This window comes from Coffea arabica, chromosome 7e (genome assembly GCF_036785885.1).
Source record: "Coffea arabica cultivar ET-39 chromosome 7e, Coffea Arabica ET-39 HiFi, whole genome shotgun sequence".
Lineage (NCBI taxonomy): Eukaryota > Viridiplantae > Streptophyta > Magnoliopsida > Gentianales > Rubiaceae > Coffea > Coffea arabica.
Window position 1 is genome coordinate 24977853 of NC_092323.1, and position 72089 is coordinate 25049941.

At 34.7% G+C, this 72089-nt stretch overlaps 4 protein-coding genes across 5 annotated transcripts; 1 reads left to right on the forward strand and 3 right to left on the reverse strand.

Annotated features, from left to right (window-relative positions):
* Positions 1–10788: 10788 nt before the first annotated feature.
* On the reverse strand, positions 10789–24818 carry LOC113738759 (putative late blight resistance protein homolog R1A-3). 2 transcript variants are annotated; one of them, XM_072058741.1, is made up of 8 exons: positions 24591–24818; positions 19257–23234; positions 14762–15196; positions 14466–14511; positions 12898–12934; positions 12496–12592; positions 12276–12422; positions 10789–11333 (listed from the first exon to the last, which is right to left on the reverse strand). In XM_072058741.1, exon 2 carries the CDS (start codon positions 23227–23229, stop codon positions 19402–19404), a length of 3828 nt encoding a protein of 1275 aa, XP_071914842.1. In that variant the 5' UTR covers positions 23230–23234; positions 24591–24818; the 3' UTR covers positions 10789–11333; positions 12276–12422; positions 12496–12592; positions 12898–12934; positions 14466–14511; positions 14762–15196; positions 19257–19401. The 2 variants fall into 2 exon arrangements, with proteins under 2 accessions (XP_071914842.1, XP_071914843.1); XM_072058742.1 differs by lacking the exons at positions 10789–11333; positions 12276–12422; positions 12496–12592; ... (1 more) ...; positions 14466–14511; positions 14762–15196 and adding an exon at positions 18880–19008.
* Positions 24819–35497: 10679 nt separating this feature from the next.
* On the forward strand, positions 35498–37026 carry LOC140011321 (putative late blight resistance protein homolog R1B-11). The gene is made up of 2 exons (XM_072060111.1): positions 35498–35821; positions 36550–37026. The coding sequence occupies exons 1-2, from the start codon at positions 35498–35500 to the stop codon at positions 37024–37026; spliced, it is 801 nt and encodes a 266-aa protein (XP_071916212.1).
* A 1893-nt stretch (positions 37027–38919) lies between these two features.
* Positions 38920–39414, reverse strand: LOC113738765 (putative late blight resistance protein homolog R1A-4). Its single transcript, XM_027266039.2, has 2 exons — positions 39221–39414; positions 38920–39118 (listed from the first exon to the last, which is right to left on the reverse strand). The coding sequence occupies exons 1-2, from the start codon at positions 39412–39414 to the stop codon at positions 38920–38922; spliced, it is 393 nt and encodes a 130-aa protein (XP_027121840.2).
* A 16820-nt stretch (positions 39415–56234) lies between these two features.
* LOC113738774 (putative late blight resistance protein homolog R1A-3) lies at positions 56235–59600 on the reverse strand. The gene has a single exon (XM_027266047.1). The coding sequence runs from the start codon at positions 59598–59600 to the stop codon at positions 56235–56237; it is 3366 nt and encodes a 1121-aa protein (XP_027121848.1).
* Positions 59601–72089: the final 12489 nt, after the last annotated feature.

A 72089-nucleotide genomic window follows, 5' to 3' on the forward strand; every position in this document is an offset into this window, starting at 1 on the left:
ATTGAAACACTATAAAAAAAATAAAATTGAAAGTTTGTTCAGAAAACTATATGAATCGTAGGAGTTAAATATGTTGATGGACCATATAAAGGAGGAAAGTAGAAGAAAATTTTGCACAACAAGTGTTTGTGAAAAAGTAAAGGACAATTGTCCAACCAATTATTGGTAGGAATTGCTAGTAGAGGATAAACAGAAGCCATGAGTTTCCATAATAATAAGAATGGTATATTCATTATACGAACTATATGAGAAACTTTCCACAATAAGTGAGGAGGTTTTGGGCAAGTAAAAGAATAGGGAAATTTAGAAGTTGTACTTTTTTGGGTAAGCAGGCAAATCTTATTGTGTATATACTATTACTAGGTAGTTATGGGTGATCACTTTGAGATAAATTGAGACACATAGGAAGAGAAAAAGTAAGCAAAATGGCTCGTCAAAAGTAGATATATATAGGTGAAGATGTTTAGATGAGTATGTCCTAATATCATGTTGGATAGCAAATATTTTTTTAGATGAACTAATGATAGTGGAGAAATAGTGGGATGCAATGTATATCAGTAATTGGAACTAATTGCTTTACAATTGATTAGCATTACTGTTGATTGGAATTTGTATGTGTTATGCTAAATTTACACAGTGTTCAATGTACCTCACCTACTGTTAAAAATTAGTTACAAGATTATTACGCGTGCGTATACATTTTGTTGGTTACGTATTACGTCATGTGACTAATTAGTGACATTGGAGCAATGCTTTGATGCAATTGACAATCAATAATCTATTAACATAGCAATATTAAAACAAGGTATGGAAGATTGACAACAGAAGAAAAATTTAAAAAGAAAGGGGGGAGGAGACAGGGAAGTGCACACAATATACTAGCATTAACTGTTGTTACCTCATGTTTGTGAGTTGGTACCTATTCATATAGTAGCAATCTAGTTGAAATGGATTGCTTCAAAATTGATTGCAATGAGTGCAAATTCTAGGTTATATGAATTAGTCCGAATGTACATATTATTCAGTATACCTGACATAGTGAGAAAGAATGGTTACAATGTATTTTAGTAGCATGCCTTTATATCATGTTGAATACCTATTGTTTTATGTGAACAAAGAGTGACAATGTAGCAATTCTGTCATACAGTTGTAAATTAGTAATCCATTAGCATAATTATATTTAAGCAAAATCAAGGAGATTGACAATAGAAATAAAAGTAAGGAGAGGGAAGGGAAGTGCAACACTATGAATCATTAATAGTTTTTACTTAATATTTGTCACTTGATACCTATTTGTGTAGGAGCAACCCAGTATTTGAATTTCATGAAGTTAAATTTGATTGGTATGAGTGTGGGTTATAATATGTATGCGTTAGACTGAATATTCTTGACGTTGAGTGTTCTGAATATGCTATATCATACTTAGTAGTGCATTTAGAATGTATTTGACTATAACAGCATAAGCAGCATCATCCCATAGCAACTGAGGGAGACGTGGCTGGTGAAGCACCCCTAACAAAGTCCATCATAGGTGATTTTGATTCACAATTAACCTTAGCAAGCAAGTCTCATCAAGTAATTACTATTGATGGCAATGTGATGGATATTTACGCAGCTGAATTAAAGGCTCCGAAAAGTATTTCAGAGATCCCACTACCATTATAGCTAGCCTTACATTCTGGTGGTCGTGCTTATAGTGGTCAGATGGCACAAACACTAGCACAATTGGCTTTGGGAATCACAAAAAGGAAAGGTTAGTGTAAGTTGAGAATTTAAATATTCTGTGTGATAATTAATTGCAATTACTTTCTATTTTCCATTTGTAATCAATTTGGCTTAAACTATCGTTCACTAGATTAAGCACTAGCATTTACTGCTTTGGTTTAGCTGCCATCTCCTAAACAATTCAATATTTTGTCTATTTTGCTTATTAATGTGATAAATAGAACTCTACACTTGGGTTGGTCATGGTAACAAAGTTTCGAAGGAAAATTGACTTCAGTAGTTTCACCTTCAATGTTGTCGATATTCCTCATCTATCATCCAATAACGTGTAATTTTCTGGCGACTTTAATTTTCATGATGAAGTACCAAGATCACTGGAGTGAAAGGTTGGCTGTGCATCATTTAGATTTATTGATATTGCTCATATCCCATAACCTGCAAAGCTAGTTGTTTATATATTGAATACCTTTTGTGGAAAAATGAATGACTGGAGTTAAAATTTTTGCAAGAAAACGATACCAAGTATTGGTTGCTATACACAGCTTAGCTATGTGCTTCAGAGCACAATGCTAACTTCAAGGAAATCATAATGACCTTGCAGATTCCAAATAGAATGAGGCTAGCTCTTACCGATGCTTGAAGCCGAATGTACACAGAAATGACCGCTTGCAAGTTAATAAACAAATGACTATATTCAGATAGTTTTTGTTTTTGTTAAGGTTAATAGATGGAAAAATTTCATCCATGTTAGAAAAATAATAGCATTTTTTTGTAAATTTGTGTGAATGCAATAAAAATGAATAGTGTTGTAGTTGTGTACCTCTTTGTGGCAATTATTGGAGTTATTGTCCAGCACATATGTTTGACTAATTATTGGATTTCAATTGATTTCATTAAACAAAATTAAAGTTCGTCTAATACACTAAATTAGTTGGTGACATTTTGAGCACTATGTAGTACTTTTACCTGAAAACATATTGATCATGTCAAATTTAGTGCTTGTGTGCTTACATAACAAGAAATAAAATGTTCCTGATTAGTGTAATGCCATTTACACAAGTTGTACATTCTTATTAATCACTTGTACAACCTCACAACACAAGCGTCATAAATTTAGCACTACTTGAATTTTAGCAATTTAGGATTCCTAACATACCACGAAAACAAACCATTCTTGATCGGTATACAATTTGTAACTCCTTATTAATTATTATACAATTTCACAATACAAGTGCAATAAATTTAGAATTACCTATGTGAGGACTCGTAAATTTACTTATTTTAAATTCCTATTTTTAGCTTATTTAAATATTTATTTGGCCAATTGTCTCGAATATTATTTTCTAACCTTTTTAGACCTAATTACATGAGTCTATAACTTAATTATACTTTTAAAGTGACTCTTTCAAAATTTAATTTTTGAAGCCTCGTTTAGTGAAAATAGTGAAAACGTGTTTGGAAATTTTAATCGATTGAGAGTACAGTAAGCTTGGAAAATTGGAGACTTGTACATTAGTCTCAAAATAGGTATTTTTATGTTTAAATGCTCAATTAGTAGTTAATAATACTATCGTTATAAGAATTTCCTAGAGATTTCGCTTTATCGCGCCTAATTTGGAAATACGCGCTTTCACACGCGCGATTTAATTGAGAGACTTTAGATCCTCATTTTGGGACAATTAAGAGTGAATAATATTTATATGAATGGAAGTGCATTAGAGGTTTAGTGCACTAGTGAAACAAACTCGAGAGGAATCGAGCATGAAACGAGCGTGTACGCACACTATTGGAGAGTTGACTTTTGTACACTTGAAACCCACAATTGCTAAGCTTCTCACGGAAGCCTCACCATCAACAAACACTCTCTATTTCTCACCTCAACACAACCGAACAGCAAGGGAAAGAAGAAGACCAAAAAGCTTCTTCATCTTTTCACTCCATCTTGCACCAAACTACTTCAAATCTCCACCAAATTACCCCAAATTTTAACTACACTTAGCTTAATACTTGGAGAGTTCATCTAGCTAAGAAAAGAAGCTGCATTCCACGGATTTCTTGGACCAAGAAAGGACCAAAAATTCTGCTTTGGAACATCGAAACAAGTAAGTGATGATCAAACCTTGGAAACTTGATTTATGGAAGTTCTAGTGCACATCTAAGCTCTTGCATGCATGTGGGTAACTTGTTTATGTTGGAAAATTGATGTGTGGGCTCTATGAACTCCCACTTGGATTGGATGAACTGATTTGGTGATTGATGATGCTAATAATGTTGGTTTAGTGCTTAAAGTAGTGGAATAACGTTGTATTGTTGGTAGAAATTCAAAGGGGAGTGAAGGTGAAAATTTTCCAATTCTGCCCCTATGTTGTCCATGACCCTTAGGGTGATTTTTAGTGATTCTAATGGTTTGATTATGATGTATACATGTTACAGGAATGGTGTAGAAAGTTTCATTGAAAAATAACATGATTTGGTTGGTCAATTGTGGTGATTTCAAAGGTTTAGCAAAACTGGAAAACTTTCCCTGATTGCCTAGGCAGTCTTTTTCTTTCGGCCATAACTTGTTACTCCGATATCGAAATTGAGTGCCGTTTGTGGCACTGGAAACTAGACATTCCCAGCTTTCTGTTGGTATAAAATACTTGTCCTGGTTCCACTTGAGCAAGCCAAACCATTTGTTTGAAATTCGCTGTCCTGTTTCGTTGCTTCCTGGAAGGCAGCACATGAGCTGTAACTTGATGCTCACGAACGAGCTAGTTATGGACAGATTTTGAAAACGGTTTCTTCTGAGAAAATATAGCCTTATGAGTCTATTTTAAACTCCACCAACCATGCTCAATTCCGAGTTGAATTGAGTGATTTATGATCAAAATTCGAATCTGGTCTTGTGAAGGAATACCATGCATTTGGACAGATTTGGAACGAACAATGATTTGGGACTTGATATCCGAAGCTTCTTAGTGTAAATCACCTATCAAATGTACCTTGGATATATTTTAGACATTACCTACTAGAATGAACCGTATTTGAGGTGTTTTATTGGCCAAACGTTTTGAAAACGGAAAAACGGAAGTCCAAGGCAGATTTGCCGAGGAACTTCTTGGGATTTTAGTGGTTTCGTTAACCAACTTTCCGTACATATTTTTCTATGAAAATTGATAGAGAAATAGTCCCTATATAGTAGTATTATACTGCTAAATTTGGTGCAATTCCGAGTCCATTTTGCTGCTCAACTAAACTTCCAAAGTTCATAATTTAAGTTTGGAAAACCCTTGATTAACAAGGAAATTTTAATAACTTTGAACTATCATATCTTGATGCTCAAAACTCCGATCCTTGATCTTCTTGTTGTGTTTTAAACCTTGCTTTCAACTCTAATTGAGTTATAAATTTTAGAGACTGGTTTGTACCGTACGAATTTTACCGAATTTCCAAACTTTGCCAAAAACCAACCTCGAAAACGGCCTTAGTGTTAAAACAGCAACTTTGAGTCAAATTTTGGATACCTTCCATTTGGAATCATGAAAAAGTGTATTCTAGGAACTTTTAGTACTTTGGAAGTAGTTTCCAACTGTACCAGATTTTCCAATTTTGGAATTGTAGAGAGTGAGATACGATTTTTCAAATTAAGTGTAACAAATCTGAAAATTTCTAACTTAAAGGAAATGGAGTTTTTCAAACACTCTCTTTTCCTTCGATATCACTTGATCGTTTTACACTCGATTTCAAAGATGAAAATCGGATTTTGCTTGTGTTTTAAAACTCCACTCTTGAGTCTCAATTTACGAGTAATTAAGGCACATTCTCGTGAAATTTTTTTAGATTGTACAAGGGTGCAATCTTCCTTAGTAATTGGGGTTTATAAGTGATAGTTTATTATTAAATGCTCAGGCGCTCAAGAGGACCTTCCAGAGGATCTCACGGGAGACGCCTAAACCATCATTTGAACTTGCTACTTGAATCACTCGATCAGTGCCAAGTGCATGAATTTGTTGCTAAGTGGTTAACTGTTTCTTATCCGTTATATGAATTTGAACTTTGTGAGACGAGTGTGTACTTTACTACACTCGTCCTCTTTCAAATGAAATTATATTTGAATTTTGCTATGTGAATTCATATCCGACTTGTACGTAGTAATGTGGATGTGATTCGTATTTGTGATTCGTATATGTGATTCATATTTGTGATTCGTATATGTGATTCGTATTTGTGATTCTTATTTGGAATCATCGATTGGAGCGATGCCTCGTTGACCACTGAATGATTGTAAGTACCACACCGATTTGGTGGGAGGTACCTCTCGAGTCGTCTCAGTACTCTAAACCTCTGAACGATAGCAAGTACCACACCGATTCGAGTGGGAGGTACCTCTCGAATCGTCTCAGAACCATTAAGCATTCTAAGTCGATTGGAGCGGTGTCTCATCGACCTCTGAAAGATAGCAAGTACCACACCGATTTGGTGGGAGGTACCTCTCGAATCGTCTCAAAACTATAAACTGAACGATAGCAAGTACCACACCGATTTGGGAGGGAGGTACCTCTCGAGTCGTCTCAAAAACATAAATGGAATATGTGAAGTGCTCCGAATTTAATTACCTACCCGGGTGACGGGGTATCGTCACGAGAAGGTATTTGAACCGAACTTTGGCAAAGCAATTGAAAATTAGCTCCTAAAGCTCCTGCATCCTACTCAAGTGTGTTTCTTATAAATTTAGAACTAGTTGAATGTTATAGCTTTCATATGGTGTAAGTGTTATTGTTATTGAACTACGTGTCTTGCATGTTTTCTTGCCCGCACGAGCATCCGCTCACCCCCGTTAGATTTGTTTTCCTTAACAGGAGCTGAAATGGGAGGAATTCTGGAGAAGCTTACTTGATGCTTCACTTGATTAGAATTGTGAATGTATTTGTTTAGAATTTGATTTTTGGAAGTTGTATATTTTGGGAATGTAAAGTAATTGGGTAGATTATGTTGTAAGACTTGAACGTTTATAAAGGAATTGACCTTCCTGTATCTCTTCGATTTTTAGTATCGATGGGATATTATTGAGTTTAAATTGAATCAGTACCGAGTCTTGGCGAGAGTTGGGCAGGCGTTCCGCCGATACCCTTGGGTTCGCCCTCGAGAGAAGTGGGGTGTCACAACCTAAGTTTTAGGAATTCGGGAATCCTAATGTAACACAAAATAATCTATTTTCAATCAGTATAACACCATCTGCACAAGTTATATATCCTTATTAATTGCTTTTACAACCTTACAATACAAGCATCATAAATTTAGCACTACCTGAGTTCTAGCAATTTTGGATTCCTAGCACAACATGAAAATAAATGATTCCTGATCGGTGTAACACTATCTACACAGTTTGCACTCCTTATTAATTGCTTGTGTAACCCTACAACACAAGTGTAATAAATTTAGGACTACCTAAATTCTAGCAATTTTGGGCTTTTAATGTAACACAAAATAAACGATTCCTAATTAGTATAAACACTATCTACACAAGTTGTACATCTTCACTAATTGCTCGTACAACTTCACAAGACAAGCATCATAAATTTAGCACCACCTAAATTCTAGCAATTTAGGATTCCTGACACAATACCTGCCAGTGTAACATTGTCTACACAATTTGTAAGTCCTTATTAATAGCTTGTACAACCCACAACACAAGTGTGATAGATTTAGAACTACCTAAATTCTAGCAATTTAGGATTCCTAACATAACACAAAATACACTGTTCTTGATCAGTATAATACTGTTTACACAAGTTGTACATCCTTATTAATTGCAAGTACAACTTTACAATATAAGCGTCATAAATTTAGCACTACCTGAGTTCTAGCAATTTAGGATTCCTAACATAACATGAAAATAAACCGTTTCTAATCGGTGTAACATCATCTGCACAATTTGTAACTCCTTATTTAATTGTTTGTACAATCTCACAACATAAATGTGATAAATTTAAGACAACCTAAGTTCTAGCAATTTAGGATTCTTAATGTAACATGAAATAATTTGTTCTTGATCAATATAACACTGTCTACACAAGTTGTGCCTCCTTAATAATTGCTTGTACAACCTCAAAATACAAGTGTGATAAATTTAGCAGCTGCTCAGGTAGGCTCTAATCATAATAATTGTGTTTCTATTATGAAGTTATACAAATAGTGGAAACTATATTACAAGCCATTTCAAGAACATTACATCCATTCCTCACCCTCTATGAACAATTTGCAAATCTGATTAAGATGAATATAAATAATTTCATGTTTTGTAATTCACTTTAAACTCTAAAAATTTACACAACTGATTTGTCGGTGCCACAAACAAAGATACATAAAAATTTATTGGTCGATGTTACAATGTTAACATGGTTGGATGCGATTTCTATTGTCTTCTGGCTGTGGTGACAATAATAAACCAGCCTACACATTAAACGGATCACTGTCAATTAAACATGACAAAGGAGGAAGGTTGTACAAGCATAACAATGGTACTCACATCTTCTTCAACAAATACAATTCTAGATTACCTGGACTAATAATAGGACTGCATTGCTTGCTTTTTCATGTAAATTTGGTGAAATTGCCAAAGAGGTCTAGACTTTTCACAAAATACAACAAAAATATTGTGAGTGAGAAAGGTTCATTTACAACAACTTATCAGCTATAACAAGTACCTTGAATGATTGCAAAGAAAGCTATATAGTACCCTTGACAAAACTATATTTGTTATAAAATTTATAGGCATTATCTTCTGTGTCAAACTCTATTCCTAATTGTGGAGTTCCACCTTTTGTCCACTTGATGCTTTCCACAATGCCAATTCCTAAAAATCACGCATGTACATTAGTTATTACAATATGACCCATTTAATGTACAAGTTGTGCGAAAAGGTTTTACATAATTATCAGTTACATATAGGGTATATACAATTAGGCGCCCATTGTATAACTATATGAACTCCATGTAGCCAATGAACAACAGTATAGTAAGTTCATTCTCACTTTATGTGTCATACACATGACATGACAGTACATAAGAACCAATAACCGAATGCAAATTTAAGTAATAGGTTAACTGCTATAAATTTATGACTACACTAGCATACAAAACATACAGCACTACACCATACCCACTAACAATGTGCACACTTTACAGAAATATGCAAATATCAACTATATCGAAGTTTCTAAAATGCAATCTAGCTCACATAACTACATTCACTGTGCTATACAAACTATGTAAGCAAGAGAAAGGTGAAGACTTAATTATTCTCATACTAAAAAATTAACAAATTGCAATTCACAAGGTCTACACTTCTAAAAGCACCATATTCATAAGGTATATCATGTAAATTAGCAGTAAATTATGCAAAAGCAAATCCAATCTAAGATGTTGCATGAGTTTGAGACTTCTAGAAGTAGTAAAAAGGTGTGCATATCACTGCCCTCCATTTTACAATATACATACCGTAATCTTCACCTAACAAGATGTACACTATGGGAAACATATTGTACACAACCACACACCATATGTACACTTAGCTCTTTATCGATGAGTAACAAATTACACACTCTAACAGACACAAAGTACATCACTTAGTTCTTTATATATGTAGTACCATCCACTTAATAGCTCATGATTTACGCATAAATCATATCTGGGCAATGCATACTCTCTAAGGCCCGATGACAAAATAACGAAATTTGCACATGTGTACTCATACCAAACTAGTGACTATTGCATCGCTTTTTGTACAAACACATAAACACAATGATTGGCCATCACGTAATTGCTCATCATTTTATCATATAGTCCTCATACACAAACTTTACAAATGATTTCTTTCGTCGATTACAATTGTATATTTTTGAGCCTACAAGTAACCACAATTCAATAAATGGGTCAGTGCCATTACCTTTGTCGGACTCCGACATTGTATTTGACCACCATGCTGTATATGGTTTGCTTCAAATTGCTGTGCACTTTACCGAATTTGCTGGAGATGGATATAGCTGTCTTTGGCCTCTTCCCTACTTCATATCACCCTCATTATGGTGGTCGGAATATTGTGTGGCACAAAGTTACTGTACTTTTCTTCTCGATGATTCCATAGTTGAAAGCCACCACTAACATAAGACAAAGTGCATCTTCTTTCTTCAGTTCAAATTACCCCACACATCTCCTTCCAATGATTCTGCCCTCCTCCCCAAAATTTAATGTATGCAAGTTTATCTTTGTACTGATTTTTTCCTTTCCTAACTAGACAGAGAATGGTGTTTTGTTCATTATTATGGTAGGTGATTTTTCCCGGGTTTCATTTCAAAGTCACAAACCAAATCACAAATTCATTTCAAATTTTGAAATTTTGAAAAGCCTGTTTGGTTCTAACAGAGTCTGTTAGGGTAAGCAACCCCTTTTATTTTTTTTATTGGCCTAACTAACTGAAACGAGGTCGTTTTGGCTTTGCTTATTCCTTGGCGACGTGGCTGTTGCTGGACCTCTTGTTTCGTAATGTAAGAGGACCGCTCCTGAACGGTTCCTCTGATGACCGTTTGTGCCCCATATCCATAGTTGCCTTGGACTTTTCCGTTTTGTACATTGTATGAAACTGCAGCCACCATAAATCGATCAACAGCGAAATTTTCTCTTTGCCTCTATATCATTTTTTTCTTGATTGTTCTTGTGGATTTATGTGCGATTATCTGTGTGGGCCTTTCAAGTATTATAGAGAAATCAAAATATTAATCGATTTTGTGCATGACTTTTATGAAGAAAATTAATGCAATTTATTTATTTTTTACTCGATTACCATAGTCAGTTTTATGCAGAACAAAATGTTTGTGCTGTTAACAACTAGTTTCTTAAAGTGTATCCAGTTTTTGTTGCACCAGCACTCAATTGCTGATTCAAAGACAAAATTAAGACTCTTGACTGCTGAAATTTTGAGAACAAATGCATAGACAAAGGTGATAAGGTTTTCTTCAGAAGATGACTGAGAAATGAAAGAACCAAACAACAAACTTTGGAATAGAATCCAATTCTATTGCTCTTTGGTGTCTTCCTCATATAATTCTAAACGAAGCATGCTGGGGAGCTAGAACAATGGGATCCAGGGCTTCTCTGTCAAGAACCAGATATTAAAAAAAAAAAAGAAAAAGAAAGAGAATGTATGGGATCCAGGGCTTCTCTGTCAAGAACCAGATATTAAAAAAAAAAAGAAAAAGAAAGAGAATGTAAGTTAAACAGCTCATGCTATGCCTCCGATGAGCGAGATAACTTCAGAGATCAGAAGTTTCAGCCAAGAATCTTGTCCCACTGGAGCACTTGGTGCAGGCCAGCCATCCAAGAAGATGATCACCTCATCAATGCATGCTCCAATTGTTTGTTAATTTCTTTTGGTTTTCCTTCAATCTTTTGTATAGTATTCTGCACCTTTACATACTTTAAATTAAGAACCTAGAAAAGGAAAAAATAGAATCAGACATTCATACGTGAAATCTGTCATTCCTGCTTCTTGCTTGCTCATATTTACCACTAGCTGGCATCTGATCTGCAAACCAAAAGTCAGGAACTTCTTCTCTTCCACATTGGACCTGGATACATTTGAAGTATTATATGAGCTAGTCTACAAGTATCAAACTGTTTCCAAGATAATTCACTATGGCTGCTTAAATAACAGTGCAGAAGTTATTTGGAACTTTTCTTTTTCTTGAGATGTGAAACTCAAGCTTCTGATGTAAGATCAGGCATCAAAAAGAAAATGGCAGCCATCATCATCTCTCTCTCTGTCTTACAGTTTCACACAGACCGACAAACTGTACACCCAAGAAAATCTTGATTTTATATGAGACTAATTTTGATCCTTAAGATTGATTCAAAGACACCTGCTCAAGATGCAACTTCAACAACCAAAGGGAAGTCAGATCTGAAATAATGTGGTAATAATCCATTCATCAAGTTTTTTTTTCCTTTTCTTTTTTAATTTGCTCATTTCCTCGACATCCAAAACCTTTCAGCAGCTTTTCAGTGAATCAACTAGATGGATAATCTAGAATCATGAAATATTTCAAAGAAAAATGTTATGAAAGATTCTCTCAAACATACACAGCAAGAGTAGTTATTGGAAGCACATTAAATTGTTCGTCTTCAAGAAATGAAGGAAACTTTCTAATGCCAACATCTGAAATTTTTTCCAATTTGGCTTATATATGGACATCAAAAAGTCAAAACAAGATGGCGGAGGGCCAAGTCTAAAGCAGAAAGAGTTGCAAAGTTTTGAACAATCTAGAAGAACATCGCAGAACAAACTCTGCCAAGAAGCAGAGATAAGCAGAACAAACTCATCTACCAAGATGGTGAAGAAAAGGGAAAAAGTCAATCAGAAGAGCAAAAATCTTTGCAGTCACCACATATTGGTGATTCTAGAACATAAAAACTAGAAGCAGGAGAACTCCCTTAAAACAGTTTAGCAAGGTAATTGAACATGACCACATCTGTTCCAAGCTAGATTTATATACACAAGCACCTTGACCTACCTACTTGATATTGGCAATTGCATGCAAAACCACAATATTTGAGTGCGGTGCGACCTCAACAAAATGTGAGACAAGCATCATGTTCTCTCAGATTGAAGTTGCAGGAGCTGTTTAATTATGCTGAATGTTATCAGAACTACAAGATAACTGCAGAAAGAAAGGAAAATTAGGGAAATTAATGGATTCTAAAACTTTGCAATTAACGGATCCTAAAACTCACCAAATTGAGTTTCAGCTTTGTGTGTTTCTGCAGGTATGTGAATTGGTAACTTTTGTGCAACAGTCACTCAGTGGGATTTTCCTCCGTTTTCCATTACCTAATAGAAGCCAAAAAAAAAACGAAAAGAAAATCCAATGTGCATCACAGCAATAGCAGAAGTAGGAGTAATTTCTTGGCTCACATCCAATTTATAAAGCCTATTTGAACTAAATTTTTTTTTTTTAAAAAAAGGAGGAAGTAAGAAAGAAATGGATTTCTGAGCAATTTGTTATGAGCGGAGAAACAAAGTCTGTGTTACTCTGACAAAATCATACTGAAGGAGTAGGAGAAAAATAAAAATAAGAATACTAAAAAAAGAATTATACTGAAGGAATAGGAATATAAAAGAATATATTTACATACGTGGTTGTGCTGAGCTGATTCTGGGGATCATATGAATCTGCAGCAGCAGTGAAGAGGGCTTCAGAAACTGGAACAATAGTGTTATGAGAAGTATTTAACATTGCATGAAAAAAGAACATAAAGAACATTTCAGCAGATAATTACAAAAAGCTTCACAAACTATTACAATGGTAATCACAATTAGCAAGTTCAGATTAAAGCATTAGGAACCTCCAAAAGTTGTTTTCTCTTTTGAGAAATAATTTTATCCTGACTGATTTAACATAAACAAGTACTGATGGAGTATAACATCTCACGTAACATGTCGAATCCATGTCTGCATGGACTCTCCTGGCAAACGTAACAATTGTTGAACGAACACATACGCTTCACTACCTAATATATGATGTAAGGAAGTTGACTCTGCTTTCTGACATAAACAAAAGAAAATGTGTATTTGCGTTACACTTTAGAGTCTTTAGAGCCTCATTTCCCATTGTTCTTGTATTTGCTTTACTAAATGCATAGCAGAATCGTGACAGGATACAGCCTCAATCAGTTAAACAATTGAAATTATGATGAAATAAATTTAACTGATAAGCACAAATGGTCTAGTGAGAAAAACTATGCAGACTCAGCACATTTTTGTGGTCTGTTAGAAATCATTACAAGTAGCGGCAGGAGAACTCCTTACGACAACTTTATCAAGCAAATTGTACATGATTACTTCTATTTCAAGCTGAATTTAAGGACGCGCATCTTGACCTACTTGATATTCGCAGAGCACTTTGTGTAGCAATGGCATTCGAGAGCATTCACACTTCAAAAAATTGCAGGATAAGCATAGGATTTTTCAGATCGAAGTAGCAAGGCTCGTTAGGCTGAATTTGATCAGAACAGCAAGAGAATTTAGGATAGAATTCGAAGAAACAAAAGAAATTAGGAAAAACAACCAAGGCTGGCAATACTAATCCAATGACATTCTCAAGAGGCACAAAGGTTTGCTTGTGTATCTGTAGGTCTGGCAATAGCTTCTCTTTCGTCTTAGCTCCTCTATGTCCATCTATTGCTATGTGGTATTTGCCTCCTCCCACCCTTTCCAATCAGGGGAAAAAAATCTCAGCAATTGCATTAATTGATCATTATACATGGATGTTGTTCCAATTATAGTTTCCTTCTGACGATAGCTGTTGGTAGTGATAAATTAAAATAATTTGCAATGGAGGTCTAATTTATTTCTAGAGAGCATTTATCATACAATAATTAACACAGAAATCTTAGGTTAAGCTTTTCAAAAGAGAATTTGCAGATGGTTCCTTGATTCTCTGTTGTAACGTTTTAACGTTAGACAATATCAGATTCTAGATATGTGAAATGAACATTGAAGAGAGAGAGAGAGAGAGCAATGGTTGGATTAGAAACAGTGATAAGCAGGAACAAAAGGGAAAAGATAAAGAGCAAAAGGAGCAAAATTCTACGCTACAAGGTTGCAATAGCATACTGCATTCTTTGCATTTCAAAATGAACAGGAAAAAAGGGAAAAGAAAGTGTCGGCTCATTCAGTTATTTGACTGGGATGAAAAGTGTACCTGGCATATATTTCTGTGCTCAGCTGGTTGCAAGGATCACACAAATCTGTAGCCATATTAAAGAAAATTTCAGAAATTGGGATGATTGATAATAGACATTATGAAATATTGAAGGAAATAAGAACATCAGAATATTACAGAAACAATTTTGATAGACAATGGTGAATTCATAAATGCATGACTCATCAAATCAAAGAATTGGGAAGCTCCAGAAATTGCACTGAGAAACATAAAAAGTTATACTAGCATTGAACTGATTGAACATATGCGAATAGAACAGTGGTAGTATATCTAACCTGATAAGTGGAACCCGCTCTGCCTTTGAGTCTCTGCCGACTCAAGATGATACATTAACAGCACCCATTGCAAAATGTGATGAGAGGAAATCGAGCCTGGTAGTGATGGCAGGCTGGTAAACTACGACACTTGAATCCGGGGCGTCTCTGCTTAGAACCGGATCAGAAGAAGAAAGAGCAGAAAGGATAAACAGCTCATGCTAAGCCTCCAATGAGTGAGATAGCACTAGATGATCCACCCACAGGGAAGTTTCAGTTCAAGAACCATCCCAGCTACTTGAGGGCTTTCCCCACTGAGGAATTTGATGCAGGCCAGCAATCCAAGAAGACTATCGCATCCTCAATGGATGCTCCGATAGTTTGTTGATTTGTTTTTATTGTCCTTTCAATCTTCTATATATATTCCGCTCCTTTAGGTACTTTCAAACTAAGGAGCTAGAAGGAAAAGGAAAAAAATGAGAATCAGAGCATTTCTTAAAAATATATAAAATAAAACAAAATTTCATCACTGGGATGCAGAGAGCCCAAATATGTTTTCACATATTAGTATGTATGCCTCACCGATTACAGTAACCAGAATCAATCTCAACCAAATGACTTTCACTTCTACATCTTTCCCCCTGTTTAGACTAAGTTTATGAATCTGGACTTACTACCACAATCTGCCCTGTATCTTACCAGTTAAGGATCCTTCTCATAGACTAGAGTTGGATGGCGAAGAATTGAAATGCAAACTGATTGCAAAGCTGCCATTGAAACAATATACAAGACAGGTTTGGTTGAAACACCAATTGGCACCATCATCGAAGATATTAGACTTTTGAGTGACATGTTCCAAGACTGTACTTTTTCTTTTGTGTATAGAGATGGAAATAGATGTGCTCATAAAATGGCACAATTTGCAACTAAACTTGTTTCCAAGGTAATATGGGAACAAAGTTTCCCCCTGTGGCTCAAAGAGAGTATACAGGAGGATAATAGGACCAATGTCCGTTTATGTAACTAAAATCTTGTATTATCAAGTTCATATATATAAGAACATTACCGTTTGAGGAAAAAAAAAAAATCTAAATTTTTTGTATCATTAGTTACCACAGATATAGGGAAAGCAAAATTAAATACTTGGTGATCAAGGTGTTATGTCGACACCAGATTCTGTATGTGATCAAATACTTGTTAATATGAGAAGAATCATCTAGCAATCGACAATTGACTGCAGAGCTTAGGTTACGAACCACTGAATTTGTAGATAGCAATTAAGTAGATCAATAGACCTATACTTCCCTGTAAATCCTTTGGCTTCGTACAGGTGGCAAACCGCATTCAATGCTTTGATCAACAAAAAAATTGCGAATTCACAAAAAAAAAAACTTTAGTAATGCTTCAAGGTAAGTTATTTTCCATCCGTTGGGGTAAAACATCTTAGGGACTGCTTGTTTCACATATTGGAATCGGAAATGGAAATGGAATCATAGACTCTGGTTTTAGAATTAAACTTTTCATTCCAATATCTAGTTTGGTTCACACATTGGAATTAGCATCATTCCAATTCCTGATGCTTGGTTTGATGAGTGTTTCGGAATTAAATGCAATTAAATTCCAAATTTACCCCTGATATAACAATTCTTATAAAATAAAGGGTTAATCACATTTAATCCCCTTAAGGTATACCCCATTTCTCAGTTTATCCCCTAACCTTTAATTTTGCTCACTTAACCCCCTATAGGACAAAACTGCCCTTGCATTATTTTGACTTTTCATTTACCTTGTTTTCTTTTCTTTTATTTCTTTTTCTCTTTCTTCTTTATTTAATTCTTCCTCTTTCTCACAAAAATTTTCACCTTAATGATTGAAGTTAAAAAAGAGGAATTGCAGAGATCTATCTTCTCCTTAAATGATTAAAAAAATATTCAAATCACTTTCCTAAAATACAATTTTTTTAGCCTTTCAATTCTTTTAATTTTGGGTTTTCCTCTTTCCTTGCTAGTTTCTTATTTTATTTCCAAGAAAATATCTTAAGATGAAATTGTGACCTGATTAATAATCATCAATTGAAATTTGTGACACGTGGCATCATACAAAAAATAAAAATTAGTTTTTGATGCCTTTTAAACTTTCACCCAGAAATATGCAATTACAAACTCAAAACAAAAATTTTCGTTGAAATGGAATTTCTATTGGGAAGGATGAAAGAGAGAAGAAAGAGAAAAAGAAATAAAAGAAAGGAAAACAATTTCATCTTATGATATTTTCTTCAGGATAAAATGAGAAATTAGAAAGGAAAGAGGAAAATCCAAAATTAAAAGAATTGAAAGGCTAAAAAAATTGTATTTTAGGAAAGTGATTTGAATATTTTTTTTAATCATTTAAGGAGAAGATAGATATCTGCAATTCCTCTTTTTTTAATTTCAATCATTAAGATGAAAATTTTTATGGGAAAGAGGAAGAATTAAATAAAGAAGAAAGAGAAAAAGAAATAAAAGAAAGGAAAACAAGCTAAATAAAAAGTCAAAATAATGCAAGGGCAATTTTGTCCTATAGGGGGTTAAGTGAGCACAATTAAAGGTTAGGGGGTAAACTGAGAAATGGAGTATACTTTAAGGGGATTAAATGTGATTAACCCTAAAATAAAAGAATTACACATATGACAAATTAACATCTCCATAATTGTAACTACAATAGTTATTAACTTTTTTGATAAAACATAAGAAAATCATAAACTATAAAAAAAATTAATACCAGAAAATAAATATAGTGGCTGTATTAACAAGGAGTAAATTTCCAAAAAGAGAGTTTTTAAACTAACTTCCCAAAGGGTGGCGATTTTTGAGTCTCTTCCCAAAGGGTAAAAAACGCATCCAAGGAATGCGTTCTTCCAAATAAAAACGCAACTTTCAAATACGTTATTTTAATTTTCATAAATTTGTTTAAATATGAAAAATTGATTAAATAGCGCATAACATACTAGCTATTTGTGGGAAACTGACAGGTTTTGTAGTATGTTTTGTACCAGCTCTTTATGGGAAACATACCAGCTCTTTATGAAAAAAATTGGTTAAATAGCGCCCAAAGGAAAACTAGTATGTTTTGTATTTAACATAAATTAAATATGTGAAAGTTAAAAAAAAAAAAATTTGCTCATAACATACCTGCTTTTTATGGGAAATTGGCAGGTTTTGTTTTTAATGCACTATTTAACCAATTTCGTTGACCTGTGGAGTCCTCCCTCTTCCAAAACATGAACGGCTCATCAGTCAAAATCTCAGAGACCTCAACAATACATACATGATTTAACCCTAGGCAACCTGTAAATTCAAACTATCTGCAGTTTATAAATGAAAGGGATTGCGTTCACTTTTCTAAAGGTACTTTGTAGTCAGGAAAATTTGGTAAAATATAAAACCAGAAGTTTTGGGTCGACCCAGATCGTCCATTTCTTTGCTGGCTGAGGATTTTCCACAATCTGCCAAAAGATATGTAGGCCAAATTCGAGAAGAACAAGAGTTGTTATGATTGAGTGCCTCTTTATCGCTGAAGATATTTGCCCATTCCTATCCCATTTAGATCTACTTTAGATTTTTTTTTTCAAGAAATTTTGGATAAGAGATGAAGACTATATGATGAAGAAGAAGAGATAGGAAATCTGATGAAGAAGAAGAACAAAAGCTGCGGCGTGTGATGGAGAGAAAGAAAGGATAGGTCCGTCATAAATGTTGTCTGAGAGAATAAGTTGAGGGTTTTGTCCAAAACTTCCCAATTTGCTCGGGAATGGGATAAGTCCGATTTTTTAGAAATCATTCCAAAATTTGCATTCCAATAGACTTAACCCAAGTAACAAATAAGGGGTTCATTCCTTTATGTGATTCCCAAACCCTTTAACCCAGCAGTCCCTTAGTTTATAATATTTTCTCGCAAAACAAATGGTCTCCAAACACCAGAAACATTTTCTGAAAAAATATTTTGCAACCAAACAAATGGACCGCTTGTCCAAAAATTTTGGATGCATTTTAGCTTTATAATTTGGAATAATGACAAGCTTAAAAAAAAATCGACCACAAATATTCTTGGCATTTCAAAATAAATAGAAAACAGAAGGACAAAGAAAGTGTCAGGTCAATCTGCTATCTGATTTCAAAAAAAAAAAAAAAAAAATATTTAGTACTCTCACTGGAATACATTACAGGAATAAAAAAGTGTGCCTGGAATGTATATGCTTGTGCTCAGCTGGTCGTAAGGATCAAGCAAATCTGTAGCCATGTTGAAGAAAAATTTTAGAAATTGGGATAATTGATCATAAACGTTATGAAATATTGAAGGGAATAAGAACAGCGGAATAGTTTCAAAACGTGTTTGATAGACAATGTTGAATTCATAAATGCATGACTAATCGAATCAAAGAATTGGGAAGCTCCAGAAACTGGATTGACAAACATGAAATGTTATAGAATTGAATTGATTGAACATATACAAATACAAAAGCGATAGTATATCTAACCTGATAAGTGGAACCCGCCCTACTTTTGAGTCTCTGCCCACTCAAGAAGATACATCATCAGCACCCGTTGCAAAAAATGTGATGAGAGGAAATCGACTCTCTTTCTCAGTTGGCACTAAGAAGAAACCATGGACTGTTGCCAATTTTAAATAATAATAACGATCTTTAGATCTTCATTTCCCATATCCATCTGTTCTTGCTGAATTTGCTTCACAGAATTTATGGCAGACTCATGACACCATTTCACCTCAATCATGTCAAGAGTAAGGGTTTCCCCTAAACAAGAAGGGACCTCTTCCAGACTTAAACACTTCTCTAAAACCAATTTCTCAAGACAGCAAAAATTATCACATGATGCAGTCCACCAGCGAATGTCCAAGCATGAAAATTTCAAGCATCGGAGATTTTGGAACTCCCCTTCTTCCATTTCCCATTTTCCCCCCACAAAGGAATCATAGTATAATTTAAGCACTTTAAGGTTAGGCAGCTTTCCAATTGCTGAAATTTTACTCCATGGCTGACGACTATTTAAAAGAGTCAACTTTCTCAAATTCAATGGGAATACAAACTCATATCCAGCAAATCTACCCATTTTAAGTGATTCTAAACGACTCAAGTAGTCCAGCATGAGAATCCCATCGTGATATTCAGCAGATGCGCCGTATTCAGAATCCCAATTGTGATTCCCATTCACGCATGTTAGCCTGCGGATGCTCGGTAACTTTGAGAGTATCTTTTGCAAGCTTTGACTTTGAGAAGAGGGATCGATTGCAAGGGATAAAGTTTCTAAGTGCTCTAAATCTGGGGATCCTTCAAGATTGTCGATGGGAAATTTGAAACCACCAGTTCCATAATTTGGGAAAACAACAAGATGCTTTAATGTTTTAATGTTCCAGATAGCGTTCGGTAACAGAAGATTAAAAATAACGGGTCCTCCTATAGCCAAAGTTTCTAACCTTGAGAGGTTGGCTATTGCAGATGGGATTTTCCCAATTTCCCATTGAATCCTCGAGTACCGCAAGTGAACAAGGAATAATACTTCCCTTGGAAAATACCGACTAACCATCTCCCCCAAATCCAACACTCTAAGAAGTTTAGATAACAGAAATTTGAGTGAGCTTCCATCCAGCGGCCGTCCATATTTACTATCAGGGAAGAGCAAACAACGCAAATTGGGAAAAAACAGCCTTGACTTTATAAGTTCCCAACTGGTAGCATGGAAAATGGATAGCCGGTGGAGGTTATACGGTCTAGTAAAAGTAAGAAGGTCATCCCCATATAAAATCTGAAGAAAATTTTCTTCTTTTGCTTTCTCCACACAAAACTCATGTACCAAATCATGAATTCGGCAAACTTCGATCCCACCTAAAGATCTTCGATGTGTAGGCATAACTAAACTTCTCCCAATAAGATCCATCAAATAGTTGTCTGCCACATCCTCTAAACTCTTTCCTTCAATCTTTCGCACGAATCCTTCAGAGATCCAAAGCCGTAACAACCTTCGGACTGGAATGTCTCGGCCTTCCTGAAATGCACCCAAGTAAAGAAGGCATGGTTTCAAATAATCAGGTAAATAATTATAACTGTACTCAAGTGTCTTCATGCAGTGTTCATTTTCCACAAAAATGGTGGAACTTAGACGTCTTGCGACTTCTTCCCAGCAATCTTGTTGAATAGTATCAAGAATTCCAGCAACAAGGACAACTGCAAGAGGTAGGCCCTTACAGCATTTTGCTATGTGCAGTACAACTTCACTTAATGTTGGAGGACAATCTTCTTTGGCAAATAGCTTCTTCTGCAGCAATTCCAAACTCTCTTTATCAGTAAGTGGGCGAAGATGGAGAGGCTTGCTATCAGGTTTAATTTCCAAAGACAAGTTATGAAATCTGCTGGTTAAGAGTATCCTGTTTCCAATGCAATCATCTGGCAATGAGTGTTTCAACAAATTCCACCCCTCAATGTCCCAAACATCATCCAAAACGATGACATACCTCTTCCCTTTCAATTGCTGGTACAGCTTTGCAGCCAAATCATCTTCATTCATCTTATGATATTGGTCACTACTCCTAGAATCAATTACACACAAAATCTGCAGTAACAAATTGTGCTTGCTATATACTTGAGAAACAGTACACCAAGCACAAATATGGAAATGGAACTTTATTGAAGGATCACTGCAGACATTCTTGGCTAAAGTTGTCTTACCAAGCCCAGGCATACCCACCACGGCAACAACATTGAGCTGGCTTGATCCTCTCATAAGTCTATCAATTATACTTTCCACCTGGTCATTGAGACCTACTAGAGCTTCATTAAATATTGGAGCAACAATTTGTGATGGCATGTGAATGGTAGTCTTGGTAACTTTCAGGGTTTCACCATCATATCTTATGCTATCATAGATCTCTTCAGCCTCAATTTTCATAAGCTTGATATCTCCAGCAAAAGCATTCAAACACCCTTCTTGTTTATCACCAAGCAGTGCAGAGTCAATTTCTAATTCTACACTGTATGCAACCTTCATGACACGACTCCAAAGAGTTTGGAGTTTTTCATTTTGGTTGCGCTGCTCCACAATATTTCCTAGGAAAGCTCTTAAGAATACAAGATCTTCTAGGATTGTGCATATTGAATTGTTTGGGAAAGCAATTGAATCAGTAGTAGAACTTGCTAGTTCCTTGAGACTTTCAAGAAGAAAATCAAGAGAGCCGAGCTCGTTAGTCTTAGGGAAACTAAGTGATGATGATGGTAGTGGATAAATGCACACAAGTTCTGCAATGATCAACTTCAGCACTTCAAGCAAATGAGAAAGCGCTAGATCTGTTTCCTTCTGCAAGCCTTCTTTCATTTCATTCACAGAAAGGGAGAAAATCACAATTCCTGCATCAGAAACTACAACTCCAATGAGATCCTTCATCTCATCATTTAGCTCATTGAACTTCTCCTGCACCCGGCTAAGAAGGATGATTAGGACTCTTACTCCCTCGTGGAGTTTTAGCATTTGATCCTTCACTGGAACCAAGAAACTGGTATAAGATTCTAATAGCTCCATAAGACTAAGCAGGAGATAATCAATAAATTCAGCCAATTGATGCTTATTCTCCTCCATAGCTAACGTGTAGGATGATCTTGATAACTTGGAAGCTGTCAAAACATGGATATAAATTTCTCGGACTTGTGGAACAACAGGATCAATCTTCTTGTGTATCAATTGAGAAATTTCAGTTTTTATCTCATTGCACATTTGTTTATCATCTCTTTGAAACCAGGATCTACAGATCAGGCTTGCAGCATTGACAGCCACAACTTCAACGTGAACCAACAGATCTTTTAAGTGCTCACCCTCAACAACTTGTAGTGTCACAAACCGAATGAAACTCTTCAAGAACATTAGCTTCTCTAGAAGGGTTCGCATTACAATTTTCAAATCTTCATCAAATTTATAATATCTGCCATAAAGATGCCTCAGATTCTCTGAAATGGAATCAATGAAATCCACAACAAGTTGTAAATCTCCCAGCGAGTAGTAGAGAAACAAACTGATGATGTCGAATTCCTTGATATCTGAATCAAAAAACAACCACATATTATCCTCGAGTCTGGCGAGCTCAGATCTGATGTCACTATGATTTGATGCACTAGACTGAATATGTCTGAAAAAGGCAGAGTCAAGTCCATGTGTTATCCCCCTAACTAGATCTTGAATCCTGAACGAAATACTGTTAAGTCTGAAACTATCAGATTTAGCATCACCATTTTCCTCCTTATCGCATTCCAAACGCATAAATTGATTGCTCCTCCTCTTCCTACACTTTCTAATATATAGATCAAAGGATTTCAATATACATATCCCCGTCTTTAGGTTTCGGATATAATAATCGAGCTGAAAGTTGAGTGTCCAGTTAATCCGGTCCAGATGATCTGAAGCAAAATCGAAGCAACCAGTGCTACTGCCTGAGGAGATGTTCATCATGGTACCTACTTTTCACTTTGATATCAGAATTCTGTCTGTTTAGCTGTTGATATTTAAGATCTACAATTTTCTTATGATCTAACAACAATAGTCACACATTGCTGTCAAGAGTCTAGACTCTTTTTTTCTTTGTGTCTGTGCTGTGTGGTAGGGGTGGTGGAGCCTAAGGATCAAAAGTGGATAAGGCAATTATTAGTCATTTTAATTTGTAACAAGCATGCTATATGAGTAGGCTTAGACTTGTTTTTCGTTGGAACTATTGAATTACCATATGAGGAAATGAGGCATATTTAAGTCTTTCCAAATAAAGATCCTGAGCTGATTTGCTAAACTAGAAAAGGACATTTTGCATGATCCATGGCTGCCATTACCCAATTTTCTTCAATTAAAATCAGTGATTTTTTTTAACATAGAGTATAAATGAAGAGAAAGTTCCATGAATTGAAATACATCTATCCATCTATATCTATACTATATAAGGGCAAGTTTGCAATACTGAATTGGTGCGTTAGATTTCGTATTCCAAAAATACGCTCACTATAGATTTTAATAACTTTGTTCTGCTTCCAAATATGAATATCCTTTCTTATATTGTTAAGGCTATTTATGAAACACCAACAATGAATTTTTAGCTTAGAAATATAAATTCTATTGAAATAAATTTTCTTAATTTTCCTGAGGAGAAGTATGGAAAGTAAATGTTCAGAAAGAAGTTTTAAAGATTACATTGGTGGTCAATTAATTGCATAATCAAATATAGAGATCTCCTAAAGTTTCTTGAGCAATATTATGGAAAGAAAATGTTTGGACAGAAGTTTTACAAATTTCTTTAAGCAGTCAATTAATTGCATAAACAAATATGGAGATTTCCTTAATTTTCTTGAGCAATAGTGTGACAATAAATTGTTTGGAGAAAATTTTTAGAAACTTCTTTGGCAATACACTTGGAAACTAAACAAGAATAGTTTATCAATTTCTTATTCAACATGATTGTTATGATTGTAAGGAAACTTTCCTGGAAGCACTTTTGGAAATTAAAGAAGAATATCAAAAAAAATTTTAGGAATAAAATTTTAGACTGAAGGAAATACTCAAGGAAAGTGTTTAAAATCAAACTTTACATGAAAATGCAAAAAATACATATATATTATTGCATATGAATTTTAGAAATCAAGTGAAGTTATATTTAGAAGAAAATTTCTTAGTATGATAGATCAACGTGAGATTCGAAATCAACTAATTGAAGGAATTACACCAAGTGATGTGGTTCTTCTAGTCTCGTACTGGCAAGGCATAATTACCAAAATTGAGCTTCTGTATGTCAGCCTTTAGGAAGAGCTCAATTCGGTAATTAAAAATACCTGTCGTTGATGAGCACCGTAATCAACTCTTTTTGAAGAAATTGACTGCTGAAGCTCCAGCAATCCGCACCAGCTTCGCCACCTCCCCAACAACCGCCTCTTACTCCACTCCAATAGTTAAAACTCAGTAAATTTATTTTAAAAAATGCAAATTTTTTTTGTGGGATTTCTTTGAAAAGTATACTACCATACAAGCAGATTTGTGAGAGTCACTGAATGTCTGCGACGAGATAGTCCGCGGTAGCAGGGCTTCACTTTCTCGCCCACTAAACAAGGGTTTTGTGAAGAATATGCTTTTAACTTTTCTTGCCCACAATAATGCTGCCTTTCGCTTTTCCAAATAAACAAAGGTTCTGTGAAGAGGAATAGAGGATACTTTCCGCATTTCACACCAGGTAGTGGCGCTTTTCAACGAACCTTTGTTGCATCCATTAAGGCAGAAACATGAGTCGTTTTTGTGGTCAGTTTCAGGTTTGTTTTATCTTTTTAAGTTTGCTGCATGGAACACTATCTCCTCCTCTCCTCCTTCTCTCTTCTTTCTCTCTAGAAAAATTCTCTAACTAAAACTTCCTTCAACTCTTCCATGGGAGATAGATCAGATTTTTCTGATGTTTTCCTATGGAAGGAGCCCTCTCTATAGTTTCTTTTTATTTGTATGAATAAAATCTCTTTTAAGATTTTCTAATGAGAGTTTATTCTCTCTTTAGGGTTGTCTAGTGAGAGTTTTCTTCTTTTTTAAATCTTTTAATAAGAGTTTTATTCTTTCTAGGGATTTCTAGTGAAAGTTTTTTGATAATTTTTTCATTTTTCTTTTATTAGATCTAAATTTTTTCAAATTATGATTATCAGATTTGGAACACTGTCACGCATGCGACCAGGGGAGGGGGAAGAGAGGTGGCGGGGTAGAGGGGAGGGGAGGGGGAAGAGAGGTGGTGGGGGAGACGGGAAGAGAAAAAAAAACTCTACGGGTGCCGGAGGTTGAAGTGGGGAAAATGTTGCTGTGTGTTTTTGACTATTTTGAAATGTGTATTTTAAAAACTTTAAGAAGTTTTTTAAGGTTATTATAGTTAAAGTTGTTAAAAAACTTGTAGGAGAAAAACTAGGCAAAAAACTCATTTGCCAAACGGGACCAATATTTGTCATTGGTGTAGATTTTAATGAAATTATGATATTTTATAAAAAAACAAAAAAAGTTTGCTGCATGATTGTTAGTTAGTGCTAATTATGTGGGACCTATCATATTTTTAGTGCTATTCTATTGAGTCATCTTAGGCCTCAACAATAATTAGTGCTAATTGGGCGGGACCTATCACAATTTTAAAGTTTGTCAATTTTTTTAAAAAACACAAATTTCATGGAGAAGATTCTACGACTTTTTTCCCCCTTGTAAAGGAATATAATAGTCTCACAAACAAATGCTTACAAACATGTATAAAAACTCCCCCAATTGTTATCCTTTGGTATGTTAAATACCCACAAAAGAAAGTGTCAGTTTAAGGAGAAATGATAGTGATAAGTTCAGGGGCAGGATGAGTTGGGCGATTTGGTGAAGGAAATGTAAGTGAAACATCTCGAGATCTTGGATTTGAACCCTCCTATTTAAATTTTTTTTTTTTTAAAAAAGATACTGATAAGCTTAAGAATTTCAGTAGCGTCATCGTTTTTGTGATATTATTGTTATCGTCTTTTTAAAATTGTGCATGATATCTCTTGTAGTTTGGCACTATTCAGCTTTTCTACTCTATTGCCTTTTTTTTCGCTTGTTTAATTTTGCTAGCTTAGTTGCAATGAGTTCTTGCTCACGTGGAGAAACAATCCGTTTTGCTTCTTTTCTTTCTGTTGGTTAAATAATTTAAGGGATAATTAGTTCTTGCTTACTTTAGTCAAACGATATTGATCAAGTATGAAATCATGAAAAAGCTTGTTTGGAATACACCCAGATTTGTGATTTATTAGTTAAAAAAGAAGAAGAGAAAGCTCATTTGAGTATGTCTTCTTGTTTTCCTTGCTAAAAAATAGTGCACCAAATTAACTAAGAATAAATCTTAGATATAATGATAGTACATACACTATCAGTATTGTTGAATCCATGACACATATGTACACAAGTTGGAGTTTAAATTCAAATTTTGTAGTTGTCGCTCATCCAAAACTGATAATGTATATACTATCTATGTGCAAAAGATTAATCTATTAACTAAACTCTTAACGAATAGATTGGATTTCATAAAAATTTGCATTTTAATGAGCTTGAATTAAATTCTAACAACGATTATAATTTAATCAACTTATCAAATCGAGTTCAAACTTGTAACCATTTGGTTCAATACAACTCCAATAGTTTCCAACTTCAAATATATACTTAGGATAATTTCATAAACCTTCCCTAAGTTTTCTTTCCCTTAATATAGCACTCCTGATACCTGTCTTAAATTGTGTTTTTAACATTGTCAGCACCTTCATATTAAATTAACATTAAAATGCATATCATAAGTGACAAACATTTTAGTTCCATGTTGGCTTGTCAAACCAGCAAAAATAAAGTTCCTACTCTAAAAATATATATTCGAGTGTAGTGGTGGTAAGTAGAGTCGTATCCACAGAGATTGGACGATTTATTTTTCTTATAAAACTGACAAATAAAAAAATGGGGGATTGTAGAGAATTTATGAAATAGCTCACTTGAATAAAAACAAAAGCAATAGCACAAAATTAAATAAAACTAAACCAACAAAAGACAATTCTCTAGTCAAAGGTCTAATCTCCACTTTGTTTCATTTAACTAATCATTAATGCAAAGGTAAAATTCATTCGTTTATAAGTAAACCGGTTATGACTGTTAACGAGTTCTAATAACCCGTATCTTCTTATTGTTTCGATAATCACAACAAGTTCTATGATTATTTTCTTTTGCCAATTAAGCAACCCTAGGCAATCTCTTAGAATTTAACCTATTGACAGTATTAATAATTAGAAAAACTACTAATTCTAATCAACAAACACACAAGCTCGGTTCATTTAAAGTAGATTATATATTTCTGTGACATAAACTCGAAAGTTTCTATACAATCAAATTATATCACTTGCCACAAATACTAAAACTATGAAACAATTATAAATTTGATATTTTAGATGGCAGTAGATTATTTTGTCAAACTAAATAAAGGCCCTTTATTTAAGAGTAAATCTTATGTATATTGACCGTACATACACTTGGATTCATGACATATATGCAAAAGTTGAATTTCAAATTCAAATTATGCATAGTTGTTATTCATCTAATACTGACAGTATATACACTGTCAGTATAGGAAAGATTAATCCTTCATTTAATTTAAGCAAAAAAATCATCTCAATAACAAACAGAGAATTTATAAATATTTATAAATAAACGAAACAAATAAAGCAGATTAGATCTCACAGTATTGTTGAACCAAAACGTTGATTGTCTTTCAACTAGAAAAGAAACTAGGTGCTTCTCATGACAGATTCACAACCAAAAATATGCTAAGGTTTATTGTTTTAGAGAAAAAAAAAAGAAGAAAACGAATATGGGAGAGAGCGACGACTTTGTCCTTTTTTCTTTATTCCTACGAGACTAGTCTTCTGCAAAGCGACCCAAAGAAAACGTCTCAATCAAGAAAACTAATTAGAGTGCTTTTCACCTATGCTTCTTCCAACTTCCAATAATAAGGAAAGGATTAAGATTCCTATTCAACAAATACTACTAGATGGAAACAATATATTATATATTTCTAAAGGCACCAACCGCCCAAGACAAACGGTCGTTTCTAATATGTCAGCAAAGCTTCAAACAGTGGCCCACTTCAAATCCCATAAGCATAGATTTCACAGCAAGTTAAGATGTGGTTATGTCTTCTAAAGTGTTGTCATCTGAAAATACGGGCTTTAATGCACTTTTTACTCCGTTTTCACCACAAGTTCCTAAAAATAACATCAAAAATCAAATATTAGTAGAATTTAATATTTGACACCATATTGTAGCAAAATAAAGGGGAAATTATTTACAAATTATGTGCATAATTAGCCATCTAACAAATTCCCCCACAACTAGACAATACTTGCCTTCAAACATTCACTATTCAAATGTCACAGTCAAGATGACAAATATTTCATGGCACAACATACTAACTCAAGTATCATGTCTTCTCAGCAATTTTATCAAAATCATGGTGCACAAGTTTTAACGGCCCTCACATGGATAATAGCGTCAGCCCTCAAATGTTTAAGGGACATATAACACTCAAATCAATACCATGAAATTTAGCACTTTTTACCATGAAATGACATTACCATAAGCATTTGACATAAAAGCATGGGCACATTTTATTTAAAATCTGAAACTAGACATAAGACGTGGGCACCTCTTATAATAGAAAATCTTCTGCCCAAGGAATTTTTGCCCGATAAAAGCGAAAACTTCATAAAGCGTGCCAACGGCCTACAACAAAATCCTTCTATCAAAAAGAAATGAAATAAACTTAACTTTCACATAAAACATGAAATAAAAATGCAAAAATGACTAAAAATTGAAACTCTTGGGTTGCCTCCTAAGTAACTCCTTTTTTTAATGTTTTTGACTAAACAATACCATATGCTCAATCAGGGTGTAAATCAAACTTCTTTGCAACTCTTGACATTTTTTGTGAATCCAAACTATGATTGATTATAGCCTTCAACGTGTCTCAACTATTTAATTCAATTACATCTATAACAAAAACAAAATGTGCCTTACTAGGACATTTCATAGCATCATAGATATTGAATTTCATTATTTCACCATCAAATTCCCTTGTCAAGATTCCTAAATAAACATCAACTTTTGTTTTAGATGTCATTAGAAAAACAAAATTGCGGGTGAAATAGAAAAATCACCATCCATATCTAACACATAAAAATCTGCAGAAAAAATTTATTTATTAACTTGAGCTAAAATATCCTCCCACACCCCATCAGGATATGCATTAAACCTAACAGCAAGTTGCATAATGACACTCATTTCTTTTAAGGGCCCAAGATTCAGAGAACTATAGATGGAATGAGGCATGATATTTATTGCAGCTCCCAAATCTAGCAATGTTTTTTCAACTTTAACATTACCTATTTTGCAAGTAATAGTAAACATACCTGAATCCTTACATTTAGGAGGCAATTTTCGTTGTAACACCGCTGAACATTTTTTCCCATATAAATCTTTTCATAGCCCTTTAACTTTTTCGTAGTGGTGCACAATTCTCTAAGAAATTTTGCATATTGAGGAATTCGCTTAATGGCATCAAGAAGGGGAATATTTATCTTAACTTTGTGAAAATGTCAAAAACTTCTTGCTCCTACTCCTCCTTCTTGGATTTTGCATATCGACTGGGAAATGGAGAAGTAAGTGTCACTACTACTGGGGGTTCATCTCTGGGCTCTTTCCTTGGCAGGGATTGAGTTGAGGATTTCATTGTTTCTTTCTCAACTTGCACTTCAATGTCATGCTTAGATACTCCTTTTTGAGGCTCTTACAATTCTTTGTCACTTCTCAAAATAATTGCACTCACATTTTATTTGGGATTAACAATGATCTGCAAAGGCAATTTCCCCAAAACTTGACATTCCAATCGACTCATTGCAGATGCCATCTATTATTTGATTCTCTACGTTTTGAATGCTTATTCTTGTCTCTTGTTGAAATTGTTGTGTGTTAGTTGCTAATGATTTAACAATTTCTTCAAGGGGTATACCCAATGTAAAAACCGGTTGTTGTTGTGGAATTGGTGGCCTTGCTACATAATTATAGTTGGGGTTATCTCTTAACAGGTGTCGGGCCTGTGCAATAATAATAAAAAAAACCTAACTACCACCAAAAGCAGTCAATAATCAATTCCAGGTACTGGGGCAGAGATTCTAGATGTGCAATGAGTTACTTGATTCACCCTGATTCCAAGAGTTTGCTTAATCCGATATACCAGAATTAATTAACTGACAAAATTTACTAACTAGTAGACAGTGACAAGTAGGGTCATCTCCTCAGGGACTGGGGAAAAGTTCGTTTCCTTTTGAGTCAAGGTAAACGGGGGATTTGAGGATTAAATGTTAATGAATTGCTAACTAAATAAATTAAATACAAAAAATAATTAATTTGAAGAAATAATAGAGAGAACTCTAGCCAAAGGTACACTTCAGAGATGGTTCAGGCAACTGATCATCGATTCAAATATAATTCCAACGTTTATTAATAGATTGGTTATAGCTGTCATACACGCGATAAACAACCAGCCTTTCCTTACTTTTTCAATAGTTAAGGTACGACCATTAACTATTTCTCTAACCAGGAAATAATCCTAGGCACGACCATAGGATTTAATTTCTAGTTTGCATTAAGAATTAGAAAAGCCCAATCCTAACTAACAAACACGCTACGAGGGTTTGTTTAAATTAGATCGTATATTTTCCTAACATAAATCTAATTACGCCAGTTGCTACCGGGACAGAGGTAATCGAACAATTACGGATTCAACTACCCCCAATTAGTAAAATAGCCTACGTGAATAATTAAATATTGCGCACTATTCAATCATACACAAAAGCTATAACAATTAAAAGAAGAAAACATACAAATACCAATAAATGAAGGAAACAGTTAAAATAATTTAGATCTCACAGTAACTGGCAAACCAAATCTTCAGTTGTTCCATTGACTAGAATTAGGAGGTTAGTTCTCCATTAATGGAAAACGCGCCATGCAAAACAGTTGAGAAAAACCGTCCATGCTTGTTTCACGAATTTGGTCAACAGAGAAAGAAAGAACAAAGAAATTTGCTGCTTTCTATTGTCTCCCACAAAAGCATACGAGAGAGTCTGATGCTTTCTTCAATTCAGTCAAAACGAAAGGAAAAAGCAAATTCAACCAGTCAACAATGGTGGTTCTCCCAATCGTTACCCCAAAAAGGTAAGAAAAGTCAAAAACCAAAAAGGAGTAAAATCATCTCTACGTTGGCAGCCCCCAAAAAGGTAAGGAATTGATTTCCTTTTTTCGGCCAGGCCCACCAGAGAAGGAAACTTATCCTAATCCTAGTTTTTCTCCTCTAAAATTGGTATTCGAATACCCAACTTCCTAAATAATAGAAATCCTATTACAAATTACTTTCTTCAACTCTGGAGTGGCCCCACCTATCTCCAAATTTGTAGCCAGCCACTTCACTCCCTTTTTGAACCTCCCCACGTGCGAAGAATCACGAGAATCCAGCTTTAAAGGTTGGAGTTAGGCGTAAGCACGCCTAACTGTCAGGAAGTCTCTTGAAATGTTGATTTTCAACACTTTTTCTTCACCACTTGCTGCAAGTAACACCAACACAAAATCTGAATAGAATCCACCCAACTAGTGCAATATTTAGTCAAACAATTGTGCAATATTATCAAAATATCCCACTAAAATACACCCTATCATCTCTCCATCCTTGAGTGTACATGTTCGAATAAGGATTATACCCCCTTTGGGAAGGGTTTGAAAAGCCCCCAATAGCATTTTACATGAGCATTCAGATCATCTTGGAGTGTGGGGCATTTGTCAATAGGGTGATTCGAGGCATAACAAATTCCACATGTTTTAATCTGCTGCACTTGTCTTGCAACTAGCTTTTCTACAAGTGTAGTTAGAGAATCTAATTTTTGTTTAATTGAATAAGCACTTGCCTCATTTACATTATAGGGAATATAGTCCTATGGGTATTTTATTCACTAATGCTCCTCCATTGGCAGCATCAACTATCTTCCTCTCCGTTGATGATAGTCCTTCATAGAAGTACTAGATAAGAAACTGGTCTGAAATTTTGTGATGACGGCAACCTGCACATAATTGTTTGAGCCTTTCCTAATACTTGTGCAAGGTCTCTCCATTGAACTGTCTGATCCCACATATATCTTTTCTAATAGTTGCATTGGGAGGTAGGAAAAATTTTCTCAAGAAATTTCTGCTTCATCTCGGTCAATGTGGTAATTGATTCGGAGGGCAAATAATAGAGCCAGTCCTTAGTTTTATCAACTAAGGATAATGGAAAGGCTCTTAATTTTATTTGCTCCTTAGTGACTCCTTGGAGTTTCATGGTTGAGCATACCACACGAAATTCCTTGAAGTACTTGTGAGGATCTTCACGTGCAAGCCCACGAAAAGAAGGAAGTAAGTGAATTAAACTAGATTTTATCTCAAATGGTACTTCTAAAGTAGGATGTGTTATGCAAAGAGGTTGCTGATTTAAATCTGGTGTAGCTAGCTCTCTCAAGGTTCTCTTGTTTGCCATGATTTCAATCTCGTCTTTGGATTCACTAGAAGATTCAACCAAGTCAGATGCTAGTTTTAACCCAAGGGATGAAGATGATGGCTTTACTCATTGCTTAGTTTCCTTTTTCAATCTATATATGATGTCTTCTCTACCTCAGGATCGTATTGCAATTCACCTATATGAGAAGATCGAGACATAAACTAGTAATAGAGTAAAATGAAAACAAAAATAAAAATCTAAAGAAAAAAAATCAACAAAGGAACTAGTCCTCGACAATGGCCTTAAAATTTGTTAGCTTGTCAAACCAGCAAAAATAAAGTTCTTACTCTAAAAATATGAATTTGAGTGTAACGGTGAGTAGGGTCGTATCTATAGGGATTGGGTGATTTATTTTTCTTATGAAAATGACAAATAATAAAATGAGGGATTGTAGAGAATTTATCTAAATAGCTCACTTGAATAAAAATAAAAATAATAGCACAAAATTAAATAAAACTAAACCAAGAAAAGACAATTCTCTAGTCAAATTAAAGAATATATTGCCCTAACTAAAACTAATGTTTTTTCTCCCAAAAATGACCTAAATAACTCCTATTTATAGCTACAAGGAGTTACAAGTGAATCCACGTTGGATAAGGTTTCCTGAAGCTATTAAAAAAAACTGTGCGCATTAAACCTGACAAAGATTGGCGATAACACCAGTCATAAGACCGGCGCCAGTGTTCCTTCAGACTTCAGCACTTCCTTCGACCAGAGCAACACCGGCGATAAGACAAGTCCAAAGATCGGCGCTGGTGCTGCTCTGCAATCTTCAACTTGCTTCTTTTCTGCCATTTCTGATCACCAACGTCTTTTTTTCCTGAGACATAAAAACAATACTAAATTAAGTAGTTTGATACCACTTTGGGTGTAAAAATATACCATTACTGCATCACAGAACTACCCATCTAATCTACAATTCACACCCTATCAGTAATTGTTGATGTTTTGCTGCAACTCTACTCTGTATTGCATTTATGACCTCAACTTTATTTTTAAGCCTGACTTTAATTTTTATTATTGATATAAGCTTCATAAATATGATTATATGAGGGCAATATTGGGACCAAAATATTATATTTCTTGCTTTTCCAAAAACAGACTGGCATTCCAATAGAATATCAATTCAACGAGGGATCAATGAGAATATAAAAATCTCAAGGGTGCTTTGTTGTATTATGAGAAACTTGAGCAGAGGTTCTAAAATTATCCAAAAAGTATGTATGTATGGTTAAAAAATAAAAAATAAAAGCATATGAAACAAAATCGAAACCTCAAATGAACCTCGAGTGCATCGAATGGTGAATTGAATTGAGCTTGAGTTCAAGTTCAAATTTTGAGCTTGCATAAAATCAAAACTTCCAATCAAGTCTGAGAGTGCCAAAGGTTAGTTTGATGAGCAACAATACTCTTTCTTTTTTCTCTCAAAGGCAAACAAAAGATAGATTAGGGCTAACTATATCCTTTACTCCTTTATGGAATTCCTACCACACTCTGTGTAATAGTGACAAAATGTAGAGTTTATTTATTTATTTATTTTGGTGCTGAATAGTCGTTGTTGCACACAGAATAACTCTGAACTTAATAAAGAGAAGTATTTATAAATCCATTTTGTGTATGGTTTTATTTTTTTGTAAAAAATAAAGAAATTTTAGTTCAAAAATTTTTCACTTGATTATAGTTTTTTCCACTTGATCGAGACTTTTGACTCAAAGGCTCATAGGAGGCAGCTTCTTATCGGGCATCCAGTTTTCTTTACTGCAGCATTCAATTGTAGACTCAAAAAATGTTTTACACTTTTAATGTATTGAAGAGTGCTGAAACTTTGAGAACAGTTGCATAGACAAAGGCATTAAGGTTTTCTTCAGAAAATGATAAGAAATAGCAACTCAGCCAACAGCAGATTTTGGAAAAGTCTAATGAAACCTGTTGCTGTTTTTACAACCGAAAAAAAAAAACCAACAACAACACCTGCAATCCGAATATATAATTTTGCCATGACTCCACCATAATTTTGCCAACCTCGAACAGTCTCAACAGAAATAAAGTTGAGAACCAGCAGCCATATATAGCAGTGAACCTTTTTGTCAATTGTCAATTGAGAATGAAAAGGAGCAAATGCAATTTCTGGTGCTCTTCTTCAAGTGTTTGAGCTACTACCAGTACTTACAACTCTTCTGGATATGATTGAAATAGGTTTCAAAAGGAGCAATGGCTACTTGTCAGTAGTATGGTTCAAAGTCGCAATCGCGAATGCGGTCATGGCCCAAACCATTCCACATTGGTCCCAGCATATCCGTCGTAATCTCGGCGAGACACAAAATTTTGAAACATTTAATATTTTAAAATTTGTAAAAAAAATGATAAACAAAAATAATAAAAAATTAGCAAAAATAATAATAATTCAAGTTGATTCGAGATGATTCAAGACGATTTGGCCATTTCTATCCATCTCGAAAACGACTCGACCGAGTTATCAGTGACTCGACCAAGTTATCAGCAATTCATTATCTCGGAATCATCTTATCCTGATATTGGAGCAGAAAGCCCGTTTTGATGATCACTTGGCCGAGTCTTTGAACCATGGTACTCACAAGACATCTAGGTTCCACCATTTTTGTGGACAATGAACACTGCATGGAGACACTTGAGCACATTTTTAATTATCTACCGGATTATTTGAAGTCATGTCCTCTTTACTTGGGCGCATTTCAAGAAGACAGAGACATTCTGGTTCGAAAGTTGTTATGGCTTTGGATCTCTGAAAGATTTGTGCAAAAGACAGAAGGAAAGAGTTTAGAGGATGTTGCGGATATCTATCTGATGGATCTGATTGGGAGAAGTTTAGTTATGCCTACACAACGAAGATCTTTAGGTGGGATCAAAGTTTGCCAAATTCATGATTTGGTACATGAGTTTTGTGTGGCGAAAGCAAAAGAAGAAAATTTTCTGCAGATTTTACATGTGGATGACCTTCTTACTTTTACTGGACTGTGTAACCCCTGCCGGTGTCCATTTTCCCTACCACCAGTGGGGGACCTACAAAGTCATGGCTGTTTTTACCCAATTTGCTTTGTTTGCTCTTCTTTGGTTGTAATCATGGACAGCACCTATAGGAGTCACACAAATTTCCCTTATATAAACTTCTTAGAGTGCTGGATTTGGAGCAGATCTATTGTCCATATTTTCCAAGGGAAGTATTATTTCTTGTTCACTTGAGATACTTGAGTATCAGTGGATTGGGCAGCCGGAAAATCCCATCTGCAATAGCCAACCTCTCAAGGTTAGAAACTTTGGCTGTAGGAGGATGGCTTAGCAATTTTCTGTTACCGAACACTATCTGGAACATTAAAACATTAAAGCATCTTTTGGTTTTTTGAGGAATGGGTTTCGAATTTCCCATGGACAATCTTGAAGGCTCCCCAGATTTAGAACACTTACAAACTTTATCCCTTGCAGTCGATCCCTCTTCTCAAAGTCAAAGCTTGCAAAAGATACTCTCAAAGTTACCGAGCATCCGCAGGCTAACATGCCTGAATGGGAATCACAATTGGATTTCTATCTACGGTGCATCTGCTGGAGATCATGATTGGATTCCCATGCTGAACTAATTGAGTCGTTTAGAATCACTTAAGATTCGTAGATTTGTTGGATATGAGTTTGGATTCCCAATGAATTTGAGAAAGTTGACTCTCTCAGAATACTGGCCAAGGAGTAAACTTTCAGCAATTGGAAAGTTGCCCAACGATGAAGTGCTTAAATTATACCGGGTTTCCTTTGTGGGGGAAAAGTGGGAAATGGAAGAAGGGGAGTTCCGCAACCTCCGATTCTTGGAATTGTCCCATTTGGACATTCGCTGGTGGGAAGCCTCTCCTGATAATTTTTGCTCTCTTGAGAAATTGGTTTTGAAATATTGTTATCGGCTGAAAGAGGTCCCTTCTTGTTTAGGGGAAGCCCTCACTCTTGACATGATTGAGGTAAACGGATGTTGTGAGTCTGCAGTAAATTCTGTGAAGCAAATTCAGAAAGAGCAGATGGATATGGGAAATAAGGATCTAAAGATCGTTATTATTGCCAGTGCAAAAAAAGGATCTAAAGATGGTTCTTCTTAGTGCCAATTCAGAAGTAGAGTCGATTTCCTCTCATCACATTTTGGCAATGGGTGCTGTTAATGTGTCTTCTTCTTGAGTGAGCAGAGAGTAAAAAGCAGAGGCTGGTTCCTCTTATCAGGTTAGATATACTATCGCTTTTCTATTTGTATATGTTCAACAAGTTCAATTCTATAACTTTTCATGTTTGTCAATCCAATTTCTGGAGTAACAGAGATTACTAGTGCAATGGCCAATGAGAGAGATTACTAGTGCAATGGTCCCAAACACTCCAGCACAATTTATATGTAAGTTTTTATCATTGTCTTGCTCATTCACAAATATCTACGTCCAAATATGTACTGGATTTCTTGTGAAAATTCTTGTTTCAATTCAAGGAAATGGTAATGGGTGTAGCAATCAACCGTGAAAAGTACCCACTTTCTTCTAACCGGTCTACTGCTTAGTTTGACCTGCCTACCCATTTGATTGAAGTTTAATTTTGTTCATTTTTGGTATTTCCCAAATTTAGATCAGTTGAATACTGAGACTACAATTCTACAGATAGTTGGCTAATAATTGCAATATCCCTTGAATATAATACTTCATATTTTCGAGTTGTTTATTCAAAATTGTAGCCATATGGAACTACTAATTTTTTACCAACAAAAAAAAAAAGCAGAGAAAGGATGCTAACTTGCCAAAAAGAAAAAGAAAAAAAAAAGGTTGTGGTAGATGTTTGTTTTGAATTTGACATCATTCCAAATTACAAAGCTAAAATGCATCCAAATTTTTCGGACAAGGTTCTGTTTCATTGCAAAATATTTTTTCAGAAAATGTTTCCGAAATTTTCTCGTGTTTGGAGACCATTTATTTCAAGAGAATATTTTATTTTACCCCAACTGAGAAAGCGCCAGATCTGTTGCCTTTAGCAAGCCTTCTTTCATTTCATTCACAGAAAAGGGAGAAAATCACAATTCCTGCATCAGAGACCACAACTCCAATGATGATACAAAAAATCTAGATGAACATTCAACTCTGGTCTATGAGAAGAATCCTTAACTGGTAAGATACAGGGCAGATTGTGGTAGTAAGTGATGAGAATATAAAGACCAAGGCCCATTCAAGCACATGGGGAATTGGAAGATTCAAGTGAAGACTAGTTGATTGCACGAATGCTTGAGTTTAGTAGGATTATTTGATTTTCCTCGTTGATTTTGGTTATTTCTCGTTTTAAAAAGTCTAGGTAATTAAGATAGTTTAATTGCGGCCCATTTGTTAGTAAGTAAGGCCCAAAATCTTTCTTAAGTATGTAGGGTAGTTTGGTCAACTTTTGGATTAGGGTTAATGCTTGTAAGGGCTATAAATAGCCCCACTTCCTCTTTGTTTGGGACCAGTTTTTTGACTATTAAATACAATTAGTGAGTTTTCACTTTCTCTTTGGCAAGAGAGTTGCCTTTGAATACTTGAGAATGTTCTCAAGTTATTCACCCGAACTTATCAATCGAGTATCTCCTTGATTGTGGCGTTCTACTACCTCCAATTTGGTTCGTTAATTCGAGTAGTTACGGGTTGAGATAATATCAAAATTGTTCGTGACTTCTAGGGATTAGTTGGGTCAAATTTCCGCTGCCTAAGCCATGGTGTTTTGGTTGTCTAGATCGGGGTTTCACATCAGTAAGTCCAGTTTCAAAAACTTTGTCTAAACAGGGGGAAAGATGTAGTAGTGAAAGTCATTTGGTTGAGGTTGATTCTGGTTACTGTGATCGGTGAAGTATACATACTAATATGTGAAAACATATTTTGGCTCTCTGCATCCCTGCTTGTGACTCTTGCTGAGTAGTAGCAAGAATTCCAGCAACAAGGACAACTGCAAGAGGTAGGCCCTTACAGTATCTCGCTATGCGCAGCACAACTTCACTTAATGTTGGAGGACAACCTTCTTTGGCAAATAGCTTCTTCTGCAGCAATTCCAAACTCTCTTTTATCACTGAGCCAGCGAAGGTGGTGAGGTTTGCTATCAGGTTTAATTTGCAAAGACAAATTCTGAATTCTGCTGGTGAGTAGCCTGCTTCCATTGCAAACATCTGGCAAGGAGTGTTTCAACATATCCCACCTGTCAGTGTCCCAAACATCATCCAAAACAATGAGATACGTATTTCTCTTCAAAAACTAGCGGAGTTTGTCAGCCATATCATCTTCATTCATCTCAAGATACTGGATGGAGTTCCCACCGTCAAAACAACACAATATCTGAACTAACAAACTACGCTTGCTATATCCGTGAGAGACATAACACCAAGCATGAATGTGGAAGTGGAACAATACCAAAGGATCACTGTAAACTTTACTGGCTAATGTTGTCTTACCAAGCCCAGACATACCCACAATGGCAACAATATCCAACTGCATTGATCCTCCCACAAGTCTATCAATTATACTTTCTACCTCATCATTGAGACCCACCAGAGTTTCGTTCGATACTGAAGCAGTAACTTATGATGGCATGTTAATGGTAGTCTTGGTAACTCCCTGGGTTTCATTATCATATCTTATGCTATTATAGATCTCTTCAGCCTCTATCTTCGTATGCTTGATATCTCCAGCAACAGCATCCAAACAAATGTTCATGTTGATCACCAACTAGTGCAGAGTCAATTTCGAATTCTACACTGTATGCAAGCTTCACAATACGACTACAAAGAGCTTGGAGTTTTTCATTCCGGCTGCGCTGCTCTACAATATTTCCTAGGAAAGATCTTAAGAATACAAGATCTTCTAGGATTCTGCATAATTGATCATTTGGGAAAGCGATTGAATCAGGTGTAGAGCTTGCTAGTTCCTTGAGAGTTTCTAGAAGAAAATCAAGAGAGCCAGGCTCGTTAGTCCTAGGGAAACTAAGTGATTATAACGATGGTAGTAGACAAATGTGTCCAACTTCTGCAATGATCAACTTGAGCACTTGAACCAAATGAGAAAGCGCCAGATCTGTTGCCTTTAGCAAACCTTCTTTCATTTCATTCACAGAAAAGGGAGAAAATCACAATTCCTGCATCAGAGACCACAACTCCAATGAGATCCTTCATCTCATCATTTAGCTCATCAAACTTCTGTTGCTGCCAGCTAAGAAGGATGATCAGGAATCTTACTCCCACTTGGAGTTTTAGCATTTGTTCCTTCACTGGAACTAGAAAACTGTTATAAGATTCTAATATCTCCATAAGACTATGCAGGAGATAATCAACAAATTCAGCCAATTGATGCTTATTCTCCTTCATAGCCAAAGTGTAGGACGATCTTGATAACTTGGAAGCTGCCAAGACATGGATATAAGTTTCTTGGACTTCGGGATCAATGGGATCAATCTTCTTGTGTATCAGTTGAGAAATTTCAGTTTTCATCTCATTGCACAGTTGAAACCAAGATCTACAGATCAGGCTTGCAGCATTGACAGCCACAACTTCAACATGAACCAACAGATCTTTTAATTGCACACCCTCAACACCTTGTAATGTTGCAAAGCGAATGAAACTCTTCAAGTGCATTAGCTTCTCTTGAAGGGTTCGCATTACAACTTTCAGATCTTCATCAAATTTGTAATATGTGCTATAAAGATGATTCAGATTCTCTAAAATGGAATCAATAAAATCTACAACTAGCTGTAAATCTCCCAGCGAGTAGTAGAGCAACAAATTATGATGGTCAATTCCTTGATATCTGAATCAAAAAACAACCACATATTTTCCTCGAATCTGGCGAGCTCAGGTCTGATGTCACTATGATCTGATGCACTAGACTGAATATATCTAAAAGAGGCAGAGTCAAGTCCACGTGTTATCCCCCTAACCAGTTCTTGAATCCTGAACGAAATACTGCTAAGTCTCGAACTGTCAGATTTAGCATCACCATTTTCCTCCTTATCGTATTCCAAACACATAAACTGATTGCTCCTCCTCCTCCTACACCTTCTAATATAGAGATCAAAGGTTTTCAATAGACTTATCCCCATCTTCAATTTCCAGATATCAAAATCGAGCTGAAACTTGAGAGTCTTTTCTATCCAGTCCAGATGATCTAAAGCAGAATCAAAGCGACTAGTGTTACTCACCGAGGAGATTTTCATCATGGTACCTGCTTTTCACTTTGATATCAGATTTCTTTCTGTTTAGCTATTGATATTCAAGATCTACAACTTTCTTATCATCCAACAATGATATTAACACATTGCTGTCAAGAGTCGAGACTCTCAATTTTTGAGGATACGATGCATATTGAGTTAATCAATATTATAAATTTTGATTAACAAATGTTTAAAAAATTAGGGATGTATTCAGCTAAGGAGCTGAAGGCTTTCTTAAGTTGCAAATACGCAACAAATACCTTTTACCACAACCTTTTTAATAGAGGAAATTTGAACGAGCAATTCAAAGAGTATAATGCATTTCAAGATGGGGAAATTGCCATTAGCAATCATATTATTGCCAATATTTTTTTTTTAACGGATAAGAGAAAGAGAGAAAGAAAATCAATCTGCAGCACTACAATATTCGATCAAATTAAAATATTCAATCAATGTGCATCACAAAAAATGAATAAAACCAGATTAATTATCAATCAGATTAGCCGCACTGGGGTTCCCACCAGATTAGTCTTGTGGAAGAACATATGTTTGTAGTCCAAAAAATATATATATATCAAAAGGGATTCCAAAGAAAAAATAAAAATCCATCCATCCAGCTATTAGTAACAGATGTTTTCATTCTCTTTCTTTTTTTGTTTTCCCTGTCTTCAAAAAACAAAATATATTTCAAAAACTAAGAAACTGACAAATAAATAAATAACCAATGATGATTCCTTTATTCTCCACCTCTTTCATTCCCTTGTTTATATTTTTCTTCAAGATACAGAATATATAAACAGCAGAGGAAATGGAACAATTAATCAACTTATTATTTTTTTTCCTCCTTCCTTTTGAAACTTCATCAAGGAAAGATCGTGCCAACGGGCATATGCTTTGGCGGGCCTAAGGATATAAAGTGGAGAAGACTAAAATTATTGGACACTTCAATTTGTAACAAGCATGCTACTCTATGAGGAGGCTTAGACTTGTTTTTCGTCTGACCTGTTGAATTTCTATATCCTCACAGAATGAATTTCTATATCCTAACAGAATAATAAAAAGGGGGAGTTGGAGTTACGGGTAAATAGGATTTTTATTTGTTATATTAAGGATAGACATGTGCTTAAAAAAAGGAAAAACATCAAAAGTATAATTGCAACTTAAAGTGTGAAATTGAAGTGAAAAAAAAAACCATAAATGACCTTATTTGTTAGCTGGCGGACAAAGTGAGGAAACAACCATAAATAAAGAGGAAAGCTTTTTTTTTTTCATTTTTCTTTATAGCAAGGGAAGTCGGAAAGGGTGAGATTTAAGAATGTAAGAGGAAAGAAGGAATTAGAATCCAAGACTTCTAAATTTTGGAATCTCAACCTTAACCACTAAAACAAAGGCCTTCTCAACAAAAAGAGGAGAGCTTCAGGTGTGAGCATAAGAGAAATTGTCACGTTGAATATTGTCTACAACAATTAAGTGGTGAAGATCAATTTATCAACAACAAGTTGCAATAACTTTTTTAGAGCTTATATCTAGTTAGCTAGTTATATATTTACATATATAAGTATGGTTTGATTAATTGATGCCCAATGTATATTCGTTAAATGAGTTTCATGTGTTACTTTTTTAAAAAAGTGTAATTAAGTTGAATAAGTATCTAACTATACAGTACAATTAATTATGATTGTATATTCACATGCTAAATTAAATGTAATTTAGGTTTTATTAACAAGTGCACATGCCCGGAAGAAAATTTCATATAACCATATATAATCCGAACTTCAAATTTCTACAAACTTTCTTATGATCTAACAATGGTAACACATCACCATCAAGACTTCCTTTTTTTTCTTTTGGCGTACTCATTTCGGCAAGACTTTTTTATTTTACTTTTTACATATGGTTAGGAAAGGAAATGGGGCAGGAACCGTTCTTGAAGGTTCACGGCCACGATGTGGCCTCAAAAATTTGTGCGGCTCAAATTACAGCATGTAACTCGATTTTCACGTCATGTGTGGGGCCTACAAAAATTTGTTCTAAAGTTACTCCGTGTGTAAAGAAAATTACGCGACGTGCAAAAAATGTTACGCGCTGTTGGAAAATGCACAAACCGTCACAAAAGGTTGCACCTGCAACTGTTTGTGCCCCTTATCCGGTTAGGAAATGGCAGCATGACAGTAACAATATCGCAAGACTTTTCCTTTTTCCACTTAAAACTTCATCAAGGGAAGATGGTGCCGGTGACTCCGTACAATACAAATGAGCCTCCGCCATAAAATTTGGCGGGCCTAAGGATCAAAATTGGGTAGAAGACTGGTAGAATGCTACTACTGCCACGCAACCCAATAGAAAAAGTTCCCAGCGAATAGTCTTTAAGGAGTAACAAATGTTTTAAGTTAAAAAAAAAAAAAAAAAAAAGGTCAAACGGGATTCCAAAGAAAAACAAGAAACCATCTATCCAGCTATTAGTAACTGATGTTTTCATTCATTTTCTTATTTTTATTCCTGCCTTCAAAAAATAAATATATTTCAAAGAATATTACTAATATGACTTAAGGGTCATAGCGTATTATTAATTTCTTAATCGGTTAATATGGGAAAGTAGTTCTGGAATCAATCACGCAACCAAACTTTTTTAGACATTGGATACGAACTCCTTTTTTTTTTTTTTTTGCTGTTATATATTTCATATTAATTGTTTAAAAAGAAAAGAAAAGCTACGAGATGCAACATCAAGGTGTTTATTTAACGAAACTGATTGGGGAAGATTGCAATCATCACTGCAACAAGAAAGAACTACAGGGATTCCTGCGTGCAATTTTGACTTGAAGATAGTAGACTTGCTATGAAAGATGAAAATCAATCCTACCAGTGGATGTAAATTTCTTTTTCATCCTTTGTGATAAATCTATGTGAGGTAAGTTATTATGTGCATGTCATTACAATTGAATTGATGAAGGTCAATTTGAAAGTTAATTTGGCAGAGCAATGAAGAGATTATAGAATTTAATTATTATGAGATTTTTATGCAATTATCTAATTTTGACATTTTTTTTATCTGATATGTTACTCTATCAAGGTGTTGAACTTCTTAAAGTAATCTAAAATTGACTATTCTTTGGCCAAAACTATTCCCCAAGTCATTATTATAGATATTTAGCAATACAATTATCAAATTTCTCTACTGGATAGTGTTTTAAGTTGTTGGGAATGATCATTCAGGTCAATCTGATTAACCAGAGGTTTAAGTGGTGTGTCTAAAGTTAGTTATGAAGTGTCAAATTCATGCCCTAATGAAGGCATAGAAAGATGAATGGCGATGTGTCATATGAAGATGAATACATTCTCTCAGCAAATTTCTAATAAAAAAAAAATTACAATGTCTAATTGTAATTCAAAGTAATTCCTGTTATTTCACTATCATTAACACCTAATTTTATTTTATTAAAAAATAATTGGTAACTTGGAAGAATTACAAATGAAGCTAATACCTTTTGGAATATTTTCTGTTTAATAATCTTGAAAGTAAATAATTGCATGCATTTTATTAAATAAAATGAACGATATTTTAAGAATAATAATTACATGCTCAACTGTATTTTGGCTTAATGGGATCAAAATCACGGTATCGTAAGTCCAAAACTAACTCTTCAAAAGAATAAGAAACACAATTCCAAAATCAAATAAAATGAGGAGCTAATATTTAATTAAGGAAACCAAAAGAAGCTAGAAAAAAAATATGAAGCACATTGGTTAAAGTTTTCCTTTGAGTTCTTATTACATGCTTTAATTAGAAAATCTACACATTGATTACTAAATTTACCGCGTCAGGATGCTCGTGTAATTTGACTTACTCTAGGTGCAAATCTAAAGGAGTTTCAATTGTAGATTTTCTGCTTTTAATGAATACCAGTCTGTACCAAAATGATAGTAACTTTATTTGGAGAAACATTGGATCTCCTGTTTTTGGAGTGTTTTTCAAAAACTAGTTTTTTAAATACAATAAAAGTTTCAACAAAGTACTCTAAAAGATAATCTAAAAATCAGTTTAAATTTTTTTAAAATTTTACCAAATATCTCATAATAAAGTGTCAATAAAAAATATTTCAAAATATACTCTAAAAACTCTACTACAGCAAAGTTTTTCAAAAACACCCCAAAAAACAGCTAATCCAAACGGAGGAATTATTGCATCATTAACTATTAATAGCACCCATGAGTATGCTTATATAAGTATTTAGCCTCCAACTGAGAAGGAGTACTAAGAAAAACAATGAAGGTAAAAAGTTTAGAAGTTTTTTTTTTTTTTTATATAAGTACTTTTACTATTATTACTCACGTGGTCTGATTAAATAGTCTCTGAAATCAACGACGGTAAAAAGTTTAGAAGTTTAGCAAAGTTAAGAGTATGTTTTCTGACTTCAAAATGAATCAACTCATCCGATGATTCCCTCAACTAAGTTAGACATAATTTAGAATAGTTAAACCATTAAAGCTACAAGGGAGGTATCAAACAACTAAGAGACTGAAAAAATAAGTAAAAACCCAAGCATGCATAAGGTATCAAACAACCGAGAAACTGATTTTGTTCTCCACCTCTTTCTTTCATTCGCTTGTTTATTTTTTCCCTTCAACATACAGAATATATAAACAGCAGAGGATATGGACAACTAATCAACTTATTCTGTTTTTTTTTTTTTCCTTTTTCAATTTCCTTGAATTTAAAAATTCCTGTTGTTGATGTCTGATAAGCACTCTATTTGAAAAAATTGACTTCAGAAGCTCCGGCGACCGGCAGGCACCAGTTTCGCCGCCTCCTCTATAAACCGCTTCTTGCTCCACTCCTGTAGTTGAATCTCGGCAAATTTATCAAAATAAATGCAAATTTTTCGTGGGATTTCTTTGAAAAGTAGACCACAATGCAAGCAGATTTGTGAGAGTCACTACTGGATGTCTGAGATGAGATAGTTTTGTGAGAGTCACTTTCTTGCCCACAAAACAAAAGTTGTTTTGTGAAGAATAATGCTTTTCACTTTTCTTGCCCCAAGAAGAAGACGCTTTCCACATTTCACACCAGGTGGTGCTTTTCAACAAAATTTTGTCGCACTTTAATAATTTTTGTGGGCCTCAATAATAATTAGTGCTAGTTGGGTGGAACCTTCACAATTTTAAAGTTTTTTTTTCAATTTCTTATTTAAAAAAAAATTCAATTGAGAAGATCTCCATAACGATTTTTTTTTTTTTTGCAATGGATTATAATAGCGTCATGCTAAAAGTTATATATATAGATATATATATATTGTAAATAATGAAATTTTAATTTATTTTAAAAAATTACCATTGATTTATAAATTATTTTTATTGCTTATTTTTATTCAATCAGATATTATCATATTTCATGTACACGTGGAAATTTGGTTGTTGAATAACCAATTATATCTCTCCATATGTCAAGCTGAGTTGTGTCGGCCAATTAAAAATGCTGAAATGTCTAAACCAATCAAACTATGCCATGTCACATATCTCCATGACTAGGCAATTTATGGATAAATATTTAGATATTTATTTCTTTATCAAGAAGGTAATTGAAATTGTGCCATGTCGCATTATCTCTTAATTAATGCATATACAATAAATAGATAACATTCAAAGTGATGCAGCCCTTATATGACTGCATATCCTGCAAAACAAGTAAAGTTGTGTATATTTTTTCAACCTCTACACCATTCTACAGTTATAAACAGGGTCTCTCTTCGATCGTTTATCATTCACTAAAACAAGATATTGGATCGAATTTTCTCGAAGCCATTGGAGCCCTATCAATCCAATTTTCTAGTGGCTCAAAATGTTCCAGACTTATTAATCCAATTGGAGGCCCCAAATGTAACTGGGCCTGATATCAGGCCCATAGACCAATATCTATTATCATCGAAGACTTAAGTCGAACAAGTAAAGCTTGTTAGAACAGAAGTCTTAAACCAGAGACCCAGAACTATTACGCAGGTTGTATTGACCTGACCTATCATTGTGGTGATACTTGATATAACGTCATTGATAAAGTTAATCTTCAATTTCTAAAACACTAGAAAGAATTTATTGGGGCTCAACGAGATTGGTTCTCTAATTGTAATTATGCAAAATCTCGGAGGATAAAAGGGAGAATTCTGACAATTGTACTTTGCAATGCTAGTCTCAAATCCTCCTACCATGACCACTCAAGTGCATTTCAGATCGTTCCGATCTCCTCAATTGAACTAAACAGAATACAATATTCTATTTCCTACAAGAAGCGCTATTCACTGCCGGACATCAAGATCAAACACCACCTCTACAAGAAGCGAAAGCAGGGGAAGAGGATTAAGTTCAGTTGTGGCTGTTACTTGATGTACCAAAATGAATGCCACAACAGGCACTATGTTCTCAGCATTAATGCAATAAGGAAATTATTCTTGGGAGTTTCAGAAGGTTTTCATCCATTTCGCGGCATATCAAAACATAGCAACCAATTGGTCAGTGTCAATACATGCAAATTACAACCTCCGTGAGAAGCTCCGACTCAACATCATGTGGGCAAAGCAGAGGATCCGGACTTCCTAGAAATTGAAGGACATGCATCCCAACAAGATTAACAGTAGAGTCCGCACACTTGTTATGAAACAATTCAATAGTTATGCTGATATCAATCCAATTAATCTTGAATTACCACTCAGCTCATTATCATCTTTATGGATTAACGGTAAAGATGTATATTTAAATATTGAATTGCCACGTGGCAATTTTACATCAGATCCCCGTATACATATGAGCATACTACATTAATCTCCTAATCTACGGGTCCCCAGCATATCTACTACTTGTAGGTCCTACTTTTTTCACCAAAACAGGAATACACGTGTCAACAGCATGCTCAATTTCTCCACACCGAGTTGATCCATCTTCTTTCTCTCTGGCTTTGACCAGGGTCTCCTTCAGATTCTGAGCTACTCTGAACAGCAAATCGAGCTCTGCAATGAATCTACGTGTGCTAGGATTCAGAGTTGCATGCATTCCTAAGAAAATGACCTATTCCATACCACAATCCTTGACTATCCGAAACAATCGTTCTAAATCTTTCCTATTAGCCATTTTTCTGACGGAACACTTGCATTCATCACCGTATATTTATACTCCTCCCAAACGCATCATATCTAATACTCTCCTGTGAGCCAAGCATCTTGGACGAGGAAGCATCTAAAACACGTGACATTTCATGTTAATGTCCAAATTCAAATACATTTTCTCTCTCTTCTCCTTTTACATCATATTTAGAAAAGTGCTATAATAATTATTTCATATAATATTTCAAGTAATTTCTATCCCAATATATATATTATTCATGAGCAAGGCATATGGGCAAAGGAATACTAATCTCTAACACGATAAAATAAATGCAAAAGTTATAGTTAAGCTTGTTAGAAATGTTAGCTGGGAAGGATCCTTTCCCATGTGGCTTCATGAGAGTGCACAGACCGATCATTCGGGTAGTTATCCTTTTGTAACTAATCTTGTATTATCAAGCTGGAAATGAAATATAATTGCTTTGGACAAAAACAAAAAAAATTGACCGTATGAGTTTTTGTGGAGAATTTTGGTAAAGTTATGAAGACTCTAGAGAAAGAGATAAAGAAAAAGGTGAAGAAAAAAAAGTAGAGAGGTGGACAATGTACAAAGTTTCCAACATATTGTACACTGTATATTTATCATTATAAAGTAGTTTGTACAAATTGTAAATAAAAAGCATCATGTAGGTGAATGTTGTTTTGGAAGTCTTATATGAAATTATATTCATGTAATAAATAGAAACTAACAAGAAAAACCTATTTAACATAAACAAAATCCTTCTTATCCTACTTGAATCTCCCTCATGTATTCCAAGTATAAGACCCTAGACAGACATACTAACCAATTCAATTTAGGGTATAGTTTTTCCTTTCGAGATCAAACTTGCAGTGACACTTTCCACTTGATTACAAATTTACAACAGTCATTTCCGCTTGATTAAGAGCAAATGAAACTTTTACTGCTCTTCTTCAGGAGTTTGAGCTACCAGCAAAACTTCTTCTCCTTGATGCAATTGAAGTAGGCTTCATCAGGGAGCAACAATGCCTACTAGTGCATATTGTAAAGCAAAAAATATAACGTTTGAGATGATGAGCAAGCCAATGAGGTACGATAGTAGAATCAAGGGATTCTCTGTCAAGAACAAGATCAAAAACAAGAAGAGCAAGGAAAAGCTCACGCAAAGTCTCAAGTGAGTGATATAACACCGGATGATCCATCCACTGGAAAGATTCAATTCAAGATATTTGCCAGCATCATATCACTTTCCCAGTGGAGGCATTAGCTGCAGGCCAGTAATGCAAGAAGACTATTAGTTATCAATGCATGATCTTGTACTTTGAGGTTTTATAGTACTCTGCTGTATTAGGTAAAAAAAAAAAAAAGCTCGTAGAAGGAAAAAGTAGAGAATTGGAGCGTCCATACCTGATAGTTACAGGCAAAAACATTCTAGTAAAGTTCCAATAGCTGTTTAAACCTCAGAAGCTCTTTCTTGTGTGACCTGCAAAAAAGGATGACAAATTTTATGTATATGCTGGTTTTCAGCTTAGCTAGTTGGAGCAAAAGAAAAGCGAGGCAATGGAACAGAAGACAAAAGTCGACAATAATCTTAAATTGGGCAAAACAGCAATGTTATTTGGTACATCACAAAGCTAAATCAAGCCAAATCGGACCATCTGCTCTTGGGTTTCATCATCAAAAGATGGGCGCAGTCCTTTGTGGTGTTTCCAAAATGTGTTGGATATTTTAATAAAAAATTAATATCACATATTTATTTTGAATTCAAATTAAATAAATTACAAATTCTTTAAATAAATTTTCAGTTACAAATTGAAACATTTAAATGTATAACTTATGAGATTTATGTCATGTTTTTGTAACTTATGTAATGATTAGGTTTTATGAATTCTTTTAGTAATTTTTTACCGTTATACAATGAATCTAGACTTTTCAATTTGTAACTGAAATATGAGGTGAAATTCCTATTAATGTTGGTATTTTAATATTCCTAGTTTCTTAGCTTATATCTATAAGGTATCTATCAACCAAACCTCATATACATGCTTTGATATCTCTATACTACCTTCTATTTTTCTTCCATTACTATCAGCGTTTATAGGGCAAAGATCAGTGTTAGTGTGAGGTTTCTGTCTTATTCCAATAGTGTAGATTGGAGTAGACTACAGTGTGCAAAAGACTGGGCTGTTGTATCCTGGAGGCGACGTGCTGAGACCTACTACACCGGAGAATACTCCGTAGGGGCGCGAATCGCCTTAAAGAGAGCCACCTAGTCTGCGCCTCAACCCATGCCAAATCAACATTTTTATGGTACAAATTATTTTCATTTTTAATGCAAGATTAAGGTATGAATTTTTGTTAATTTATTTGTTAAATTTTATTAGAGAAATTATTGTGACTTGTATGATTTATTTTGGTCTAGAACCAACAATTTTAAGGCGCTTAGCCTCTTCACATAAGATAAGGTTATCGTTGCATGTTTTGCTTCTAAATAATCAAATCATAAAACTAACATAATCCCGACGATGAGAATCTTACATGGTGCATAACATAATCGCGACAAACTTTAATAAACAAGATATTTCATGTGAATGGTCATAATTATAGACTGAGACTAGAAAGGATAATATCCATTGATTTTATGTGCTTTGGAGTCTGGTATCAATATTGTGTATGCGCCTATAAATAATTCGCAATATATACCTTTGAATCCAAGTTGCCTATTATTAACAGAATATCATGTATTTGATTGTTCAAGGGAAACATGATGTCTTTGAATATCAGTAAACCAAATACAATAATTTTTTGCCATTTTTTGAGTTTTTAATATATGTTGTATGAAGCAGCTATTTTCGCATGAGCTTGTCATGTTACATAGTGAACTTTCAATGTCTCTTATATTAACGGATTTATTCCGATTGAAAATTTTGGCATTGACATATAAATGATTAATTTGGTGATAAAGATATATACTCCATAAAATGCATGTATAACGTGGCCAGTTATTGTCTTAAGAATAGTGGTATCAAGATGTGTCAAAAAAAAACTGCAATTATGAGGGTTCAAGTTATATTTAAATAGTGGGGGTTTAAAATTCTCTAGTTTTGTCTTAAATTCATATGATCTTAATCCATCTTGAGGTTTGCATTTTCACAAGCAATAAACGGTATTGATAATACATGAAGAAAAGATTACACTGTCACCAAGGAAAACTATATACATGGATAATAGATTTAGTGGCTTGAAGTTGTGAAATATAATGTTATTAGCCATATAATTCTCAACAATTCTATTCTCTTGACTTGTATTTTGTTAAAATTGTGAATATGAACTTTTTGATGTTGTACATTGAAAAATATGTATTCAAGTCAAAGGCCATCAATTTGCAGGCAACCAACAACTTTTGGATTTGTATTAAATTATTTCATGTTGATTGCTATGTGGTTATCTTTGTATTTAATGCAAACTGGAATACTTAATTTTCATGCCAAGCACGACTATAGTGAGACTATGCTTGGATGGAAACGCGGATAGTGGATGTTGACTAAGCTGGTAGCTATGAATTTTGAAACCCTTGAGATTTTTCATTATAAGGCTTGCATTACTTGTAGATTGAATTTTGAAATTAAAACATAATAGTGCGTTGACTATTATATTTTTTGAATTTTCTTAATCTCTTATTTGAGTTGTGCAGATTAAAAAGTGAGGCATGATTTGGATAGATTTGAATTACTTATGAAGTTTTCTTGCAAAAGAAAATTCATTGAGGATTATGAGAATGGCGGGTTACTAGATTATCAGCCACTGAGAAGAGTACAAAAGTGATGGAAATTAATGTGGCTTTGCTTGATGTGAGCAAATATATGCCCATTCTATTTGCTCAATTTATGAGGATGACATAATTATTGTTTTGTGAATCTATTCTAACTTTATTTTGAGTTATGCAAACTAGCATTCACTGAAAAGTATGACCTGATGTGAAAGTACTTGAAATATTTTTTGATATTTCTGCAAAGGCAAATATAACCATGGAGTTTTTTGAGAATGGCTTCTAGTGCATCACTAGACTACTGGCCATGGAAAAAATTTAAAAATTACATATGAGTAAATATACGCCTACACTATTTGGCAAAAATATATGGATGAGAAATTTTCTCATCGAAGATTGGTTCCATGTATTTGGACCACTAAGAGATTATTTGGAAAAATTTGAGAATATCATATCTTTGTTATTTTATTTGTGTTGAAAAATTAAATCTCAAGCCTGAGTCAAGGATATGATACACATCGAGGGGGATAAGACAAAAGTCCAATAAATGTTAAAAATCACCTATGAGGATACAACCACCTAGGGACTGGAGATCCCAAGAACTAGGTTGGAGACAAACGAATCATAGAGTGATTTGGTTGATTAATATGCACTACTTTAATTATATTGTCTATCCCTATGATGTAAGTGCATTTGTGATCCTATGAGATAAGTGAGGTTGGAATTTTTATTCCCTTAATGAGTTCTATAGCCCTTATGGGTGGGATGTCTAAGTCATAGGAGCATCCTTGATAGACTCACCTATATGAGTGTGGAAGCAGGGCCGCTTCCTATGAGAATTTGGACTGGTTCTCTAGAGCACTCATGAAAACCGGGATAAAGCACAAGGCCATAAATGTGCTGGCTTATGAAACCTATTTTAGAACACTGAAAGGTTCATGTGTGTGATACGATTTCACGTGCCCTCAAGTAGTCATCATTTAAAGGCTAAGTCCACTTTGACTCTAGCACGGCAATTATTGAGCACTAAGTGAAGGTTTAAAGGCATTGCCACCTTCATTATGCATGAATTTTTAATCTTTGCCCTATTAAGTGTTAAGTTTTGAATATTATATTTTTTATTAAAATAAGTGGGGGATTGTTGGATATTTTAATAAAAAATATCACATATTTATTTTGAATTCAAATTAAATAAATTACAAATTCTTTAAATAAATTTTCAGTTACAAATTGAAACATTTAAATGTATAACTTATGAGATTTATGTCTTGTTTTTGTAACTTATGTAATGATTAGGTTTTATGAATTCTTTCAGTAATTTTTTACCATTATACAATGAATCTAGACTTTTCAATTTGTAACTGAAATATGAGGTGAAATTCCTATTAATGTTGGTATTTTAATATTCCTAGTTTCTTAGCTTATATATATAAGGCATCTATCAACCAAACCTCATATACATGCTTTGCTATCTCTATACTACCTTCTATTTTTCTTCCACTACTATAAGAGTTTATAGGGCAAAGATCAGTGTTAGTGTGAGGTTTCTGTCTTATTCCAATAGTGTAGATTGGAGTAGACTACCGTGTGCAAAAGGCTGGGCTGTTGTATCTTGGAGGCGACGTGCTGAGATCTACTACACCTGAGAATACTCCGTAGGGGCGCGAATCGCCTTAAAGAGAGCCACCTAGTCCGCGCCTCAACCCATGCCAAATCAACATTTTTATGGTACAAATTATTTGCATTTTTAATCCAAGATTAAGGTATGAATTTTTGTTAATTTATTTGTTAAATTTTATTAGAGAAATTATTGTGACTTGTATGATTTATTTTGGTCTAGAACCAACAAAATGTCTTTTAAGTCTGATCGTACAAATCTTGGAAAAGAACAGGGAGTACATATTAGACTACAAGACACGAAGTAGGTGAAGTAAATCTTCAATTCAAGTAGGTGCACAAGGTTTCATCATCTTCTTTACAATTTTGAGCAGTAAAGAATAAGAAATAGACATGAAAAACCACCTTTGGCCGTGCCAGTTTAGCAACAAAAACTGTTTCTGGCTTTCTAACTGATTCAGATTAATTTTAAACAGCAAAAGACAGAAAATGTTACAATTGTTTGGCATCAGCTTTCTACAAACGTTGACTATCAGACTATCTTCCAGCTAACTTTCCACTGCCCTTACAACTCCCTCCCCCCTTCCAACAACCAAAAGATGAGAGAGAGAGAGAGAGAGAGAGAGAGAGAGAGAGAGAGTGTGTGTGTGTGTGTGTGTGTGTGTGTGAAAAATAGATGCTGCACAAACATCTTTCATAACCATTCCTAGAAGTGCAGAAATTACACGGATGATGCACTACCAGTTAGCAGCAACTTATAATCAATGGTGTAGTAGTTCACCTTCTGAAGTATTAGAATACGATTTGTTCAAACTCACCAATGCATCGACCGTGATTGGTGTTAATGGCATCATGAAATGATTTAATGCTAGTTCCAGATTTTGGACATCATTTGTCATAGCAAATTGAAAATACCTAGAGCCTATTCTCTCTTTCTTGAACTCATATGTCCCATTCCAACAAGTATATATTTATGGGACATCATATGCATCTCTCTCTCTCTCTCTCTCTCTCTCATCAAAACTGCAGAAGCCAAAAACTTGATCTTAAATCAGACTAAACGTGATAAATTCAAAGCACCTTTTCAGGATCCAACTTTGCCAATTCATTGCAAATGAGAAGTCAGTCTGCATACTAAGTTGGTTAAAGAACAGTCAGTCTAAATATTAAAACTAAATTCGGTAATGATTCCTTTCGTCAAGTTTAAATTCCCTTCCTCGTTTGCTTCACATCCAGAAACTTTCAGCATCTTTTGCTGTAACAGTTAGATGTTCCATGCAAAATCTAAAGGCACTATTAACGGTATATTACATATTAGTCCCCTATGATTTCATCTATGGCCACAAGATTCCCCTAACATTTCAAAATATCCAATTCACCCCCTATGGTTTTATGTAATATGGAAATTTGACAGAAAATAGCATATGTAATGTCATTAATTAAAATACTAATAATGCCATTAGCTAAATGCTAAATCAATCCACAACTCAACTGCCTTATATAAAAGCATAGGGGAATTATATTGATAAATGCAAAAATCATGGGAGGTTGAAATGAATATTTATTCAAACCATAAGGGGTTACATCGACATTAAGATTTTATCACACACACTTTTAAAGCACGTTTGGTATAAATACAATAAGTGATTGTGTATTACATCCATTTTTCACTTTACATAAAACTATGGGGGTTGTGTGGCTATTTTAAAAAATTAAGGGGGTCATCAGATATTATGTAAAATTACAGGTGGTAATAAATAATTTACCCTACTATTAAAGATTACCTATAGTAGTTATTAACAAGTTCGTATTCGGGAAATAAAGAATATAATCTAACTTCAACATCTGAAAATTTATTTACTTTAGCTTCTTTACGCATATCAGGGTGTCAGAAGAACATGGCTAATGGCCAAGTCTAAGCACAACTGCAGGAACATAGCATAAAAAACTCTGGAGAAACAGTGATAAGCAGGAACAAACTCATATATCTAGATGGCTAAAAATGTATTACAAAAGGAAAAAAATAACCTAAAAAAATATTCATGTTTGGCAAGCTCGGAGTAGCTGATACACACATATTCTACACAACAAGGCTGCAATAGCATACAGCATTCTTGGCATTTAAATGTGAATAGACAAAAAAAAAAAAAAAACAGAAAAAGAAAGTGTTGGGTCATTCAGTTGATTGATTTCAAAAAGAAAATCAGTACTCCCGCTGGATTATATAACAGGAATAGAAAAGTGCACCTGGCATATATGCTTGTGCTCTGCTGGTTTTAAGGATCACACAAATCTGTAGCAATATTGAAGGAAATTTCAGAAATTGGGATTGTTGATCAAAAACATTATGAAATATTGAAGGAAATAAGAACAGCAGAATAGTATCGAAATATGTTTCATAGGCAATGTTGAATTCATGATGCATGACTAATCGAATCAAAGGATTTGGGAAGCTCCGGAAGTTGCATTGAGAAACATGAGAAGTCATACTAGCATTGAACTGATTGAATATACAGAAATAGAACATCGGTAGTACATCAAACCTATTAATTGGGATACCCCTCTGCTTTTGACTCTCTGCCCCCTCAAGAAATAGACTCTCTTTCTGAGTTGGCACTAAGAAGAAGACGTGGACCACTTTCGTCGTTCAACAATCACGATCTTTAAATTCTTATTTCCCATGTCCCTCTGCTCTTGCTGAATTTGTTTCACAGAATTTACGGCAGACTCATGACACCATTTCACCTCAATCATGTCAAGAGTGAGGGTTTCCCCTAAACAAGAAGGGACCTCTTCCAGCCTAAAACAATTCTCTAAAACCAATTTCTCAAGACAGCAAAAATTATCACAAGATGCAGTCCACCAGCGAATGTCCAAGCCTGACAATTTCAGGAATCGTAGGTTTTGGAACTCCCCTTCTTCCATTTCCCATTTTTCCCCCACAAAGGAATCATAACATAATTTAAGCACTTCAAGGTTGGGCAGCTTTCCAATTGCTGAGATTTTACTCCATGGCTGACCATATTGTGATAGAGTCAACTTTCTCAAATTCAATGGGAATTTAAACCCATATCTGGCAAATCTAAGCATCTTAAGTGATTCTAAATGACTCAAGTACTCCAACACGAGAATCCCATTGTGATTTCCAGCAGATGCGGAATTCCAATAGTGATTTCCATTCACGCATGTTAGCCTACGGATGCTCGGTAACTTTGAGAGTATCTTTTGCAAGCTTTGACTTTGAGAAGAGGGATCCATTGCAAGGGATAAAGTTTCTAAGTGTTCTAAATCTGGGGAGCCTTTAAGATTGAACATGGGAAATTCGAAACCACGTCCGTAACTTGGAAAAACGACAAGATGCTTTAATGTTTTAATGTACCAGATAGAGTATGGTAACAGAAAACTACAAATGCGTCCACCTACCGCAAAAGTTTCTAACCTTGAGAGGTTGGCTATAGCAGATGGGATTTCCTTGCTCTCCAATTGAATTCTCAAGTACCTCAAATGAACAAGGAATAACACTTCCCTTGGAAAATACCAAAAAACAACCTTCCCCAAATCCAACACTCTAAGGAGTTTCGATAACAGAAATTTGAGTGAGCTTCCGTCCAGCTGTCCATAATAACAATCAAAGAAGAGCAAACAACGCAAATTGGGATAAAACAGCCTTGACTTTATAGGTCCCCCACTGGTGGTAGGGAAAATGGACAGCCGGGGGGAAGGGGGTTTACACAGTCCAGTAAAAGTAAGAAGCTCATCCCCATGAAAAATCTGTAGAAAATTTTCTTCTTTTGCTTTCGCCACACAAAACTCATGTACCAAATCATGAATTCGGCAAACTTTGATCCCACCTAATGATCTTCGTCGGGTAACCATAACTAAACTTCTTCCAATTAGATCCATCAAATAGTTGTCCACCACATCCTCTAAACTCTTTCCTTCAATCTTTTGCACGAATCCTTCAGAGATCCAAAGCCATAACAACTTTCGGATAGGAATGTCTTGGTCTTCTTGAAAAGCACCCAAGTAAAGAATGCACGGCTTCAAATAATCTGATAAATAATTATAACTGTGCTCAAGTGTCTCCATGCAGTGTTCATTGTCCACAAAAATGGTGGAACTTAGATGTCTTGCGACTTCTTCCCAGCAATCTTGCAGAGTAGTAGCAAGAATTCCAGCAACAAGGACAACTGCAAGAGGTAAGCCCTTACAGTATTTTGCTGCATGCAATACAAATTCACTTAATGTTGGAGGACAATCTTCCTTGGCAAATAGCTTTTTCTGCAGCAATTCCAAACTCTCTTCATCAGTAAGTGGGCGAAGATGGTGAGGCTTGCTATTAGATTTAATTTGCAAAGACAAATTCTGAAATCTGCTGGTTAATAGTATCCTGCTTCCATTGCAATCATCTGGCAATGAATGTTTCAACAAATTCCACCAGTCAATGTCCCAAACATCATCCAAAACAATGACATACCTCTTCCCTTTCAAATGCTGGTAGAGCTTTTCAGCCAAATCATCTTCATTCATCTTATGATAGTGGTTAGAACTCAAAGAATCAATAACACAAAAAATCTGCAGTAATAAATTGTGCTTGCAATATACTTGAGAAACAGTACACCAAGCACGAATATGGAAGTGAAACTTTATTAAAGGATCATTGTAGACATTATTGGCTAAAGTTGTCTTACCTAGTCCAGGCATACCCACAACAGCAACAACATCAAACTGGCTTGATCCTCTCGTAAGTCTATCAATTATATTTTCCACCTCATCATTGTGACCTACTAGAGCTTCATTAAATATTGGAGCAGTAATTTGTGATGGCATGTGAATGGTAGTCTTGGTAACTATCTGGGTTTCACCATTGTATCTTATGTTATCATAGATCTCTTCAGCCTCAATCTTCAAAAGCTTGACATCTCCAATAACAACATCCAAACAATGTTCATGTATATCACCAAGCAGTGCAGAGTCAGTTTTTAATTCTACACTGTATGCAACCTTCATGACACGACTCCAAAGAGCTTGGAGTTTTCCATTCTGGTTGCACCGCTGCACAATATTTCCTAGGAAAGATCTTAAGAATACAAGATCTTCTAGGATTGTGCGTATTTGTTCATTTGGGAAACCAATTGAATCAGCTGTAGAACTTGCTAGTTCCTTGAGAGTTTCTAGAAGCAAATCAAGAGAGCCAAGCTCATTAGTTCTAGGGAAACTAAGTGATGATGATGATGGTAGTGGATAATTGTGTCCAACTTCTGCAATGATCAACTCGAGCACTTCGAGCAAATGAGAAAGCGCCAAATCTGTTTCCTTTCTCAAGCCTTCTTTCATTTCATTCATGGAAAGGGAGAAAATCATGATTCCTGCATCAGAGACTGCAACTCTAGCAAGATCCTTCATTTCATCATTTAGCTCATTGAACTTCTCCTGCTGCTGGCTAAGGATACCCAGAAATCTTACTCCCTCGTGGAGTTTTAGCACTTGATCCTTCACTGGAGCCGGGAAACTGGTGTAAGACTGTTCTAGCTCCATGATAGTATATAGGAGATAATCAACAAAGTCAGCCACTGGATTCTTATTCTCCTCCAGAGCTAGAACGCATGATGATCTCAATAACTTGGAAGCTTGCAGGACATGGATATAAGTTTCTCGGACTTGAGGATGAACAGGATCAATCTTGTGTATCAGTTGATAAATTTGAGGTTCCATCTTTTTGCACACTTTCTTACTATTTTTTTGAAAAAAAGATGTAGAAGCCAGGCTTGCAGCATTGACAGCCACAACTTCAGCGTGAACCAATAGATCTATCAATGGCTGACCCTCAACACCTCGCAGTGTTGCAAAGCGAATGAAACTCTTCAAGAACATTAGCTTCTCTTGAAGGGTTACCATTACAATTTTCAGAGCTTCATCAACTTTGCAATTGCTGCTGCACAGATGCTTTAGATTCTCTGAAATGGAATCAATGAAATCCATAACTAGTGGTAAATCTTCTAGCGAGTAGCAGAGCAACAAACTGATGATGCCCGATTTCTTGATATCTGTTTTAAAAAAAACCTCATATTTTTCTTGAGTCTGGTGAACTCGCATCTGATGTCCCTAAGAACATATGCGTCAAGCTGATTATATCTTAAAAATGCAGAGTCAAGTCCACGCATTATCCCCCAAACCAGATCTTGAATCCCGAACGAAATACTGCTAAGTCTCAAACTGTCAGACTTAGCATCACACTTGTCCTCCTTATCATATTCCAAACACATCCCCTGGTTGCTCCTCCTCCTACTGCACTTTCTAATATACAGATCAAAGGTTTTCAACAGACGTATCCCCGCCTTCAGCTTCCAAATATCTGAATCGAACTGATAGTTGAACCTCTTGTCAAACCAGCCCAGATAATCTAAAGCATAATCAACGCAACTAGTGCTACTGCTGGAGAAAATTTTCACCATGGTTCTTGCTTTTCACTCTGATTTCAGATTTCTAATCTATTATTTTGAAAGGAAATCAGTCTGCATCACTACAATTTCAATCAAATCTAAATATGGGGAGCACAAAATATGAACAAAAAGAGATTAAACATCAATCAGAGTAGATGTAGGGGTCAAAGTAAAGGGTGGACAAGTTAGAAGAAAACGGGCACCGAAGATTAAAATCCAATCTACCGGGTCTAAACTTGAGGCTTTCCAAATAAAATCCTGAACTGATTTGGCTAACCAAAAAGAGACACATTCCCTGGTCCGTAACTTCCATTACACAATCTCCTTCAATTAAAAACAGAAATGTTCTGAACATATATAGTATAGATTAACAGAAAGTTCCAAAAAATGAGAATACATGTGTAAAATAAGCAAGACACGGATAGAAAGTTCACTGTCTCAATCTTTTCGAGTAGTAGTTGAGTTGTGACAATTAAAGTGGGAATCTGTGTTATTGGCTACATTGTTACAGAAAGAGGTGTTGGTAAATCAGAGAGTGAGGGGAAAAAGTCGGGCCGGCAGACTATGCATCTTATAACCAATTATTGTTAAATGTAATGCAAAATAGAAGTGTAATTAATGAGCACCGTTCTTTGGGGCAAAGCTCTGCCCAGCCTGGAGGGATTAGCCTCCAGACCCGAAAAAAAAATTTAACGAGCACTATTCTAGGCCACATCACCTGCAAAATAATGTATATTGCATATACATTTTCCAAAATTTAGATTTTGGGCCAAATTTGTATTTCAAACACAAATAAAAAGATGGACTTATTACAATGAAAGAAAAGTTGAGTAAAGTGAGAATTAAGGTATATACTAGGGGATCAGTGGTAGATTATCCTAAAAAGGATCGTGCAGGTATGTTTCAAAATTTCTTTTTTTAATTGCCAAGAAATGGTAAATTGAATGTGTCTCTAACAAATAACTCAAATTTGATCAAGTTACTAAATCGAGTTTGAATTTATTACTTCCTCCATCACATTAAAAGTGTCATTTTTTTATTTTAAAGTACCCCAAAATGTTTATCGTTTTGAAAAAATCTAAACTCATTGTAATCTTTTCTTCCAATATAGTCCTTCCTTTTAATTATATACACATTGCCATTCAAATTCAAAATTTGAATTTTCGGATTAAATTTGAAAATAATAAAGTATAAACATCACAATCAAAGTGCTATTTTTAAAATGTTGAATTCCCAAAACACGACAAACAAATTGGGATAAAGGGAGTACTATTTGGTTCAGTAAGGATGCAATATTTGTCTCCTTAACTAATACTGGTATATGTGAACGTGCGTTGTGCATTAGTGGGGTGTTTTTGAGGGATTTTGTAAATTTAGTGAATCTAAAAGTAGGAAGCAATGAAATGTTGTATAGTAACAAAGTAATATAGTAAGTGAATTGATCCTTTAAAGGTTAGCATGAAGTAAAAGCAAAAGATTTTATCAAAATGGACGCGAAACTTAACGGCTACGTACATAAAATTACCACCGTTTTCTTAAAATAGTGATTTCCCGTTAGTGTATTGTTCATCTTTTGTTTCCTCAATGTTTTCACATTAACCATGAGTAGTGTCGTGTTACAGGTAGAAGCAAAATCATGCTTGTTATAAGATTGGTGATTGGTCTTATAAATTCTCTCAACTTATACATAATTTTATTTACATCTCAAATGTGAATATGAGAGTGGAAATATGTGCATTCATTTAAATTATGCTGCATAAACACCGGAAAATATTTTGAGAGATATTCTTTTTTCACTTGTCAAAATAATCTAGACTATCTCAACTACACTCCTATCAGTCCATGAAACACAACAGTTGTTTTAATTGTCATATTAAGGATAGAAATGTGCTTAAGAAAAGGAAAAGAATGAATAGTAAAATAGCAAATTAAAGTGTGGAATTGAAGTAAAAAAAAAAAAAACCATAAATGACCTCTTTATTTGTTGCCTGGTGAACAATGCAAGGAAACAACCGAAAAATTTGGATGACCCAAAAGAGGAGAGCCTTTATTTTATTTTATTTTATTTTCTTAAGTAGGAGGGGAGCGAAAATTGAGTCGAATTCGAATCGTTTGAGTTTTTGACTCATAAATTTTAATTTTAAGCTAATTGATCCAAGTTTGAACCCAGGTAGAATATTTATTGAGTACGAAATGCTGTTCAAATTTGGTTTTAATTAGTTGGTGAACCAAATTCAAACAAATTCTTACCCAACTGAATTCAATTCAAGTATCGAATAATTTTATTGAGTGTGTCTTTGTATCCCACGCCGGGATTTTATAAGGAAATATCTCCTCTTGATAGTTATAAATATAGTGAACTTAAGTGAATTTAATTATGCTAAGGGCACCGGCCCAAAAGAGTTTTGGAAGGCCCACGCCGCAGTTTGAGAGGAGTTTTGGTTTGACATCAAATCAAAAGAGCAAATTATGGGCCTTTGGGCCATTAAACATTTAGTGCTATTTAGACTCTTTTGTGTTTTTAGTTTTAGGTGCCTTTGGACCTAAGAATTATTCCTAGGGTTTTGAACTCTCTCTTTTGTACTCTATTTCTGTTAGGGTTAAATGCAAAAAACCCCCACAAACTATATACCCAGTTGCAGTTTACTCCCTAAACTATAATAATAGACATTTTGCCCCCTTGAATGATATATTTGGACAAATCTACCCCTTTTATTTTAAGCATTGTTATTTTTCTTTTTTCCCTATCATTTTCTTTTTAAATTTTTCCTTTTTTTCTTTAAACATTGTTTAAATAAGTAGACTAGATTAGTCAAATTTTGTTTATTTCTTAATTTCGTATGTCAATATTTTATAAAAAAAAAAATCTATGGAATACAAGATTTTTTTTCCAAATGTTTGAAGTCAATGTCATTTAAGAAATTGAACTTTTCAAATATATAATAACAAAATAGAGAAATTGATTAATCAATTATTAGTAGTATGAATAACAAAAAAAAAATGAACTACTATTGTTGTTTATTCTTATTTTTTATTTCACTACAAATAACAATTGCTAACTTTTCTTTTTTGTGTGATATATAATATGTTACTTTTATTATAAGTAGTTGAGTAACTGTGAACTCTTAATTAGTTTATAGGTACTTAAATTGTTGAATTACTAGATTAATACACTTTACAATATAAGCTACATATATTTTGTAATAACAAAGAGTTTATGACAAATTATTAAGAATGAATTTAACAAATAAACAAATTAAAAAAGCAGTTTAAAAAAAATTAAAAATTTTTTATGTAAGTCTTTTCACATCGAAGAGAGACGTTGGCTAGTTCCACGGGAGAAGGAGAAAAATAAAGAAAATAAAAGGAAAAAATGAAAAAAGCTAATAGAGAAGAAAAAAGAAAGGATTCAAAATAGTAGGGGTAGTGTTGTCCAAACATATCATTCAAGGAGGCAAATTGCCTATTATTATAGTTTATGGGGTAAACTACAACCGAGTATATAGTTTGTGGGGGTTTTTTGCATTTAACCCTTTCTGTTATAATAAATCTGCTACCCCTTCCCCCGTGGGCGTAGGTCGATTTGATCGAATTACGTAAATTCTTGTGGTTCTCTGTTTGATTTATTTGTTCTGTTATTGTCATTATTGAGTTGCCAAGAACCCTATTAATTCTCGTTCATTAATTCCCTGAGACCACACCTAACAAGTTTGAGTCGTCTTTCAGCCCTATTAAGCTATGTTATATCAGGAGATTTAGATTTGTTTTTCTCATAATGGATCTCAGAAGCATAATCATATGTTGCAGCTATTTTGTGAACATTTATTGACTGACTATATGAGTATATGTTGCATATTGACTAAATCAATCCCTGAAATTTTAGTGAAGAAATGAGTAAAACATAGAGATGCATTCAGCTGAGGGTAGGGTGGTGGGAATATTGCAAGACTTTGCCTTCATCCCTTCGAAATTTTATCGAGGGAAGATAGCACCAATGATTAATAAATTAGAGATGCATTCAGCTGAGGGTCTGATCGCTTTGTAATTTGCCACAACCATTTTTTTCAGTAAGTAGTGATTTTCTTTCCAGATGGCCAAATTGCCATTAGCAATAGATTAAAAACGTGAAAGTCAAAAAAAAAAAAAAAAAAAAAAGATGACTGCCGTTTCAATCAAATATGAATATGGGCAGCACCAAAATGAACAAAGTGAGAAATATCAATTAGATTAGCAGTCAAAATAAGCAATAGAAGAATCAGAAGAAAATGATCCGTGGCTAGTGTTTAAGAATGTAAAACTAATCGCATTTAATGATTTCATCGAATAATTTCAAACCCTATTTAAGAATGTATAACTAACCGCATTTTTAAGGATTTCGGAGAAAATTGGTTTATAATTGCTAATGTATGTGAGTGCTAAAGTTTCAATGCTTCTGTTGTTTTCTTTTTTAATTTACTAACTTGGCAACTTCTCCAAATTTAAAAACTTGTATAATAAGACTAACAATTTTACTTCTTTTTCCGTGTGAGATAATTTGAGCCAGTAGACCATCTAAATCTTTTTTTTTTTTTTTGGTTTTCTACATCCACTGAGAAATAACAACCACCTACTTGTAAGATAAATCTTGTGGAGGTGAAGAAACATATTAATTTCATAGTTACCCATCATATAATATCAAATGAAATACGTTCACTTAATTGCTTCAGTAAATTTAGCAATACATGTATTCATACTGAAAATTGATTTATCTAATCCTGAGGAATAAAAAAGCTGGAATTTCATCCTTAATTTCTTGGGTTTCTTTCCGTACAATGAGGTTGGGAGGAAATCGCGTAAGTGAAGCGATGATATGCAAGTGTTGGGTGTGGGCCAGCCCATTTGTGGGCCAATCCAAAACCACAAGCCACTAAGACTTGAGGGTTTTCTCAAGCTTAAAAAGGCAAGCAGTAGCCGCAGGTAGTAATTTCTTTTTCTTCGGTGCTTGTGCGACAAAAGAAAAAGAGCCAGCTGGCATTTTTTAAGTGAGACGAAGAGAGAGAAAGGCTAGAGAGAGATACTTCAAGGTCTTGATTGGAGGGCGATTCGAAACCTGATTGAGACGAAATTTTACACACGTGATCCTCTCGACAAGCTCTACTCATCTATCGGTTCAGATTTCAGATTTCCTCTTCGTTTGGTAACACCTTTCCAAACCCACTTCTTTGACAGTTGTAGTTTTTGGGGGTGATTTTGTAGCAGATTGGCTTGGTTGGTATTGGTGATATTATTGTCATCCGAATATTTCGGATAGACCTGTGTATTCCCATTATTGTGATAGTGGAGATTTTTTGACTGGACTAGGTCCCGTGATTTTTCCCAATTGAATTTTCCACGTAAAAATCTTGGTATCCTGTGCCCTTTAATTTTCTTGCATTTTATTATCACTGCTGGTATTATTACTTGGTGATTTGGTTTATTCCTATTTAACTAGTACTCGGGGAAAGAGTTATTTATCTTGAGTTTACTCTGATATTGTGTGCCTGTACTGGTACCCCTTTTCCAACAAGTGGTATCAGAGCAGTCAGGTTAGGCTGCTCATTTGTACTGGTTAAAAATGGATGATTCAGATAGTGGTTGCATGATAAAATTGAATGCCACTAATTATTCAATTTGGAAGCCCAGAATGGAAGACTACTTGTATTGTAGAGATTTGTTTGAACCTGTTCTAGGGGATAAAGGTAGACTAAGTGATATGAGTGATGAAAAATGAACTAATATGCACAGGAAAACTGTTGGTAATATTAGAAAATGGATTGGTCAAAATATTTTTCAACATTTTGCTAATGATACCAGAGCTGATATATTATGGAAAAAGCTTGAGAGTATGTATGAAAGGAAGACCGGTTTGAACAAAACTAGTTGTCTGAAGCAGATTACTCGAATGAGATATAAGGATGGGGAAGATATGACTGAACACTTGAGTAATTTTCAGGGATTGATAAAACCAGGCAACTACATTAAATTTGAATCTGGATGATGAAGTACAGGCTTTATTATTATTCAGTTCACTACCGGATAGTTGGGAAACCATGGTGGTCTCCATCAGTAATTCAGCTCCGAATGGTGTGTTGACCATGGCTATTGCAAAAGAGGCCGTGATGAATGAACAGTTCAGGAGGAAAGAACAAGGAATTGTCAATGAGACCCAGGCCCTAGTGACAGAAAAGAAAGAAAGAAGAGGGAAAAGCAAAAGTAGAGGATCTCACAACATGAATGACAAATCCAGAGGCAGGTCTGGGCCGCGAAAAAATGTTGCATGCTATTATTGTAAAAAGAATGGACATTATATGAAGGAGTGCAGAATCTTAAAACGGGATCAGGCTGAGAAAAGGGTAAGGCGAAGAAAAAAAATGATAAGGACACTACAGCAGTTGTGGCAGCTCATGATGATATGTTTGTGTTCTGTGATGATGATCAGGTGAATATTATTCATTATGACAGTGATTGGGTAGTTGATTTAGGTGCATCCTACCATGTTACTCCTCACAGGCATTTCTTCTCAACATACACCGAAGGAGATTTCAGATGTGTTATGATGGGAAATGATGTCTCATGCAAAGTTGTTAGCATGGGAGATATATACTTGCATACAGATACCAGGTGCCAGCTGATATTAAAAAATGCTCGACATGTCCCTGATATTCGCCTTAATCTTATTTCTACAGGAAAACTTGACGATGAGAGTTACCATAGTTTGCAAGGTGGAAGCAAATGAAAACTCAGCAAAAGAAATCTCATTGTTGCTAGAGGAAAGAAGCAGAGTACCCTCTACTTGATGCAAGCCAAGTTGGGGAAGGGAGAAGTCAATGCAGTTCGTGATTCATCAATTGACCTTTGGCATAGGCAACTTGGGCACATGGGTGAAAAAGGGATTCAGACACTTGTTCGCAAACAGCTCCTACCTGAAGTTAGAGGTAATGCACTTAAACCTTGTGTTGACTGCATTTATGGGAAATAACACAAAGTTGCATTTAAAAATTTTCTTCCATCTAGAAAATTGAATCCGTTGGAATTGGTGCACACTGATGTTTGCTATATGAAAGATAAGTCTCTTGGTGGTGCTGTTTATTTTGTAACTTTTATTGATGACTTTGCTAGAAAGGTTTGGTGTTTTGCTTTGAAATCCAAAGATCAGGTTTTGGATGTGTTTAAATACTTTCATAGCAAAGTTGAAAGAGAAACTGGTAAGCAGTTAAAGTGTGTACGTGCTGATAATGGTGGTGAGTACAGAGGACAATTTGAAATCTATTGCAAATCCCATGGAATCAGATTGGAGAAAACTGTACCAAAAACTCCTCATGAGAATGGAGTAGCAGAGAGGATGAACAGATCCATCACTGAGCGGGTTAGATGTATGCTCTCTAATGCTAAATTGCCAAAACCCTTTTGGGGTGAGGCAATGAGGACTGCAGTTGATTTGATAAATCTTTCTCCATCAGTCCCTCTGGATGGTGATATCCCAGAGAGGGTATGGACGGGAAAAAATGTGTCATTTAAGTATTTGAGAGTTTTTGGTTGCCGGGCATTTGTTCATATTCCTAAATATGAAAGGTCAAAACTTGATGTAAAATCAAAGCAGTGTATCTTCTTGGGTTATGGACATGAAGATTTTGGTTATAGGTTGTATGATCCTATTGAGAAGAAGGTGATCAGGAGTAGAGATGTTGTCTTTTTTGAAGATCAAACTATTGAAAACATTGATAAAGGTGATAATTCAAAATATTCTGATGACATTCCTCCAACTATGGTATAATAAGACTAACAACTTCTCCAAATTTAAAAACTTGTATAATAAGACTAACAATTTTACTTCTTTTTCCATGTGAGATAATTTGAGCCAGTAGACCATCTAAATCTTTTTTTTTCTTGGTTTTCTACATCCACTGAGAAATAACAACCACCTACTTGTAAGATAAATCTTGTGGAGGTGAAGAAACATATTAATTTCATAGTTACCCATCATATAATATCAAATGAAATACGTTCACTTAATTGCTTCAGTAAATTTAGCAATACATGTATTCACACTGAAAATTGATTTATCTAATCCTGAGTCGAATAAAAAAGCTGGAATTTCATCCTTAATTTCTTGGGTTTCTTTCCGTACAATGAGGTTGGGAGGAAATCGCGTAAGTGAAGCGATGATATGCAAGTATGAAATGTCAGGAACACATGAGAGCCATATATATTTCAACCAAAAATAATGTATGAAAAAAAAAGAAAAAGAAATTCGGCACTTATGACAGGTGCCGAACCTGTGCACCTGTGCAATAATAATAAATAAAACCTAACTACCACCTGAAACAGTCAATAATCAATTCTAGTACTGGAGCAAGGACTCTAGGTGTGCAATGGGTTACTTGATTCACCCTGTTCTCGAAGAGTTTGCTTAATCCGATATACCTGAATTAATTATTTAACTGAACTCACTAACTAGTAGACAGTGGTAAGTAGGGTCGTCTCCTCAGGGACTGGAGAAAAAATTTATTTCTTTTCAAGTCAAGATTAATGGGGGGTTTTGAGATTAAATGCCAATTAAACAAATTAAATGTAGAAAATAATTAATTAAAAGAAATAATTAAGAGAAACTCTAGTCAAGGGTATACTTAAGAAATGGTTCATGCACTGATCATCGATTCACAGATGATTCCAACATTTAGTAATAGATTAGTTATAGTTGTCATACACGCGATAAACAACCAACCCTTCCTTAATTTCTCGATAGTTAAGGTACGACCGTTAGTTATTTCTCTAACTCAAAAACAACTCTAAGTACGACCGTAGGATTTAATTCCTAGATTGCATTAATAATTAGAAAGGCTCAATCCTAACTAATAAACACGCTACGAGGGTTTATTTAAATTAGATCATATGTTCCCCTGACATAAACCCAATTACACCAGCTGCTACTAAGATAGAGATAACGAACAATTACGGATTCAATTACCCCTATTTAGCAAAAATAGCCTATATAGATAATTAATTATTGCGCACTAATCAATCATACACAAGGCCATAGCAATTAAAAGCAAGGAACATATAAATATCAATAAATGACGAAAATAATTAAAAACGATTTAGATCTCATAGTAGTTGCTGAACCAATTCGTCAGTTACACCTTGACTAAAAGTAGGGGCTTAGTTCCCCATAATTTGAGAACAGCCCAAGCGATTGTATACGGCAGGAGCCATCAAATCTTGCCTCGAGAGTCGGTCAACCCCGGAAAGAAAAGAACGAAGAATTCCGTACTCTCAATTCAATTTCTTCGTCAACCGAAAATAGAAAGCAAGAAGAGCAGGTAACAATGGCGGCTCAATTGCTTTCTTCTCCTAATTGCTAAGCAAGACACACGAGAGAAAGGTTTTCCAATTGCTTGATTTCGGTCAAAGCCACGGATAAAGCATTGAGTCCCGAAAGTCAATAATAATGGCCTCCCTTCTGATTGCTTGGAAACGTACGGAAAAGGCTTTTGCTTGGTTTCCCAATTCAATTGATTCAATAGAGAATAGAATTTTCTCAAGGCAGCCGAAGATGGAAAACAAACACGAGTAAATAATGGTCGCTGTTTGTCTCTCGCCCCCCGTACAAAGCTACGGTCCCCTTACAATTCAAAAGCCAGAACTCCCCAAAACCTAAGCCACGCGAGAATACTAGAAACCCCCTCCGTTGTGGTCCGAAGTTCCAGGAAGGGATTTTTTTCCTCTCAGAAATTGTTATTTTTTCCCAAAATTAAAACAAGACTCCCTCATAATATAATAAAATAAAATAATATTTATTACAATTAAGTTTTTTCAGCTTCTCAAACGGACCCCACTGCTTGGAGTGCCCCACGTACAACAAATCTTCTAAATTTTGACTTTAAACACTTTTTAGCATCCTGCAATTAGCATCAAAACAAAATATCAGTAGAGTCCACCCAATTAATGAAAATATTTAGTCAGATAAACGTGCATTGACGCCCAAAATACCCCGCTAAAACGCACCCTATCACCTTACTTTGGATTTGAAGAGAATATATACTCTGGCAATAGGAGATCTGTTGAATCTGCAGAAATTTCATTTATGTAGTGAAACTACATTAAAAAAAAATTAAATTTAAGGGGAAAAAAATAAAAAAGCATGCACTCGCTTGAAAGAAAATGAAACCTCTGGCAGTAGCTGGTGATCTTGTGAATATGCAAAAATTTCTAGTATATCCTTCACCTAATCACTCAAAATTAAGTTTAAGGAAAAGAAGAATATTCCGCGGAAGATAATGGTTCCAAACTAAATACTACAAAGTACTAGGAGCAGTGGTAGGTAAGGAGTCACTGTCTTCTTGCTGATGAAAAGAAAAGTAACGTGAAATTGGTCATGAGTGTCCTGACCGTGTTGTGATAGTGTCATTAGTGTGTAATACAATTATTGAACATGTCGACCTATAGATTAGAACGGCATAAGAAAGCAGACTGAAAATACTGCATGATTACAAGGAACTTAGAATGAAATTTATTTTAAACCTTTTAAACACTAGACACACTCCCATTAAAATCCAATAAGAACGAGAAAATAGAGAAATGAATATATATATTTTAGAAAGTAAATTAATATATATTCATGTAATAAAAATATATATAGTTTACTTATTATGTGTCGTACACTTAAGTTTACTGATATTTTGTTAACGTAAATCTAATGACAAAAAAATAGAAATTTAATTAGGAATTTTTTACTTTGACTGCAATTAGACATAATGGTCTCTAAAAAAATTAAAAAGAAAAAAAGCAAATCGTGATTTTAAAATTACACTAGTAAACTGCCAATTTTTTACATGTATAAATTTGCCCCCTCAACTAAAAATCCTGGCTTTGCCACTGATGCTGCAAATTAATTTTCTTTCTCTCTTCTTTTTTCTTAAATAATAGATTAGTAATCATGTGATTGTTAATCTATTGGTCATGGGGATTTGCCAAATCTGAAAAACTTAAAAATAATAACATGGATCACGGAAAGTTACCCTTTTTGGTTTTAGTAAGTTAGCTTGGGATTGGAAAGCTCTAAACTTAGACCATAATCCCAAGGGGAAGAAGAACAATCTCACAATGCCATCATAGTATTAAATAGTGTAAATTGAAAGTACACAAAAATTGCTAAAGGCATTTAATCTTGATTTTATATGTTTATGAAAAGCGCTTTAAAAATACACCACTTTATTAGCTTAAATGTTACATCTAAAAAATGGTATGTATATTAAACCAAGTACTCAAATATTTATTTGGCAAAGCAAAAATGAATTGGAATGCAAAGCTTAATTGAGAGGTATTTGTAATTGAACTTTAAAGAAATTGTACTTGATGTAATAAATTAACATTTAGCAAGGCAATATGCAATGCTAAAGCAGTTTATAGCAAGTTGAATTTTATAAATCAATTAACTAAACAGTATGGTCAAAAATATTCTAGACAAGGGCAATAGAGAATTTATCAAAATCTCAACGGGGTGATATCAAAATTAAATTTTACATAATTGTCATTCATCCAACGCTGACAATACATACACTATCGATATAGGAAAAGACTAATCCATAATAAAGAAGACTAAATCTTATATATATTGACAGTGTATATGCTATCATTATTAGATCCATGACACATGAGTTTATTACCGAAAAGGGGGGAGTTAGGGGTTAAAGGGAGAATTAGGACATACATTAGAAGATTAGTTGTAAATTCCCTTAAAAAGATAATGTAGTTATGTTTCAAAATTTCTTGTTTTAATAGCCAAAAAATGATAAGGTAAATTGACTAAAATTTGATCAGGTTACTAAATTGACATTGAATTTATAACTATTGGTTCAACAAGCCTTTTCTGTAACTTGTATCTTTAATTAATACTAGCACATGAGAACGTGCATTGCACATTGGCAGTGTGTTTTTTTTGCTTATATGTTGTATAATTAAACTTTTATTAAATAAATGACTATTACTTGAAGTCAACCATATATGTTTT

Excerpts from the sequence above, each read along its gene's own strand:
- LOC113738774 (XM_027266047.1), bottom strand. The coding sequence starts at position 59,600 with ATGGATTTCATTGATTCCATTTCAGAGAATCTAAAGCATCTGTGCAGC.
- LOC140011321 (XM_072060111.1), top strand. The coding sequence starts at position 35,498 with ATGGTACTCACAAGACATCTAGGTTCCACCATTTTTGTGGACAATGAA. Across the intron at positions 35,822-36,549 it reads TTTGCCAAATTCATGATTTG|ATTCGTAGATTTGTTGGATA; the intron begins GTACATGAGTTT and ends GAATCACTTAAG.
- LOC113738759 (XM_072058741.1), bottom strand. The coding sequence starts at position 23,229 with ATGATGAACATCTCCTCAGGCAGTAGCACTGGTTGCTTCGATTTTGCT.
- LOC113738765 (XM_027266039.2), bottom strand. The coding sequence starts at position 39,414 with ATGCAGTTGGATATTGTTGCCATTGTGGGTATGTCTGGGCTTGGTAAG. Across the intron at positions 39,119-39,220 it reads GACGGTGGGAACTCCATCCA|GTGGGATATGTTGAAACACT; the intron begins GTATCTTGAGAT and ends GGACACTGACAG.